Genomic DNA, 72089 nt, shown 5'->3' on the forward strand with positions numbered 1-72089 from the left:
AATTTACCTTAGCATAACCTTCTTCTGGGGCTGTCCATCTTGTATTCTTCTGTATAATTTGCACATCCGACCTTGATTGAGCTCTTTCATATTCCTCCATAAATTGTCTTACATACGCCATGGTTTCTTCATCCGTTCTACGAACCTTATTCTTTATATCCTTGTTGTGCCATATCATCCAGCAAGTTACTAATCCCACCTCCAAACTGTTTCTGTCTCCCTTTTTAGATAAATTGCTCAGCTTCCTCTTCTCACATTCATGCTCTGCATTTGTCCATTCATCCCCCCAGCAGTCCATTTTCAAGATTTCACTTGCCAGCCTACATCTTTTAAACGCATGCATTATTGTTTCCTCTTCTTGCCTGCATATTGGGCATCTGTCCTGGCCACCAATTCCCCTCCTCCTTAGGTTGCTGAACACTGGCAGAATTCCATTGTTAAGACGCCAACCAAAAATATTTATTTTTGGAGGTATGTTGAGCTGCCATAAAAGTTTCCAAAAACCATCATTTACATCTTCATCTATGCCATCCCCATTGTTCCTAGTGAGTGCTCTATAGGCACTTTAGAAGGTATACTCTTCCTTCCTTTCCAAACCCCATATCCGCTAGTCTTCCCTACTTATGCATCCCAGTGGTATACAACATATCATTTTCGCATCAACACTGGAGAATATTTATTGTATTTCATTCTTTTTCCACTTCATCCTGGCATGTTCTATTAGATCTGCGACCAGCATAAATCTTTTTGCCCGTGTTACGTCTCATGCGGTTCTACCATTTTACCAGGCCGATGCCAAGGGTAATACTCATTTCTCATGAAGAAAAGTTTAGGCATGAAATGAACTCTTATTTGCTTTTAAAATTTATCTTTCAATCCTTCCTTTTTTAAATAGAAGTGTATATAAGATTGTAAAGATAAGCTTCCTATCCTTTTTATAAGTGAAATAGGTGTAATAGATAGGATTTCGTGGCATTTGCTTCGAATATTCTTATAATAGTGATTTGGTAAACTAAATGCGTAGACAATCTCATTTTATTTTTTTAAAACTTTGTTGATATATTTTCCCATTATAAAAAACTAAATAATATTTGTTGTCATTCATTGTAAAATTAAAAATAGTTTGAATTCTAATGTAATCACGGTTGAATATTTAATAATTAGAGTAATTAATACAACAAAGATTTTATTGCGGTTAATTAAAAAGATAAATTATGTCTTTATTATACTCTTGGTTTTTATCATACTCCTGCAGCGAATCACCTAATAAATTATTATTAGTTTTGAAACATTAGAAATTAATTTTTTTTATTTTTAGCTTATGCATCAATAAATTTCAATTGATTATTGATTTGTTGACAAGATATTATTTTGTAAATATTATTATTTGTTTGCCCATATTGAAAAAATCATGACCCGAATACATTAACCCGAAACGAAGCTAGATTAGATTGCTAGTTATCACTATTTATATCTCTATGTCCTACTTTAACAAACTATTCTTTGACTTGCTCAACGCTTTTATTGAATTATATTCATTATTAATGAAATTATTTTATATTACGTTAAAATATATTTTTTTATTTAAATTATATTACAATTATATTATTAAAAAAATCAACAATTTATTATTTAACATTTACGTTAAAAAAATTAAGAAATGCAAAAAATTAGGATCACCATTCTTATTTAAAGTACTCGAAACTCGCCTAGCGTATGATTATTAAAAAACCATAAAGAGTATAATTCAAATTTGCAGTAGAAATGGTAAAGCTGCAGCCGCCATGGGTATTCTTCAGCATCTTCATGCTCCTGCAAACAACGCTCTTCCATTTGTCTTATGCTGATGTCGGCACTGCTAGCCATTACAGCAACCCATATATTCGTAAGTGGCCGCCATTACTATATGTCAGATATTGCAACTTTTACTCTTTAACTCTCTTAATTTTAATTTCAACCTCATTTTTTGGGTTGTCTGTTCACGGTGTAGCCACCGCCTGCTTCGGGAATGATGTCTCCCAGTTTCCTACTAGCAACTTGTTTGCAGCAGCGGGAGACGGAATATGGGACAACGGTGCTTCCTGTGGGCGGCAATACTTGGTAAGGTGCATCAGTGCGGCTACCCCTGGAACTTGCAATCCTAGTGAAACCATTCAAATAAGGATAGTTGATCGAGCGGATACATCAGTGTCTCGGCCTTCCACCAACGGTGCTACAATAGTTCTTTCCACCACTGCATTTGGGGCCATTGCAAATCCCTCTGCTGCATCCGTTAACATTGAATTCCAACAGTAAGGAAACTCTTTATCTATATTTATCCTTTTGATTTCCTTCATGTTATGTACAAAGCATATATTTTTTGACAAATTAAATCTCCTCATTTTCATGGAAGTAAAAGCTACTAAGGGCTAAGAAGAAATTACCTTAGACTTAGACAATTTTTATATTTGTATTATGTTAAATGCATGTAAAATTAAAAAAAAAATTTATCATGTTAAATTCATATCGATATATTGAATATCAAATATATATTTTTTATTTCCTCTTAACACATATATAACTTTTTACTAAAATTTTAAATGATATAACTTTTATATTTTTTTTTATATTTGTGTCGTACTATTTTATTGTATTTAAAATTATTAAATATATCTAGTGCTATTAACATTAACGAATGAGATGTCATTGCCGAGCTAATGATTATGACTAATTTTTTTACAAAGTTGTAGCTTAAAAATAGAAGAGTTTGTAAGTATTAAAATTTAAAATTTAAATTTATTGAATGAGATTTTTTTTTAAAATAATTATATAAATTAATTAAATTATATTTAAAATTCAATGATTATGACTATTTTACGAAATAATTTCCATAGCTAATTAGGTTCTTAAAATGAGTTCATACCATAAAATCTTACGTTTAAAACACGTAATGATTTTTTTCCCATATATACATCTAATCAAGTCATCTGCATATGCAAGTTATGTCTTTGCTTTGAAACTTAAATGTATTGTTCTTTTCTATGGCAGGGTGTGAATTTTGAAGATACCGTACCCCACAGTACTTGCTTCTGGAAACTTGCATCAAATTCTTTTGTTCCTACTTCCATAGCTTCATGCATATATAAAGTCAAAGCGTTCGATTTCGCTTCTTTTTTTTATATAATATTATCTGTATACGTCGTACATATGTATTTGTCAAGATGATGTTTACTTAGTTGAATTATTGGTTTTTAATTAATAACTCTTTAATCATTTTAGATTTTTTTTATATATATTTTTAGTAGTCAATACTGTTACGAATATAAAGATATGTAATTCCACCTTTTACACAAAATAAAAGTGTAAAATGTAAAGAGAAATATATACACAAACACCTAACGAAAAAATCAAAACCAAGTTCAGACAATTAAAACTTTTGATATGATAGGAATATATGGCATCTTCACTAGACTTGATAATTTCAGATACGATACGATAATATGATATAAAAATAACATGAAAAATTATATATATGTTTAAAAAATATATAATTTATGTTTATTCGTATTAATAAGAATTTCAACACAATACAATTTATATCATATATATGTTAACTCGTTTAAATACGTGACATGCCATAAATAACACGGTTTAATTTAATTTTATTATACGAATAGATGTTTAATATGTTAAACCCATTTAACATATTTTTTATATTTATTTTAATTTAATATAAACAATAAAGATTTTTAAAATTTTTAAACTTTTAATTATGATACTTAATTAGTTATTTAATTTCATATAAAAATTATTTTAAACATTTAATTATAATACTCCTTTAATAATTATTATAAAATTATTTTTATATTAATAATATAAATACAATTTAAATATTAATATTAGTTCTATACATTTTTATTTTATTCTTTAATTTTTAATAATTTATCATTTTAAAATTTATACTAAAAATTAATATAATTATATAATATAAATTAAAATTTAAATATATATTAAATTTATATATTAAATGAGTATTAAAATTTTTTATTTTTGTAATATATAAGTACTTTTTTATACTACTGATATATTAAATTTATTAAGTTATAAATGATAGATAATTTATAATTATTTATTATTTTAGTCATATTCTTGTATATATTTATGTTAGTTATGTCTATTCGTGTATATCCGTGTTAGTCGTGTCTATTTTTGTATATCTGTATTATTTGTGTTTATTCATGTCGTGCTTAAACGAATCAATTATATAAATATTAATCATATCGTATCACATGTAATACGTATATTAAATATGTCATGTTTATGTTTAGGATTTAAACACATTTTATATTGCGTGTCGTATTCGTATTTTAATAATTCGTATTATTATATATGTCAAATATGATAGAAGCACGATACGAAAACACAAATTGCCAGATATAATCTCCACTAAGCATTTTGTTAGATTTTTATATATCTCCTATTTATTCAAGAAGTTGAATTTAGAATTTTTTTTTTCAATAAAATTTGAATTTTCTTTTAAACCACTAAAAAAAATTGAGATCGTCAACAGTTATATAATCTATTAATAAAATATTAAATTCTTAATTTTAATAACAAGTGACAAATCCAAGAATATTTTTGAGAATATCCGCATATTATATTATATTATATTATATATATATATATATACATGAATGAATTTATTAATTTTATTGACAAAATTTATCAATTTTATTGACGAAAGGGGTATCCCAGAAAATTTTAAAGTGTCCAACGGAAAATTATTTTTAAAATTTTTTATTTTTTGGGGTGTTTATTGGAATTTTTGCGAGTGTCCAGTTAAAAATTTCCTTCTAAACTTTCATATTTTCTATTTTTTTTTTAATGTCCATAGAAAAATTTTAGAGATGTTTAATTGAAAATTTCCCTTCAAATTTCAAATTTTCTAATTTTTAGAATGTTCATAAACACCTTAACATAAAAAGATGCATTCGTCACTGTTAATAATTAGAGTACAAATTCGAGTAATCTCGTATGCACAAAAAAAAAAAAAAAAAACACTGATATCAATGTCGACGACCACTTCCAATACTGACAGATGAACACGCAATTTCAAGGTAGAAATTAAGCGGGAGTGGTTTGGAAATGAAAAGAATTGGTCAACAAATATTTGGTTAAATTAAGCCAAAATATTTTTTATCATTATAGTAATAGATCATCAAAATAATGGAAATATTGGACCATTGATGAGCTGCAACTTTTCTTCATTAAATATGCATTACTAGATTGTTTACTTTTTCAATATCTCAATCTTTTGGATTTTTTTTCTTTTTTTTTTTTTTTTCTGTTGAATCAATATTTGGATATGATTAAAAGACGATTTCAATATCTCAATATTTGGATTTTTATTTTAAGAATTTAAGTGAAAAGTTTTAAAATTTTTATAAGTTATAATAGAATTTTAAGATAGCTTATGCAATTCAATGTTAATAATATTAAATATATTTCTCCATCACTCGCAAATCACAAGGGTTAATGTAATTAGCAAAGAGAGGATTTTTTTTTTTTCTGTCAATGAGATTCGATACTTACAAGAAACACTTCAAGTAAAATCATCATAAATGTATAAAACCAATATTAGAGACTGCACCCGTAAGATCGTTCGGAAAATTAAACTTAAAAAATCTTGAATATATAAAAAAAATTTATATATTTCCATAAATATTAAATAATTAAATGTCAATAACAATGAAAATCTACTGGTTTCATATGTACTTGTTATATATTCTTCAAAAGGCATTAATATCAGTTGACATAGTTATATCTTGACCAATACAACATTTAAAAACTAGAATTAATGCACATATCACAGTTTGAAAATTGTAACAAAACCCTAACCTTCAAAGTCTTAGTTTCTAGATCATATAAAGACATTGACGTTATGTATTTGGTTAATTAGGTTATCGACTCTCCTAGCAAAAGAAGCTTCTTCCTTTTGACCTCTGCGAAGCTTCTAAAGCAGTAGAAGATCTGCTCCGTTGCCTCAACCACGTCCTATTTTCACACAATTATTCAAATAATATCGATGGTTCAGTGCTTTATAATTAATTAATAAAGAGATGCTTGGTCAAGAATCTGCCGCTGGGTTTTTTCAATCTGTTTAGGTATATCTTATCCGTAAAATATTGATTTATTCTAAAGTTCTGCGAAGCAATGGAAGATGGTCCTTTCACCAACAATTAGTATATGCACAGAGAAAAATTAATTAGAAGATACTGCTCACCATGGTTGTTATTTCTAAGATACTTGCTTAGTTATTTTTGGAATATGTATGTGGTGAGAGTAGGACTCGCTCTAAGCTTACTTGGTGAAATTTTCAGACCTATTAGTTAGAGAGAAAAAGAAGATTAGAGGTATTGAAGTTAGGATATCGAGGCATATTTTGACGCTCAAGTTAAAAGGGTATCTTAAAAGAAAAATGGATAGAAGGTTAAAAAAGAGAGGAAGATAGAGTAGAGGAAGAATAGTTTGCATGTTTGATAACATTCTTATCAGTTTCCTTTTACATTTCATAAGTGGTGACATTGTTGGAAAAATCAACACCCACACATAAAGTAGTAAGTTCAAATCAAGAATAAAATCAATTTCCTTTTACATTTCATAAGTGGTGACATTGTTGAAAAAATCAACACCCACACACAGAACTCACACGTAGAATCCACACACAAAATAGCAAGCTCAAATCAAGAATAAGAACACGCAAATATATTTGGTTCGACCTAACTCAAAATAACCTACTCCAAATACAATCCACTAACAAATAAATATTTACAATAGTGAGACTTTTAGAATGTGAAAAGTCTTCTAAAACTCTTTACTCAAAACTTAACCAAAAACTCAATTACACCCTTTAATAGCCTACTCACTTAGCTATTCTCTTAGTGTCTAACTCTCTGAGATTATCAAACTAAAAACAAAATACTTTATTTATAAGGGTGAAACCCCTTATACTTTTACTAAATTCTCGATGTGGGATACTGGACAAATTCAAAACTCACTAACTTTCGATGTGGGATTATGAGATTCAAGGTAAATCCCAACAAATCTTCCCTTGACTTGAATCTCCAAACACTTCAACAGTATTTGCAAAGCTAACACGCTTACTTTTCTTCTTTTTTTTTTCGTCATAGGGATCCTAGTAATTGAGCCTTCATCAAGCATGTACAAGTGATTTTTGACCCTATTCCCTTGTAAAATCATACTACCATTCTTGTACACTTTCAACCAATTATAACTATCATAATATGTGTACCCCCAGAAGCTAACTCACCCAAAGCAATCAAATTGTAGTGACAACTTGGTACATACTTTACATGATGAAGTGTCCTAATAACACCATTGTGAGATCTAAGGCGAACACTCCCAATGCCTTGAATCTGTACTTTTTTTTTGTTAGCAACCACAATATCCCCATACTTTTCATTCTTATCCAACTCCACAAAGCAACTCATATCATTGTAAATATGAATTGTAGCAACTGAATCCAAAATCCAACCCTTATCACTTTTCAAAGTCTGAGTCTCATCAATACAAGTTATCAAAACAACATCATCATCATCAGACACGACAACAGTAATATCATTCTTTTTTTCATCTGATTTTTTTTCATCATTCGCCCTTTTAAAAACAGTCATATCCATTCTCAGCTTCCTGTAACGTACTTGGATATGTCCCTTCTCACCATAATAATAATATTCTATATCACTGTAATCTCTGTCTCTTGACTTGGATCTCCTTTTTGATTCATCAATCCTCTTTTGAGTCCTCCCTCGATCAAAACCCTCTACAGCTAGTGTACTCTCCCTAGGTGAAGAGTTCTGAGCTTTTATAAACCTTTCATTCTCATGCAATAGGGTAGTCACATCATCCAACTTCAAAGTAGACCTACCCACTAATACAGTCTAAACTAAAGGCCTATAAGACTTGGGCAAAGATGATAGCAAAATTAAAGCCTTCTCTTCATCTTTTAACTCATCAATAAAAATCACTAGCAATTGAGAAACCAATCTATTAAACTTATTCAGGTGATTATGAAGACTCATATCTTCTTTCATATTCAGAGAATACAGTTCCATCTTCAAACATAATCTATTAATCAACGGCTTCGAAACATAAATACCTTCAAGCTTATCTCATAAACTTTTCAGAGTACTCTCAGTCAACACACTGTACTTTACTTCTAGAGCTAATGTCAATCTAATAGTACTAACAGCTTTCTTCTGAATCCTATTTTAATTAACATCAGACATTCTCTCTGACTTACTACTCTCTAATGCTTGATCAGACATTCCCTCTGACTTACTACTCTCTAATGCTTGATCAGACATTCCCTCTGACTTACTACTCTCTAATGCTTGATCCAACCCTTGTTGTACTAACAGATTTTGAATTGTACTTTGCCACTTGATCTAACCCTTGTTATACTAACAGATCTTGAATTGTACTTTGTCATAACATAAAATTACTCTTTCAATCAAATAACGAAATCTCAAACTTAGGCATAGGCATACTAGACATATCTTCTTCAGATATCTTCAAACACTACTTCATGATCTCTTAGGTCCACAAACCTTAAACCTCGAACCTCGCTCTGATATCACTTATTGAAAAAATCAATACTCACACACAGAACCCATACACAAAATAGCAAGCTCAAATCAAGAATAAGAATACACAAATATATTTGGTTCGGCCCAACTCAAAATAGCCTACTCCAAATACAATTCACTAACAAATAAATTTTTACAACTGTGAGACTTTTAAAATGAGAAAAGTCTTCTAAAACTCTTTACTCAAAACTTAACCAAAAACTCAATTACACATTTTAATAGCCTACTCACTTAGCTATTCTCTCGATGTTTAACTCTCTGAGATTACCAAATTAAAAATAAAATACCTTATTTATAAGGGTGAAACTCTTTATACTTTTACTAAACTCCTGATGCGGGATACTGGACAAATTTAAAACTCACTAACTTTCGATGTGAGATTATGAGATTCAAAGCAAATCTCAACAGACATGATTATCTGTACAATTGATATGTTTATCTTGAATTTATGTGTAAATTTACGTGTAATTGATCATTACGTTACTCTTATGATATAGCAATACTGATTAACAGATTAATTGGTTGACATGAAAGCAACCACTGGGATCGATATCCAAAACAAAAGAAATTATGTGCTCAAAGAGTTAAATGATCGACAGTCTTTTAATTTAAATTAACAAAGACATCATTTTGAGCCTAAGAAATGTTTTGAATTGAATAATTAATTAAGATTTCATTTGTTTGAAGTTGTGTTTGATTGAAATCATTAAAGTTAATAATAAACGTGTAATGTCAAACAAGAACAAAAATTACAATAAAAAGTCTAATAATAATGAATTTATTGTCAGTAGATAGGAACATATGGGATTGTAATTGCAATTTTTTCAATCGTACATTTGTAATGTCAAACTGGACCAAAGTAGGATTTTTGAAATGACTAATATAAGTTTATAATCATAAACAAAAGCAATTAATTAAGAATATAAAACATAATTAAAGGTATCAATGAACTAAAATAAAATGATATCTTTTTAAGGTTTGTCTAAAATTCAATTCGATCAGTTTATTAGAACTCGTTTAAGCATGTTATTATTCAAAATGTTATACAAAAATTAAAAATGTTTTTGCATCCATCGACACTTCAATTGGATTTGGGAACAATCTAGCTAGGCTGCTACTTTTGCATCCGTTGTTTGTGATTTATGGACGACTGATCTTTGCATGCGACATTGCCCTTTCACATATCCTTTTGCTAATACTACACCCATAGGAAAGACGGAGAATAACTACAAATTGTACGAAAAAGTACAACAATTTAGCACACTCGTGAGTATTATTTTAAAAGAGACGTTAAGTAGACACTTTTTTTTTTTTTTTTTGCAGAAGTAATTTTTGTAATTTTTAAAATAAAAAATATATTTATAAAAATTTGAAACAATATAAATGTTCCTAATTTTATATTTATCATAATATTGTTCTTAATTTTTTTTTATTCATATTAATGCAATCATGATTTGTTTTCCTAAAGTAGGAAATGATTCAATGAAAGGTAGGAAATTATTAAAACAAAATATAAGAAAAGAAATATTAGATGGTACCCCTTTATGATTTTATTATTTTAAGAAAAAATAATAATATAGTTACTAACCATTTGCATTATAAATATCTCATTTTTTTCATAAATTTTTTCTAAAATTAAATGAATTTTGAATTTTATATCGATATTAACTTCAAAATTGTTTGATTGGACTGTAATGGTAAAGGTTGATTTTAAAATCCAAATCGAATGAACCAAAAGTTTTATTGTTGTTGTTGATCAAAAAGTCAAAAGTAAATAAATAAATAAATAAATAAAAAGAATAGAAAACTGAGATCAAAGTTTATAAAGGTGAATTTGGGAATTAAATTTTTTATTTTATTTAGATTTTAAATTTAAAGGTTGAATTTGATTCTGGAATTACTTGAGCTCTACTTCACTTATATAAAAAAAAAGATTTTGAAAGTGATAAAAACTTGATCTTGTTAGATTCGATCCATTAAATTTTTTTTAAATTGAAAAGGATTTACTCACTAGATAAAGAGGGTAATTTCAAACACAAATCATTATCAAGCAATTTACACAATCAATGGACAATAGCTTACAAAGTGCAATTAGATCAATTTTTAGTTTTCAGGTTTGGTTTTTTTTAGTCTGATAATTTTTTAAACAAGTTTTTTCTAGGTTGAAGTCGTTTTTGAATTCTGTTTGGGGAAATTTTTTGTGATTCTAGTAGAAAAGAATTGATTAGGAAGTGTTTTGAAATTTGAAATTTTTTTGAAATTTTTTAGGTTTTATGGGATTTTTTGGATTTTTTTTAAAATTTTGTTTAAATTTTTTGATGATCTTTTGAAGTTTCCAATGAAATTGATGGTGGTTGAAAGGGTTTTATGGTGGCTGGTTTTTGGATTTCAAAAGGTTTCTAGAAAAATTTGAATTTTTCATGTTGGATTCTAGAATTTTGATCAGTCTTTGATTTTTATTTTTTTTTTGTAGATTATTTTAGAGAGCAAGTGAAAGACTCCAACTAGAGAAAGAAAAGAAAAAAGAAACCGAAGAAAAAAAAGTCTTTTTTTTTTCTTTTTTTGTTTTTATAGGTTGCACGAACGTTAACCTGTGCCTTAACCTTGTTGACCGAAACACTTTCCTTAGGGTTGACAACGGGTTGGGTTAGGATGAGTTTTTACTTACCTTAACCTGACCTGATTTTATAACAATAAAATTTGAACCCATACTCGATCCAATTTTTTTTTTATTTTTTTATACTCAAACTCAATTTGTATAAATCATAAGTGACCCGACCGAACCCGAAATTAATAAAATATTATTTTTTAAAATATAAAATATTATTTTTTTAAATATAAATACATAAATATATATAAATAAAAAATTAAAAAATAATTTTTTATATAATATCAAGTCGGATCGGATCGAGTTTGTCTAAAACTCGAACTCGATCCGACTTTGATTTTTCCTTAATAATACCCGACTTAACTCGACCCGAAATTCGATTTTAAAAAAAAATCAACTCTATAGGATCAGGTTGAATTGAAACCCGCTGGTTCCATGTTGGGCAGCTAACCTTAACCTTTGTGTTCCCAACCCAATCCAATGCAAGTTTTTCTTTTTTTTTTAATTTATTTTTTGTTTTTATTTTCTGCTATTTTTTATTTCTTGTTTATTTCATTAGTTTTTCTCATTTAATTTATTTTCATTTCTTTAATTTTAAATTCAATTTAATTGAAAAATAATGAGAAAAAGAAACTTTTAATTTTTATTTTTTTTAATGTTTATGATATTTTTGCATGTTTAATTTAGGATTTTTTGCATATTTATTTTATGATATTATTACATAATTTTATTATGATGTTTGTATATTTCTATGTGATATTCTTGATATTATTTTTTGTATGAAATTAGTTTGTAAATAAATAAAAAGGACTAAATTAGTTTCTTTGTCTTAAAATATTTAATAAATCCAATGATGAATTTTTTTTAAATAGACAACATGTCATTCTTGAATATTTTTAAAGTGAAAAAAATTTAACAAAATCTTAAAATCTTTTTTTTAAAAATTTAAATATTGAAATTAATAAAATTAGGAATAAAAACAAATTTTATTAAAGTTTAGATAAGATAATATAAGACTAATTTAATACTAATTTTAGACATTACAAGAGTGTTAGAACATTTTTACATATAACACACTCCTAAACCTAATTCTGAAAGTGTAAATTAAAACGTATTTTTATTAAGGTTCTTTAATTTAAGTTTTGAATAATCAAGCATAAATTTATTTATATGACCAATTGCCCCTATATTATAAAGATTAATAACAATTCCATATTTTTATGTCTAATAAGTACATTTTTGGACTTATCGTTATGACATTCATTATTTTTCCTCTCATATTTGCTCATTTATTCATTATGAAGGTTATAATAAGAAATCAAGATCAAAATGTGTGGGTGTGTGTGTGTGTGTATATATATATAAGAAAATTAGGGCTTAGATGCTATGTATCATGCAGTATTTATAATGGTTAGGGAAAGAAAAGATAAAGAAGGGAGAATGGACGAGCAAAAACAAAACAAATGAAAACCAAACAAACCATTCTAGGTTTTTTTACTGCTTAACTGTCAGAAACCAGAGCTCTTTCAAGTTTCAAGTACCCAGCTTGCTGCCCTTGCCACGTCCTGAGGTGGAATCAAAAATTTCATATTGACTGTGTACAAAAATTGGTTATGGTATATAAAAGTTTACATCATTTTTAATTTGTAAAGGGTTGAAACAGACAATATCTCACAAGGGTATAAATCATGATAATTAGGTTGATCTGGAATGCCAAATAAGGCTATGTCGGGTCCTAGTGTCAAGAGTCGAGACTTAAGCTTTGACCCACGAGACTCCAAGACCCGGGTATCCACTCATCTGGCATCCCAGATTAGCCTACCTACCACGGTTCATACCCTTGTGAAGTATTGTCCGCTCTAGCTCTCCTGACCTACGGTTTTATCTTACAAAAGGTACCTCACAATGAAGATATGGCGTGAACCCTTTTATACCCCAATGACCCTCCTTTTATGTTCAATGTGAGATTTAAGACTCCTTCTTAGGTCCGTGACATTGAAGTTGCGCGGGCTAGAGGTTAAGTCTTGACCTATGACAAATGGTATTAGGGCAAATTTGAGGATACTAACTATATGCCACCGAGGACGGTGAGCCTTCGTTGGAGTGAGAGAAGATATTACGATCCTAGGGTGGAGCCAAAAATCACATCAGCTTTATACTATAGTTGATCATGGGATATAATGATCCACATCATTTTCAATTTGTGAGACCATTTTTATAGAACAAAACCATAAAAGCTAAAAGAACTGAAGCAGATAATAACTCATAAGAATGTGAACCATAATAGTTAGACTGATCTGAGACGCTAGATGAAGTTATACTCAAATCCTAAAATCGCGTTGAGCTAGAGATTGAGTCTCGACCCAAGACACCGAGACTCGACCAAGGTAAACTACTTTAGGCATCACGTTTAGTATAAGATTTAACATGACAAGTGGATGGAAGAGAAACAATCAGCACTGGCCTCTGCCCTGGCGGAAACCAAAGAAAAGGTATAACTAGCTGGGTAAAATCCAGTTCCATAATAATGCCGTAAAAAAGCAATATGGGAAAAGCTAGAAGACTCAACTGCAATAGCAGAGCCTAATCATTATCGACAGATAAAGAACATGCATGTTGCTATGAGCGAAGATACAAAGAAATGAAGACAATCTTACCAAATCAATAGCCTCAAGCCTGTGAACCGGTGAAACTAATCTAACTAATATAGCAAAGATCTATGGCCATATTTTTAACTTTGCTGTTGAGCCTAAGAATGCCCAGGATCATGGAAAATATATTTCAGATGAGCTTAAAGAATACACTACATCAAGTCAATAAAAAAAAAAGACATAAAAACAACAAAGATTAAAATTATTGTAAAAATTATATATCAATTTGACAAAAAAAATGTATTTTGTGTTTGGTGTATGACATAAATTTGACACAGCAATTTTGTTTTTCACAAACGTTTGACACAACAACACGAACACAATACATATACACAAATTGCTTGGTCTAAGGAATATATATATGCCAACAACTATACCACCAAGTTACATAAGATGAGGCAAACTAAACGTTGAGGGAGCTAGTATCATAAACTGCAAATATAAAAACCCTTTCTAGCCGGTCTTCTATGAATGCCAATTCTGATGCCAATGCAGCATGATCACTACCCCATTTCTAGGAAGAAAAAAATAGATAGAAAAATGAAATACCTTATACAAACTGCAATCTGTAAAATCCACACTGAAACATATTCACTAGACCAAAACTAAATAGAAATTCAAGATGACACAATTTGGTATATGTACTATACACAATTATTGGGATTTAACATAAATGATCAATTAAATTTGAATCTAAATCTTCTGTTTTCTTTTATTTTTAATTAAAGTTATTGTCAATCCATATTTATTTTAGTATTATGATTTCCCAAAAACACCACAAGATTTATTGTTACTGTAAACTAGGTTTCACTATCATACCTTTGTTGGGAATCCTGATGTCCATTGCGTAGCATGTTTTGGAATTAGAGTAAGCACCCTAACAGTCTGGAGACCTTCAGAACGCCTGAAAGTTGGATTAGTGTAAAAAATATAATTAATTCTAATATGAATATCAACAAAATTTTAAAACCCAAAATTTTTAAATGGAAATAAAAAAGCTAGTAAAGTATTTCAATTGACCAGATTAAATCGTCAGAAATGTGAGATAAGGGCTCCTATCAAGGAAGAGAAAAAGGGGAAGAAGGGGGAAACCATGGTTGTTACCCCTCCTTAGGAAGTGGGCGAGGTCCAAGTTTAGAATTTCCAAGGAATTGTTACATACTCTAAAAAGAAAGAAAGAAAGAAATGAAAAAAAAAAAAAAGAAGAAATCAAAATCTTGAAATTGGTAAAAGCCACGGAAAACCCAGGCAGCTTAAAAACACCAATAAGGCAATTATACGCTTAACCAGTAACTTGGTACAGAGCAAGAGGACATACATGCAACTAATAAAACTATGAAAGTACATTGATATCCTTCCATTAAAATGTACGATTGAAACAAAATGTTGACTGTGTAAATAAATGGAAATGGTGATGCATTCAAATACCCATTATTAAGGGGCTTTTGCAGCAAAAAAATCCTTGATGTAGTTTTCCTAATGTAGCCAATTGTTTTGCAATAGTGGTCGATAAATTAGGAATATGGTCCGGTACGTTCTCTGAACGTGAATCTATAACTTATTACAAGGGAAAATTACCACTATGCGATTAAGATTGTGGCATCAGTTTTGACTTATGACTATTTTGAGTCAATCATAATAATCCACATTATACCTATAAATCATGTAGATTTGATTATTGAAGTTATCTAATTTATAATGATTGCTTTTAGTGAAAATTAACTATTTCAAATATTATCATGAGTTTTCAATGCATATATTAATTGGCCAATAGCCAATTTCAAGTTCATGACTATTGAAACATTTAAACTTGATTTTAAAATTTTATGAGAACTTAATTTTTTTCACCGTTGTGTAGCTTATATATCTTTATTATTTACCATTTTTAATTGGTTATAATATTTTTGGATATATAACAAATTCAAATTTTACTCATAGGACCAATACGCCTATGTACAATGAAAATCCATAGTATATTTAATTCCAATTTCAAATACTTTCACAATCATTTTGTGATCAATATGTTCATATCTACATCACCATATCAATGCAAGTCATGCAACATGAATCCAAAGAATCATTTTTATAAAATAGCATAAACAATAATTCTAATATGAGTTCTACTCATATTTCAAACAAAAAACTCATAATGAATTTGCATTAGTTAAATCATTGATTGGCTAACTGAAAAGTGTACGACTTTCACAAACTAATATTATTATCTAAGCTCATATATTAGTATAGTGTATAATTAGCCACATTCTTGTCATTGTCATTAAACTATTGAAAACCTCAGAAATTTATGTATATTTCATTTTAATAGCTTGTAAAAGGCCATTTTTTTGGATACAACAAGCAAAAATATCTTTATATACAAAAAGCAATAATGCTTTTATGTAATCATTGATTAACTCTTTGATGGCTATTTATAATTTTTACTTTGTGATTGTTCACAATAAAATTTTATTTTATAAAATCATTTCTAGTGTAATACACCCAGCAGGTAAAATACATATCACATTATCCATGTTTATGATAATAATAATTATTTAGTTTATTAACAATTATTTGATTTATTATCCATCAATTAATTCATCAAACACCATATCTTAAAAATAATTATTCACATACATTAATTTAATTTTAATTGGTTTTTATGTAAATTGAACACTAGTCAAAATTTGAACCAATAATAAAACTTTTTTAAAAAAATTAACCTTTGATTTATAAACGACCAACAAAGGTAGAACTATATAAATAGCTTGACTCAAATTATTATCTCAATTTTGGTGTCATGATTTAAAAATAAAACTAATCTTACAGTCAATTTTTATTTTTTGCATATATTCTCCACTTACATCTAAGTTTTTATAGTAAATACCTTTACGTATTTTCAATTATTTTCATAGAAACCATGGGACAATTTGCCTATTCTATATATAACCAATACATAACAATTAAACAATCGACTATTCCATTAGAATCCAATTTAATTCGTTACTTTATAACAAGTGATAATTCTTTTGATCGCATATCAATTCATCTCTTTTTTTTTTTTTATGTTTTTAGGCTATTTTCCATCATAGTCTTTATAAGCATTGATTTTTTAATAGAAATAATATAATTCATTAAACCCAATTGTGGAGCTAATTTTAGTATATACATAAACTTGTGCAATATAATCAATATTTTGCATATTGTGTTTTGACTTTACCCATTACTAAAATTAATTTTTTACATGTTTATCTCATTCAGTCAATCTTTTTACAAGTAATTATGCAAAAAAAAAAAAAAAAAAAACCTCTAATGAATATCTTTTGAAAATTAACATTTTGGTTAATGAAAACATTAATCTTTTGACACCTTGAGTCTCTTCCAATATTGATCTTCAAATCATGCCAATTTTTTTCCTTTTATGTTTCTTATGCGAAATTTAAATTTCTCATAATTACCTTTAAATTGTTAAAATAAATAAATAAAAAAAGAGAAATAATAGAAAAAAAATTTGGCTTTGACGTATGAAGAACACTTTCTTAAAGGTAATTATGCCTTCAAGATACAATAAAGTCTCAAACTCTCCAATTAAAAATAATAAAAATAGTTATATTAAAATATTTATTTATAATGAATGAATAAACATAAACTTCTATTCAAATGATTATGACTTTTTGTATAATCATAATTTTTATGAATAATAATAATGTATTTTTATTTAAACAATTATGAGTATTTGTTTTATGATAATTATTTATATTTAAATATAATTATTTAAAATATGAATAAAATTAATACAAAAATTAATTTTACTCTTCAATAATTAAATCTTTCTCTTCAATATGAGAAACACCACATCCTAAATTACGAGCATCATCACCAAAGCTAGTTCATTATGAATAGCATGGCTAAAAGAATATGTGCTTAAAGGAGAAAAGTATATGGCAAGTATTAGCGAAGCCGAACAGTAGCTGGAATTGGAGAAAATTTCTTCAACTTAGATAGATGACGCGGAAGTTTGTCAAACAAGAGAATGGAGCTGAGATTTGGACATTTCAAAGGAATTCCTATTCGACAACACTTGTGTGGGAGGAAATTAGGCCAAAACAAAAAGGTGGAGCGGCACAAACTTATATGGTTCAAATACCATATTCCAAAACACACATTGATAGTTTGGATGGTCATACTTAGCAGACTTCCCGCTGCAGATAGGCTGAGAGTTGGTGAATGGAGGCTGAAGGAATATGTTATCTGTTTAAGTGTGTAGAGGAGTCTGGGGATCATGTTTTCTTTGGATGTGACTTTGCAAGCAGAAGGTTCTTCAACTATGTAGAATTAGCAGGAGAATAGGGACTTGGGCTACAGAGTTAAGATAAAAGAGGCTTAAAGGGAGAGCGTTGATTTATATCATATTACGCTTAGCATGGAATGCGTACATATATATGATATGGAAGGAAAGGAATAACCGCCTGTTTAAGCAAATGGAAGAGACCTTAACGTAAGTGATGGATCAAATCAAGGATGCTATTAGAACTAGATTGCATGGGCTTAATAGAATTGCTGCGGATGTAACTAATAAGAACTTTTATGATGCATGAAGCCTTAATATTACTATGTTAGAATATGTTGATATCTTAAATAGACTGATAGTAGAATTTATTCTTTGATTACTTGTAATGTTGTGAATTGTTATTTATTGTAGTAGATCACTGTTAGCTTGGATAAATGAAATTTAGATTTATAAAAATAATAATAATAATTATCGAATTTACCCTTGTTTGAAAATTTTGAAAGAGAGGGGATAGCTTTATATTGGAATTATCACTAATTTGTGGCCTCATGCACAGATTTTGTTTTTCATATAATTATTACACATACAAACAGCATTTTTAACAAAAAAAAAATATATATATATATAATTTATATTTGCATGTATTCAAATGATATCTAAAAAAATAATTCTTTTAAACTATTCAAACATTCAAGAAACAATATTGTTAAAAAAAAAAAAAGTGAATATATTTTAATGGAAAAAAATGGCTTAACCCAAGTTGCTTATTTAATTTTGCATTTTTAATTAAAGATAAGTTTATTCTTTTAAAAAATGAACTTATATATTAGATTTATAAGAGTAACTCACTCTAGTTTTTTTTTTTAATTTAAATTTTTAGATATTTATATTTCATTTCATGTGTCAAAAAAATAAACCATTCATGTAGGAAAATTATTTTTTTCTAAAAGTTTGACCTATAAAAGATGTCAACATAATATATTACATTTTTTTTAAGTTTAACTTGATTCAAGAAAATTAATTTGATAATTTTAACATTGTCGGACCAAATTTATCATAAATGAATTCTTGTAATATTCTTAAATAGAATTGAAGGAGTTAACAAAATGCATTATTAAATTAAAGAAAAAAGTGAAACCAAGGAGCAAGCCATGACAGATGCCAATGGATTAGAATTTACAACTCAAATCCTTTTAATCTTATGTGAGATAGGGTTTAGGAAATATGCATGTATATACAATTATAAATCATGGGAAATTAACATGCCAAGTTTCAAATATTTAATAGAAAGCAAGGGTCTTATCTATATACATAGGAAATATTTAATACAGGAAAAGCATTATGTAGATGGATAGATGTCAAGAGAAAAAAACAAATCTCGAAATTTCTTCATAAAAAATTAATTTTAAGAAATAAAAAAAAAATTTAACAGTATAACTTCAAAAAATCTTAAAACTTCAAAAAATAAGTCATTACAAGATAGTGATGACTTACAGATAACAACTAAACTAATGTATTTGGAGGCTTTCAAAGTATCTCGACCAAAATTTAACACTATTAATCAATTATCAACACATTCTGTTACTTAGAACACTTTTATATTTATATGAGTGAGGTGTTCAAAGAATTTAATATTTAATTACAACAAGTTGACTAAAAATTAAAATAGAAGTAATTAGAGTAATTTAATAAAAACTGTCATTTATTAATATTTTATAAAAAAGAATATTAGAGTGCATTAATTAGAAAATATAAAATTTATTTGTATTGCAAAAAATATATATTTTTGAGTAATTAACTTTCTCTTTAGTTTCATGTTTTATTTATATTATTAATTAAGTTAATTATAACTTACTTTCGTAAGATAAATTAATTGTAACTTAATGTTATAAGGTAAGAATATTGAATATTTAAAAGGAAATTGAAGTAGTTAATTTAATCTAACTAATTATTTTTTACCAAATTAACTCATTATTTTTTAAGTAATAAAAATATGTTAAATAAATAAAATACATTTATTAAAGGACATGTTTGATTTTTAAATCCATCCACATGTCAAAAATTATTCACATAAGATTTTTTTTTTTTTAACCAAAAGTTTAGGCTTTTATAAATTTATATAAGATTTGCAAACAGATTATAATGAACAAATCATATTTGATACAGCAGTAGCAATAGAATCATAAAAAAATGGAAGAGTTCGACTAATCAAACGAACTTTATCAACATTCTCCAGATTAATAATAATAAGTTCATCCTTCTCTTCCAATTTTTTAGAGGTAATGGCAGTTGCGATAACCTACAAGTAAACACAGAACCATCAATGAATTTATAATGCAAAATTTTCTACATTCATCTACGATCGTAAGTGTCGGGTAACATATTTCACTTACTTGGATTGACAGTGATGATTTGACCGGTGCCAGCGAAATCACAGCTGAAATAGCTCTGACCTTTGGTTTGATAGTAAGAGTTCATTGCAAATGCAGCATGAGATTGGACAGTGTTGGGTTCATAGCATGTTCCACCAGGCTGAATTGGAGTACAGTCTACGCCTTGGCCACATGCATAATCCAGGTTTGATTGCAGCTGAACATAACTAACATCAATTTTTGGAACACAGTAATTATTGCCTGATGGTGCTGGAGTTGCCGGGGAAGGATTAGTAGGGGCTGGCACCGACTAATACATCGAAAAAAAAAATAAAAAATCAGCACAAACATTTTTCTACAAGCTTATTAGAAATTAAATCAATCAAGGGAAATGTTTGCCTGTATTCTCTAACCTATTGATTGTACCCAAAAATGTCAGTTAAAAAAACAACATACCTGCTCATGGTGTAGAAGTGCAACGTCATACATAGGGGTCAAGTCAGGTTTAAGCAATCCCCAGTATTTCTCAGCTAGCGGACCTGGTTTTTGATTCTCATTAAACAATGCAAACATGTATGTCTCAAACTGGCGGTTCGGCATCAAAGGTGTTCCTTTGCCTGAAATAATTTCCTTAACCACATGCCCATTGTAAGAAATTGCATTTTCCATGGTAGCAAAAGGGCTGCTGGCATCACCTTGTGAGGGCCAACCAGTCTCACCAATTACAATATCCACATGTCCATAGCCAAGGGCTTTCATGGCTGAATAAGTTGAGTCCATGAGAGCATCAAACATATTGGTGTATGCTTTTCCTGTATACTTGTCATATACACCACGGTTTGGCTTGAAAAGAGCGTAATTCAATCTGCTCATTAAGTCAGGGCTAAAGTAGGGATATGGGTTAATCATAAAAGGTGATTTGGTCCGATGATGAAATTGGAGTATGGGTGCAAAGAAGCTTAGGTCATAACCAACCATGAAACGCATCAAACTTGGTACAGTTTCACTTCGGAATATGTTGAGTGCATGAGAGCTTGTTACCTACAAAAAAAAAAAAAAAAAAAAGTTAGAATAGCATATGATGATAACAAAATTGCTGATGTCTTTGGAGTTCCATTCGTGTAAAACTATTTATTCCTTTAAACTTCTAAAATGAAAAATAATATCAGAATTGAACAATGAGACTTAAATTAAAAAAAAAAAAAAACGGTGACAACTTGAATTATTTGTAATGGCAATTTTATGATGAGATTTGTGATCATCTGTTTGAACACAAATGTACAAAAAACTTGAGGAACGGAAAATTGGCTCAAAGAAAGTAAGGAATTTACACTGCTCTATCATATAAGTAAAGAACATAAAAATATGAATAAAGAATACTTGTTATTTTCATCTCAACCCAATCTTTCTTGAATTAGTGAGTTTTCAAAAGTATGATTGTTTTAGCATGAAGCATGAAAAATAAAATATTTGCTTTGCAATGTTAAAAGATATAAGAAACATGGTTATTATCATGTTCTAAAAATTATTACAACTTTGAACTAGTTTTCATGATTAGAGAGCCAATAACAAGAAGAAAAATAGCATAAACAAGATACCAACTATCTCAAAATATAAATAATGCATTCATCTAACCTTGATATCTTGAATTCCAGCTCTAATCAAAGCATAATGAAGACTCCTCATGGCTGGCACAAGGTTGTTAATCCAATCAGTAATATTTGAGAATAAGACTTCACTACCAACACAGATATATTTGATCTTCGTCTGAGGATAAAACGGGCTTATGTGTTGAGTAACCCATCTCCTTGCTGCAACGGTGTTGGTAAGAGCAGGAATATCTCCATTGCCAACTGTGACCGTAACCGAAATGCCAGTGTTTGCAAAAGCTCTAAGGACATCAGGATTAGCATCAAACATTTTGACACTGTCAAAAATGGTTTGGGTTTTAAGGAAGTTAGCAACCACAAAAGGAGAAGGAAGGTTGTCTGCAGACATGCCATAGTTCACTCCAAGGGCAGCACTGCTCTTGAAGAGATGGAGGATTACGCTGAAGAGGAGAAAGATGGCAATCATGGCCCCAAACGGTATTGTAACTTTTCCTCTTTGATTTTGTCGAGTTTTAAACTACCTAATGAAAGATGATTGTAAAAGAGAGGGGGTTGTAGGTGGTTTATATAGAATATAGGGGATGACAAATCGGTTAGGAAGATTAAATGATAAAAAAAGCTAGATTATTAAGAAAGATTTTACCAACAGGAAGACTTGTTAATAAGAAAAGCCTAATTCTTGAGATATTCTGAAGTAAAGCATTTTTGGTGCAAAACAAGTATCGCGTTTAAATTAAATAAATTGCAGTTATTCAAAATTTTTCTCAAGGAATACTATAAAATTGTAGAACAGTTTTTTGCTAAACCCGAATTTGATATGACTCAACTTGGGTGTCTAAACTTCAGGCCCCCACTTCCAACCTGTTGAGAAAAGATCCGAACTCGTCATAACTGATATGCAAAGCTAATTGCAATTTGGTTTAAGAAAATAATTAAAATAAAAGAACACTTCATCAGTACTATAATATGATAAAAACATTGTAGTAATTGCCACAAGTAAAATTTTCGCTTTGGAATAATTTATCTTACTTTTTTGGCCAATGGAATTATTTATCTTAAACCTTAATGTTCTGACCAAGCTGGATGTAAAACTAAATCAGCTAATGAGATTATCAAACATTAACATAAAACATTAATATTCTTTTAAAACAACAGAATCAAGTAACATGTAAACTAGCCATATTTTACTCAAGCAATCAAGTAATATTACTACTACCATTTATTGAAGTCTTAACTCTTAATAGCAATGAAAACAAGTAAAATAAACTAAGAGGTTGTTTGGTAACGTTTTCGTTTTATATTTTGTGTTTTTTTTTTTTTTTTTCATTTTTTTTAGAAATTGAAGACAAAATTGTGCTTGGTAAGTTGTTTTTTATTTCAAAAAAAAAAAAAAAAAAAACTAAAAACAAAGTTTTGGAAATCGTTGAAAATACAAAAATGATGTTTCCAAAATTTTGGAAATGTACAATTTTTCAAAATCAAAAGATTTGAACCCTGTCATCTTATAATTTACAATTTTAGCTTCTTTCTCTTATGAATTTTTGTTAGCAAATTTATGCAACAAAAACATTAAATCCAAACACGTTTTCAAATAAAACAAAACAAAACATTCAAAAAATCCAAGATTTAATGACTATTGAGTACTATTATATATCAGTATCAGCACGTCTCAAATCATAATATCGGAACTAAAAACAAAAGTGTCTCATCGGCAAATCGAGAACGAAAAAATTTAGGTAGCAAATCAAGCAAATAACAAAGACAAAACTAAATAATTCAAAGCAATCAAATCATTAATTCATACAATGACACTCGTTACATTAAAATATTGTACAAGTATACATCATTCATTGTTATGGACTGATTCCAATTTCTATAATAAAAGGGAAAGAAATAATCTTGTGAAGGTGAAAGTTGAAGCATAGCACTAACTTACATGAAACAACTCTCAGTTAGTATGAATCTCAGTCAGCCCGTTCCAAGGGGAGAAGATGTTGGTGAAGCACTGGAAGTGAAAGAGAGGGAGACGTGAAAGAAAACCAGGGTTTTTTTTTTTTTTTTTTTTGAAGAGAAAGGTAAAGGCTTACACAAAGGAAACTGGGTGACTGTCCTTTTTTTCTTTTAAAGATAATTTATCTCTCTTCTCCTGAACATTCAAAAAAAGGAAATAGATAGCAGTGGAATTACACGTGTCATGTGTTAGGAGTTTACGTTGGGAGAGTTCAAATACTGGGCTGAAAATAACAAAAACAAAATATAACCGTTAAACTTAAAGAGATCAGACGTTGGTCCCACCATCGGGAATTAAAAAAAAAGAAAAAGCAATTGAGGGTAATGTCCGTTGTCAGTGTTCATCGACAGCGGCGAACAATGCCAGATTGCCTGCTTCTCACTTTTATTTATTTTATAATGTTATTATTTTGCCCCCATCCTCCATTTTTTAAATTAATAATTTAAAAATAATATGTCTCTTTTGGACACGAGAGTAGCTGAGAAGCCATCAATTTTTTACAAAAGTTGCCATTCTTAGCTTACGATGGGCGCAAAGAAAAAGCCGCTTATTTAAAATGAATTTAAATGAATCATAATTTTAAATTTATAAAAATAAATAAAAATCTTATTATGTTGTGACTATTATAGTCAAATAGACAATTTTATTAATTTGAATTTGATTTTATTTAAGAGTATTTTGTAAGTAAGACTTTAAATGTGTTAAATAAATTAATTAAAATTTGAAATTTTACATAATCATTATAAAAAAAAAGGACTTAAATATTTTTTTTAAAATTTTCTCATAAATAGGATAAATAACACTGTAAGGAACGCATGGGTCCTTACCGTCGGGTTTTCCTAAGCTGACATTCAACGGTCAAAATCAATCCATCCAACTTCCGCCTTAGCTTCATTTCTTGCAAATCGCAAACCCCAACAGTAGAGAGAGAATTAAAATGAAAAAGGGAAAGACAGTACAGCAAAGAGAAGAAAAGAAGTGAAATTTCCGAGGTCGGTTTAGGAGGATAAGCAAGAAAAAACGATGTCGTTCTGTTGCTCGTTGTCAACTTCAATATTTTTGTCTGTCCTCTCCGAAAAAATCCAAAATCTTCAACCATGGGTTCATTAGAGCTGCTTCTTCTTATTCTTCAACGTCTCTGATTTCCTCTCCGCTGATTGGTATGGAATTTACATTTACGTGGATATGAATCATAATATGATAAAAAAATATAAAAATAAAAATTTTAATAATAATTATATGTGGTTTTAATAAAATTAAAAAATATATATTTTATATTGTTATGTTCACAGAAATCATAATACTTAATTTTTGTATAAAATGTGAAAAAAATATATAAATTTTAATATTTTACATCATGTTTATGGTTATTCCAAATGTCTCTGTAGGTTTTTTCATTTTACACACTTACTTGCCTATTAATTTCTGATTTTTTCCACTACCTCATATATACTAGACAGCCTGCGTAAACATTTTCATAGCAATATTATCAATACACGTTTAGGGTAGAGTGCAAATGTAAGACATCATTCACGTCTGCTAATAATATTTACTTGATTCAGATTCTTCGTTTACACATTGAATAACGCATTGCCATAATGCTAAAATTGAGTTGAAGCTTGTTCTTTTAGAGAACAACAATATGAGAATTTGTAACATAAAATTATCGTATTAGAATTTATATCGATATATTAAATATAAAATATATTTTTTAATTTTTTTAAATTCTTTATTTTTATCAAAATTTTAAATTTTAAACCGAGGAATACATTGTCCACTGTCAGGTAGGACGTCTGAATTTGGTCTATGGTTCCCTAGGTCCGAGATTCCTTATAAATGGAAGGAATCATCAAGCCAAGAACCAAGCAAGTTCTACATCTATAAAGTGGCAGTGGGACCTCCTGGGAGATCTTATCTACCAAAAAAAAAAAGTACAACGACAAGGCCACCTGTAATCTGTAACAGCATATCTATAACTCCATACGAAGATCATTAACAAAAGTTTGCTACATGTACATTGGTGAAAATGGGGACAAATTATGAACAAATAAGGGGCAAAACCATTCTTGTTCAAGGAGAGCCAAATTTTGGAATAGCCCTTTTACTAAAAGACACTAGATTTAAGTAGTATTCTGGTAACATCCATCATAGCTAGAGCAATTGGATCAAATTCAGACTAATATAAGGAAAAAGGTAGTCATTGCAACTTGTTGGAGCTGACTGCAGATGCTCAATTATACAACTATGCCATTTAATCATATTGACCAGCTGGCCAGACCGACCGACAAAAGGGTTGAACAAGACAAGTAACAAAATTTCAGCTCATAAGATAAAGCACAGGGCACAGAGATAAACCGACCATAACTCATGTCATTAATGCATTACGGCATCCTTATCATCAAAATAATCCATAAGAATTAATAAAATTAAAAAAGACAACAATAACTAAGGACTCCTGAGAGCGTTACTACCTTTGAGCTGTTATTTCTTTGCTTGAGATGGAGTGATGAACTTGGTAAGAACAAAGCAGTCAGGGGGGTCAATGTCTGTGTAATAGTTCTTGATTGTCTCAGTGATTTTAAATCCAAATTTCTTATAGAAGTTGGTGGCATCTTCATTGTTTGTTTGAACACGCAAATAAATTTCAGGTATGCTTTGCTTCGAACAGAGATCAAGAACATGGTTCAATAGCCTTGTACCTGCATAAATCCAAGGTTTTAAGCATGCTTTCTGACAATTGAAGAAACTGAAGATACAAGGTTTTTAACAAACTATGGTTTTTTATTCATAATCAATGGGGAAAATAATTTCGGCAAAATATGTTTGAGACAAATAAGATTAGTCCATTAATTCCCTCGCAAGACTTACTCCATGAGAAAAATTGCATGTCTACTCACCAATGCCTAAGCCACGATATGGTGCTAAAACACCCAATGTCATGATGTACACACGAATGGCCCCCCCTTCCTTCTTCTCCAGCCGGCAAGCAATTGATCCGACACAGATATCACTGTAATATGCTGAGTTAGCAAGCAAAAGAGTGAACATTAGAACAACATGCTAATTTTTGGAAAGTACGGGTCACGCTCCAACTTAAGCTCTGATCAGGTCTCAACTCATAAAATAGCTGAGGACAACAATCACTCATATGATATGTACGTCTGCATGTGTAACCATACATAATTTGTTCCAAGGGCTATCAAATAGAATTAAAAGATCATTAACTGTATCTTTCTAACCATCAATGCACCATAATAAAACATGATATCATATGTTGAAGGCATTGTGACAAACATCACAAACATGCTCAGCGCATTTCATAAGATCATGAAGTTAGACAAGAATAGAGCTACTCACAACTACAATCTAGTGTATTTCTCTGAGCATGACTTAAGGATTAAGGAGAACAAAAACATAAATACAATTACCAAGATAGAAGGAAATGATAGGATAATTCCTCAAAAATTAACAGGTTTTGAAACGTCTACAGTTTCAGTGAACAGATAGAGACCATCAAGTTCAATAAGCAAGTACCTGCTACACTATATGGTAAAATTTCAGAATCCAAAAATCTTTAGCCTGGGATTTTATGGATTTTAGTTCACAGGAAAGTTTTAATGATAGCTACTAGCCTACTGACTAGAAATTCAAAAGCAATGCAGGATAAGGATGGATGTATTAACATTCCATAATACAGGGAGGACGAAGATAGAATTGATGAGTGCAAAAATGAACATTGGTAAAATATTTGAGTCTAAGGCAGCACAAGAACAACAGCAGAAATGCAAATGTATTGTGGGATGATAGGAACAACATGTAGGCACGATTTATAGAGGATGAGTGGAAGATTGGTGAAAAAGATTGAAAAAAAAAAAAATAGAAGTGTGGAACACAATAATTAGAACAAGCAGTTCATCTAAGTTGGGTTATCTATCTATGGGTTATCTATCTAACCTGAAACAATTTAATCCACCAACAAATTACTTTGAACAATGATTACATGGGATTGGGAGGACTCTAAACTGGTAGCTGGATACAACTTCTTGATAGCAAGTGCCAATCACAGTTCCCCTCCAACATTCAAGGAGCAATCAATCAATAGAAGTGTATGTTTCCAGACTACGCCAATTTCATCACTTGTAACATAAACATCTAGGCTATCAATTTGGGTCTTTGAGAATAGAAAAATACCAAAAGGAAGTTTCAACTTCATGCATCCTCTTGATTTTAAGCTTATCTATGTTAAAACCTTGTTAAACCATGTCTCAGTCATGTCTATCGTCACATGTCAATACGAATCAAACTGGCCCGATAAAACCAAAATTTTTCCAAAGCAAACAAAATCAAACGCAGAGGCCAAAACCAACAAAACAATCACCAAATGCCCATAACATGATGACAAACACATATGCAGCGGGAAAAAAGTAACAATAAAGTTCCCAACAGACGGCATATACTAATAAACAGAAAAGAAAAGCCCATGGTTCAAAAAAGCCATTGCATAGAAAAACCAAACAAAATGGACTAAACAAAGAGAATAGCATTGGTTTTAAGCAAAATAAGGAAAACCCAGAAAAGATTAGGCAAAAAAATGGGGAAAAAGGAACAAAAAAGGAGCAGACCAAGCTTGGTGAATTCGCCAGAAGCGAGACCATCAGCGTAGTACTTGTCGTTGTAGCGAACAGGGAAGAGAGCAGTGTTGAGCTTCTTCAGCTGCATCACGTTCTTATCCCTCACTCTATCCAGTGATATTGCTACTTCTCTCCCAGCCCCCATTTCTTTTTAATTTATGTTTGGCTTACTGGTCGAAGAAATAGAAGATTGGCAGAGGGGAAAAAATGGCGCTGAGTGGATTGTACGGACATAGTTGGATTTAAGGAGAACGGTGGAGGTAGGCTTTATAGCAAGAAGGCGAGGGATTGCTGTTTTGGGAGCAAATTTGTGGGTTTATATTTTTGTTCCCACCAGGTGTAAACGAGTTACGTCGAGTCGAATAGTTCGAGTTCGAATTCGACTCACAATTCAAGATTCGATATTTGATTTGAATTCGATCGAGTTTTATTTTTTAAGTTTGAGTTCGATTCATAATCGAATTCGAGTTACTCGAACTCGCTCGATTAATATGTAAAAATAAATTCGATTTGTATATTCGATAAGAATTTGATTATTCATATTCGAACTCGGACTCAAAATATTTTATTAATTAAAATAATAAAAATATATTTAAATATAAAATTCGACTCGTGAGTTATTTGAGTCAGATATAAAAATACTCAAATTCGATTCTATCGATAAATCAAGCTACTTGAGTTCGAGTTCGACTCGATAATAATCGAATCGAATTCGAAATTTTTTTCGAATCAAATCCGAATAATTTGTGAATATTAATATATCATTTACAACTCTAATTCCCTCCACGTTTCATTGATTTTGGTTTTTGGGTTTTGTTTTGATTACCATGAAATTTCTCAGGTTGGACTTGAGAATTCAGCTGAGAATTTTGGATTTTTTTTTCCCTTGATGACGACTGACGAGCCTATGAAAGTTGGGTTGGGGCCTTAGGATTCAATGAAAGAGGTCTGAAATTTAGTCTCCACTTACCAATGAATCATGGGTCAAGCCGAAAAGGTTCCAACTGACAACTTGGGCTTGGCCGAGCCCTGGAAAAAAATAAATCCACATATTCTTTTATTATCCCTTTGGTATATAGTGATTGAACTCTCTTTCCTTCAAACTCCTTTCACCAGGATGAGGAGAGGGAGAGAAATAGAAATATGATTGAGAAGAAGAATAAGGCAAGGGCAATTATTGTAGGAGGGAGTATAGCTGGGGTATCCTGCGCCCATGCGCTCACTTCAGTAGGATGGGAAGTTGTGGTGCTTGAGAAAACGAGCGCACCCCCAACTGGGAGCCCAACCGGGGCTGGCCTGGGGCTTGACCCTTTGGCTCAAAAACTCATTGATTCCTGGCTTGGTCATCCACAACTCCTCCAGCAGACAACCTTGCCTCTCATAATTGATCAGGTAATTGTCAAATCTTATGCTAATTCTTTTTTTTTTTTTCTTATTATAGTACTGGCAATTCCATTAAACATTAGCTATTGAATTTTATAAAAGTGTTTTTATGTTACTTTGACGTTTAAATCAGAGAAATTATCTATTAGACTCCCAAACGGAGTTAAGAGGGTCAGTGAGACATTTTTCAATCTCTTAATACGATCAGTGGAGTTTTTCTTGACATCTAACAGTGGAGTTTTTAGTGAAGCTAAGAGGGTGAAACATACCCTTAAGGTATATTTAAAACATAAAAAAGTTATTAAAATTAGAAATGGGACATGTGTCAATTTCTTGACACTACTTGTAGAATTAAAAAATTATATGGGGAGTGTATCAAATTCTAACTCTTTATACAATTACCTTTCGTCAATAGTGCAATGTTTATCTCATGGTAATCTTTACACGATCAGTGGCAAGTTTTGTATTCAATGTCAAATTTTGACATATTTTGCTCAAAAGATGAGAGAGACAAAAAAGATCAAATTTCAGTTAAAATCCCTCCGCTTTTTGTGGAAATGTGTTCTTAGCAGAACCAAGCAACAGATAGTGCTAAAAAGGAGAGTTGGACACTGACAAGAGATGAGGAATTCAATTTTAGAGCAGCACATTGGGCTGATCTCCATGGCCTTCTATACAATGCATTGCCACCAGATATATTCTTTTGGGGTCACCAATATATCTCTTTCAGCATTGTGGACAAAGCCTCTGTCAAAGTCAAGGCTAAAGTACTTCAAAATGATGAGATCATTGAGATAGCTGGAAATTTACTCGTTGCAGCCGATGGATGCCTCTCTTTAATCCGCCAAAGTTTTCTCCCAGACGTTAAATTGAGGTATATGTGGCTTAATGCAACTTAGAATTTGCTTCCAGTTGGCAGGCTGCATAGTGGGATAAGTCTAATCATATTGAAGCTCTTACTTGATTTCTAAGTTCTTAACTAATAGAACCAGAAAATTTTTCTCTGGACACATTTTTTGTCGATAAAATTGATAAATCTTACAGTTTATATATATATATATTATATGTAGATATACCCAGAAGAAAATTCGAGATCCATCACTGAATAGAATCAGCAAAGAGTTAAATGCTAGATGTATTAACTCTTTCAAACTGAATTTTCTTTTGGTATCTTGATCAGCTATACACCCCTTAATGAGTTAATATAGCGATGGCAACACTCTTTGCAGGTATTCAGGTTACTGTGCATGGAGAGGGGTTCTTGACTTTTCAGGAAAAGAGGATTCAGAAACCATTAAAGGCATCCGGAAAGCGTACCCTGACCTTGGGAAGTGTTTGTATTTTGACCTTAGCTCTGGAAGTCATATTGTGCTTTATGAACTTCCAAACAAAAGGCTCAATTGGATTTTTTATGTCACTCAACCTGAGCCTGAGATAACGGTGCTTGTCTGCTCCTTTCTTGTATATTATGTTTCTTACGTTGCATTTACAAGTTATATGAATGTTGCTTTCATAGGGTTGCAAATGAATAAACTCGATGAATAGTTTGTAAATAAACTCGGTTTATGTTTGTTTATATTCATTAGTTAAACAAATAATTACAAATAATATTTTAATATTCGTTAATTAAATGAACAGATTACGAATATAACAAAATTTGTTTATGTTCAATTCGTTTATATTCTTATGTTTTGGGAACATTTAAAGTTGTATACAGATTTAGATACATACTAACAGAATTCTTCTATATTTCTTTAGACACTGCAGCAATCGAAACTAACAATGCCTCTGAATCTTTTGTTTTTGTTTGTATTACTTGTATAGCGAAATTCAGTTACTATGAAAGTAAGTGAAGATATGATAAACAAGTTGATCCAAGAAGCAGAGAAAGTTTGGGTTCCAGAGTTTGTGAGAGTCATGAAGGAGACGAAGAACCCTTTCTTAAATGCCATATACGATTGTGACCCTCTAAGACGGATCTTTTGGGGCAATGTAGTGTTGATTGGAGATGCTGCTCACCCAACAAGTCCTCACGGCCTGAGAAGCACAAACATGTCAATACTAGATGCAGCAGTTTTAGGCAAATGCATAGAGAAGTGGGGATTGGAAAATTTACAATCAGCTCTGGAAGACTATCAGTCCATCAGGCTGCCTGTTACCTCTAAACAAGTGCTGCACGCGCGGCAGTTGGGTCGAATTAAACAAGGCTTGGATGTTCCTAATCGCGAGCCATTTGATCCGAAGAAAGCAACTCCAGAGGATTGTAAAGATCTTCAACAGAAGAACATGCCGTTCTTCACTAGTGTTCCTCCATTAATTAATTGATTCTATATTACATTGTGTTTGATCTCTGAAAAGACAAAAATAAATTGACAGTTGAAGTCAAGTACTGTGCATAATGCATGAATTATAAGGGAAACAATTTTCTGGTTATCATTGCTTAAAAAATATCTTTTACTTATTATTGGCCTCTAATCAAATGTTGTAGAAAGAAAAAAAAAACATATGCTATTCAAGGGCCATCAATAGGCTAAATCAAATTTAACAATTTAAAATATAAAAAAAATATATCAAAAATATAAAAATAATACGATTTAAACTTTTAATAAAAATTATATATAAATTTAACAAAAATAAAAAAAAAATTATTTTTTATATTTTTCATATAAAATTAATTAAAATACATAATTTTCATATAAAATATAATATAAATATATAAATTATTAATATTTTACACAATAAATATCCAAATTATCATTGAAAAATAGACTCGTGTCAGCATTTTAGAAAGCTCAAAGGGACACCACATTTCTTTTTATTGTCATCTCTAGCCACGATATCTCTTTCTTTCCAAACCGCTTCACCAGATTCTACTTACCAAAGGGAGAGACTGTGAGAGACAGATGGTTGAGAAGAATAAGGCAAAGCAAAGGCATCATCATAGGACGGAGCATAGCTGGGGAATCAAGTGCACATGCGCTTGCTCTAGCAGGATGGGAAGTCGTGGTTCTTGAGAAAACAAAGCGCAATCCCAACTGGGAGCCCAACGGGGTTGAACTGAGGCTAGACCCTTTGGCTCAACAGCTCATTGATTCCTGCTTTGGCCAAAGCAGCTACTCCAGCAGTTCACCTTACCCCTCACAATTGATCATTTGAGTGTCAAATTCTAGAAGTCCTTTTTCCTAGTGAAAGGCTCATTTGGATTTGGTTTGTCAATCAACCTGAGCCTGATATTAAGGTGCTTGCTTGCTCTCATCTCGTATATTTTGTTCCTTACATTAACAATTGGAAACTTCAAAGTTTGCTAAAAAATTATTTCTCATTCAACAAATGCATTAAGAACAAAAAAGAGGAAACATTTCCAAGCAAGTTTCTACATACATGGCTACTAATAACAAACAACAAAAATGTAGAGATCATTTCTGGCAGCCGGTACATAAAACAGGTTGCATTCTTACATACCCGAATTGCTATTTTCTACTAAGAGCATGATATTACACTGATTTTGCAGGCCATGTTGCTTGAGCTGACATGATTATACCAACAATCACTCCGAACAGCCCAAGTGCACTGCCAAAAATCTCAATCACAAGAATCTTCACAAAAAGCGAGGAGTTTTGTGCATCAGAGAGTGCACAGCTGCTTCCAATTATTCCAACACACAATCTGCCATCAAAATAAATCACAAATACACAGAAATAAGCAAAATGTTCATTTGGATAACTTTATTTAACGATTAAAGGAAAAAGGATAAGAGAGTTTAACCCGCAAACAAGGTTTGCAAAGCCAACAATAATTCCAGAAGCAAAGATTGCATATCCTGCTCTAAGAGACTCTGGCGCATTTATCTGTGATGCCGGAACACTCTCTAACTTTGTTTGTAAAATAATTGCCACAATAACACCATATATAGCAACAGCTTCACAGAAGATTACACTGCAGTAAGAACAGCATTGTGTAAAAATTACTATTTCAATAGGTATTAATCAGCAAAGCTGGAAAAAGTTTAACTTAGATTGAAACAAATTTAAGGTTCCATCAATTTGAACAAGTCCAGTTGAAAAGTTTGGGCATCTTTAGTATCTTCAATCCTATTTTACTACTCATAATTGTTCTCCAAAAGTACATCCACTCTATTTTACAGAAGACATTACATGAATTTAGTAAGTTAACTGACCAATAACTGACCAGCAATTCGTGTATATGTGTTTATTTATTTTATGTCAAATACATGTAAAACATGAAAATTATTGTATCATAATTTGTGCCTACATGCTAAACACAATACATTTTTTTATTTTTGTCAAACCAATATATGGCTTTTTATCAAATTTTAAACCTTGTCGTTTTCATGTCTTTTTTCTTTCGTATTATATCATATCATCGTGTCATATTTTAAATTATCCGGTCTACCGATAACTTGTTTCGCATTGTATAACCAGGCAGGCCATCTTTAAATTTGCAAGGCAATATATGGGAAAAGATAAAGAGGATCTATACACAAGAAAACTAAAATTATAGCTACTCTTGATACTCGTGCTCGATGTTAAGAAAATGCACACCTTTCCTTTCACCATGAAGCTTGATCCATGTTCCAAGCAAGCATAAACATAATAGAGATCCACAGCTTATGAATATACCACAAACTTAAAACAAGGAAAGAAAAAAAAAAAAAAAAGGTGCCCGAGAATGTTCAAAGTTTCCCTATCTGATTTGAAAGGCCAGAAACAAATCTATTTCAATTCAAGAAATATAAAAAAATAATGCATAACCAAGGGTAATTTGTTTACAAACTGTAGAACAAACTTAATTAATATATTAGAATTTATGAATAATAAGAAATAGATACCTTCCCAGATTAAATCACGCAATAAAAGAAAAAAAAAAGAAAAATAATTACCTAATGAGATTCTTGGAAGTGATTCGAGGAGCTTTAATGGCGGCACCGATTAAACTACTCCCAGTTATGTAAATTCCCCTATGAATATAAAAAAAAAAAAAAACAATTACTACATATTTCATAAGATTATGCCTAAGATTTAAAGAAGAAAAATAAAATTAAAAGAGAGGAGTACCAGGCGGCGCCGAGGACGGAGACGCCGATGGCGATGGCGATACCGACGGCGGAGAAAGTGTAAGGTGAAATCTTGACGAGAGCCGTGGACCAGGAGCTTGAATCTCCTACCAGCGATGTTCCTGACATTTTCTTTTTATTTGCTGTATTCCTTGATCTTATGAATTGCTGCTCTTTTGATTGATCTGATGAGATCAGGACAGAGAGGAAAGAGGCCGGTGTTTTTCCGAGGGCAAAGATTCAATTTGATGCAAAGGTATGAGGAGTTACTAAAATTAGGCATTTTTATTTTCAACAAATAAAGATTTAATATATTCGGGATAAAACAATTAAAGATTTAGATGAATGAAATCTAGTACATTAAAACCTTAAAAATTATACCTTATCCTCGATCTAAAATCCAAACTCTTTTTCCCGTACCCTTCTTCCACTCTCACTCTTCTGCTCCTGTAATTCTTTAATCTCCCCTTTCTCCTTCCCCCAACAACTTTTTTTCTTATTTCCGAAATTTTCCTGGAATAAACCTCCTTACTTTTAACAAATAAATTTCCAATTTTTAAAAATTTTTCTTATTTCATTTCTTAGCAAACTCCAAACTAATTGGATTGCTCACAAAAATCTTAAATTTCTTTCCGGATTCTATAATGTTTTCTCGCTTGAATCGATATTTTTTGTGTTTAATGTAGTACCCGCTTTTTCCAGGTTTTTTTTTTTAATTGTATTTTCTTGACGTTTGAGTTTTCAGTTGGAGTTTCAAATTCGATATTTTCCTGTCTCTCAAAGGAATAATTGAAAAAATAATTATGAATGGTTCTAAATACATCTTTTAATTTTATCTTTACACCTCAACATTTTTCTTCAAAAAAATTCATATATAAAATATTAATTTTATTTTTGCTAAATTACAATTTTATCTTTTAGTAAATCAAATAATTAAAATTTTTGGTTTTGTTACTAATAATCTCGTTTTTTTTTTTTTTTTGAACGAACAACTCTAAGTAGTTTAATATCCAAGTGGACTACTCATGATAGGATAAATGGAGCAATGCAACAGGAAAGTAAACCTAAGGACATGCAAATTTCGATCAATCCAATTCAGTTTGAAAAAGTGCCTACAAAAGGCCAAAAATAAGAGAAATCAACTCCTATTTCAGAAACAACAAATTATGTGGATGGACTTGCATCCGCCGCCTATGTTACAATTGAAACTCATTATTCTCTCAATACCTACAACTACAATTGAACTACTCAGTTGGAAGAGGTAAAAAAAAAACAGTAAGCATTAGTCAGCATCTCAGTTTCCCAAACCATCCAAGAAGCTTTGCAACTCCCTCAAACCCTGAGCAGAAAAGCTCCTCTGCACCCTAGGGCGAGGGGCGACCAAGTTTAGGGGTGGATGGGATTGAAAGCAAACAACAACAACAGCCAAGTTATCCCCACTTTTCCTCTTCAAAGCTTCATCAACCAGATCCTTACTGCACATGGCAGGATCATTGTGCTCCTGAAGCCTCCGTCTAGCAAAATCAACAGCATTTTGGCTTCGAAAAACATCCCAAAGCCCATCACATCCAATGATAAGGAATTCATCCTCCTCGGTTAGATTTGCAGTCATTAGCTCTGGCTCTGCACTCAGCGGTCCACCATCTGCACCTTTCATTCCTTCCATGTGCCAATCTCCTAAAGCACGAGCCACATTAAGTTGCCCATTCAGGTAACCATCATATACATAGCCTCCAGATGCCAATATGCGCTTTCTCTCTATATCGCAAATGGGTTTGTGATCTCTTGACATTTCAATTGCTTTGCCACGATGACATAAAACTGCTCGACAATCTCCAGCATTTGCCACAACCAACATTCTGCCATCAGAAACAAAGTTAACAAACAAGTGATGACATCTAGCATCACTTAAAGCATGAGATCTAATTGGTTGACATGGATATTAAATTTAAAATGTGACAGAACATCCTTACACCAAGAGGGAGGGGATCGGAAAAAAAAAGAATTAGCAAATTTAATCAATTCATATCCATTTCTTTATCATTAATCTAATTAGATTTACAAGTAATGCCTTACAACAGAATTTTTTAATTTTTTAAGTGCATCTTTTTCATAGGATTATAAATTTAAGCAGTTTTATATACATCCGATAATCTTTGCCAACAAGTTTGAATGTGCATTATATATCATCACAGAAACAAGGCACCATTATATTACTTCCTCTAAGCTCATTGGCATTTTAATATTGTCACTAGAACAGGAAGCAAATACATAAAAAATGTAATATGCAAATAGTAATTTGGAATATAATGTCCATTCTTCAACTGAAACCATGCTTGTTGACTATGTTTGAACACTGAATTAGTCTACTGCATGATCACAGAGATATCATTCTTACCATGAAGACAGGAAGAGAGAAATGGGTGAGGGAAAGGGAAGAAGATGGGGGAAATCATTTGACAAAAAAGTGTCTCTTGCAGGATGACATTCTGGTAAAGAAGAAAAATTTCCCGCAATAAAACAGGCCACCAATATGGCTAGCAAACAACGCAATTCAGTGGCAGTACCTCCAGTGGGCTATTGTTACTTAATGGTTTAAATGTATGATGAAGGAACGCTATTGCATTACACACTAAGTTAAATAGGAGAATATTTCAAACAAATACTTTCTGTTAGTAGACAATTCTAACCTCCCAAGAACTAGAGCTGCCAATGCGGTGGTACCAGAAGCAAGGGCTGAATTCGATGCACAAGCTTCTGCAAAAGCAGTATCAGTTTGCAGAAATGCTGAAGCAACAACCCTCTCGATCTCTCCAGGAAAATCTTCATCCTCAACAATAAACCTTGGCAAACGATAGCAAGCAAAGTCAGCAGCATGCTTCCCACCATGTCCATCAAACATCTGATCACCAAAAAGTTGGAAACGCAAATGTTAAACAGCCATCAATGCACAAACAGATGAAAAGTAATCTACAACCATTCCAACTTGGCATATCCCGGCTGTTAATAAAACTTGTTACTATCCAAGATCCCATAAAAGCATCTCTGGCCTGGGTTATTTTGCTTTTGCAGCAAAGCTTCTAAGAAACTAAGAGAAAAACTGCTTTTAATCTCAGTGAATGAACTAAACAGCCAGCTTGAAAGGACCTCAAATTTTACACTTTATGAAACCCGACTAAAGAACATCATACTTCAAAACTCTTGACTAGAAAAATGAACTTGAAGAGGAAGATTATGCAACAGAAGTATCAGATCTAAACTACACCTGCACCACGATTATCCTACAAACAAAACATGCACACTAGAGGAACAAAAGTATAAGGGAAGGTATATACCCCATAAAAGGCACTGGGCCCATCAGCAAAATTCTTGAGCCCATAATCATGCATAAAATCATCAACACACAAATACACATCTTCCATGCTCGTTCGAAGCCCTATGTCAGCCCATGCTCCAGAACGGACAATAGGGGTGAACTCAGCACCATGATTCTCTACGACATGTCCATTTCCAACAGCAATATCCAATGTCTTTGACTTCACCTGCTAAAATTCAGAAACAAAAGAAAGTTTGTATTTCTATGAGAATCAACACGTGCAGATTTCATCAGTTGAAAACAAACTTCTAGAACTCTAAAAACAACTCAAAACAAATATAATTCCTTCAAGATAATATTATTAAGAAAGAAAGAACAATTCTAAACATGGTAAAGCACCGAGAAATTTCAAATATTAGAATAAGATCCACATAACCATCAGCGCACATAAACAATCACATCCAGCTAAAATTATGATACTTTAGTCTTCAATACATAAAAGCAGTCCAGGAGAAAAGGAGGAGGGGAGAGAGGCTGGGGCATGCTGTGTATCTAAATTCAGCAAAAAGTTAAAAAAGAAACCTCCTCATATTAATAGGATGACAATTAGCTAAGAGAAACAGCCAGCAGCCAATTATGAGATAATTTGAGCCGGATACATCTTATCTCCACTCAATTTATACAGATCATTGGGCTCAGCTATATGCATTCTATACCAAAACAATTAAAAAATGTCTTTCCTCATATTCTCAAGCCATCTACCAGTTTAGCTCCCGATAATACCCCTTCATTTTATTTTACTCTCAATTATGGGAATTGAATAAGTAATCTTACTTTCAGTTTCAGTTTCAGTTTCTTTTCTTTGACGGGGTACACTTGGGAAAGGTGAATACGTAATCACATTGTTCAATACCACAAGCAACCTATCTACCAAAAACAAAGCTGATTTCTTCAAATCCCTTTACAAAATACCCTCAACATAAACCACTTAACTAATCAGATTCATTAATTGCACTATTTTTATTTAACAGTTTTATTCTTCTTGCCCACCATTTCCCATTCAAAAGTACCCATATTTAAAACCCATAATTTCAAGTAATTAATACACTCCAAACTCAAAATTCCACCTCAAAACGGTAAAAAGATAAAAAAAAAATTAACGACAATTAAAATGGCACCGACTGAATTTAAAACAAAAAGGAAGAAGAAAATCATGAAAAGGGAACTCACAAGAGACGGGTGTCGAACGAGGGACTTTTTACAGGGCTTCGAAACGCCATCACTGGCCGGACACTGCTGCCTATACGACGGCGTACAAGGATTCGGTGGCTTACCCTCGCTTGTGCTCGCATTTTCTAAACAACCGACTCCGTTATTTCCCTCCATCATCACATCCTCCAAATTCAACCCCAAATAACTTTAAAAAAAAACTTTCGATATCTAGTCAACTCGCTAGTCAACTCAGCTCAAAATTCTAAGACAACCATGCCAATGCAATAATCTCGTCAATGAGTTTTAAATTCGCCTGCCAATTAGGGAAAACTCATACTATATTAAATAATAACCAATTTTCTCAAGATTTAGGGTTTTCAAGATTAGGGCCTAGAAAAGGACCCAAAAAGAAATAATTAGGGTGGTTTTCGTGACAAATGAAAAAAAGACAAAATTATAGCGATTTTCACTCTAATCTACGATCTACTATCTTTTTTTTTTCTTTTCTGAGCAAAAGAGAGAGAGAGAGAGAGAGAGATTTTGGGCGGTTCACACAAGGGAAGGAGCAAGGGTGTTATTATTCAGCTGAAGGGCTGAGGTCTGACTGGTCGGATTTTAAGGCAAAGCAGTGGGACCTCCTTAAACTATGTCGGTTTAAGACTTTTGTGATTAGGATTTGCAAATATCTAATTTCAGATTTTTTTCCTTTTATGATCGAAAATTTTAAGATTTTTTTTGTTACATCGGCAATTAAAAGTCGTCACCAATAAAACTGTATTTAGATATTTTCAGTAATTATTATAATTATGATTATTATATTTATGATGACACTTTTTCTAAGTGGACCACTAAAATGGCAACTGACTTTTTGGAAATTGAGGTTTCCAAAAACTATATATTTTTTTTAACTATTAATGGCAAAAATGTTAATTTTATTAGACTTCTTTTTCAAATGATAGCTTGTATTTGCGTGAAAAATGTCACTTTTGGTGTCTATTGATATTAATTATTATTCATAAATAAGAAGGATTAATTTATATAAAAAATTTTATATTTTTATTAATTTAATAAATTTAAGAGATTAACAAAATAATTTATTTTTTAAGAGATTAAATTATTTTTTATCTTTTGAATTTATTAAAATTAATGATTAAAAATACATAAAAAAATTTTATTTTACGTTATATAAATTTTCTTAACAAGTTCTTTAAGAAGAGTTTTAAAAATTAAAAATGATTAAATCAAGTAATTTATTTTTTATTAGAATAAATTTTATAAAATCAATTATTAATTATCTCATTATAATATTTTTTATTTATTTTGAAAGATATTTTTAAGACACTTATTAACAACATATCCATACCACATGCGATTTGTTTTGATAAATTACTTTTTTTTTAATTTTAAAAGAAAATATATACATGAAGAACAAGGAGATATCCATTTATATTAGTGCAAATTTTAAAATTTTTATTATTAAATAAAAATATATATTAATATAAGTGGATTTTTATTTATTAAAAATTACGTAAAAACCAAATATTATTTATACTTAGTATCATATAATATAATAATGTGGTTAACAAATAAGCCAAATCTCTAAAATCTCAAGCAAAAGAAAATAAAAATGAGTGATCGACTGAATATTAGTTTAAAAGATAAGTATATTAATTAAATTTTAAAAAATTATGTGAATGAGAGTATTTAGAGGGGTCATATGAATTAAGTAAAAAAATTTGAATTTAAAAATAAATTAAAAAATAAAAAATAAAGATGGATGAAAATATAGAAGGTCAAATCACCCAAAGTCTTGAACAAACGTCTAGAAGTAGTATTAGCGTCGGCTATGTAAAGGAAAATGGCACGATGAAAATGAGCAACGACAAAAATCTGTCTTTACCCTAGAGGAAAGTGTTTCCCACACGCGTCCCTAAAGAAACAATGGTTATAACGGCAAGCATAATGGTGGCTTGATTGGAGGGTCCAACCCACGTGGTTTAACCACTAAGTGCCAGCTTTGGTTCCTTGTCAGCTACCGTGGTCTGACCAACGACTCCAAGAGGCAACAACTCAAAACCAACCAGCCTTTTGTAACAAGTTAGAGCTCCTCTATATATATAAATTCCCTCTCTTTTTGGAGGGAGAGCAAGGTAAAGAGAGGCGGAGAAATGGCCATTTCTACTAGTTGCTGCCTCAACGTCTCCCCTCCGAGACCAACTCCTGCCTTAGACATCTGTTCTTCTAACTCCAAGGCATCCCAAGTTGCATGGTAAGTCCACATAATATAAAGTATTTATCAACTCTGTTATATTTAAAACTTTCAAGATTTGAATCATAATAAATGAAATTAAGAATTAATATTTTATTATACGTGATTAGTGACATATATCCATTAATTTACCTCTTTAAGATTGTACTACCATGCAAGATTTTGACACTTTTTTATTTTGTTGAATTGATTTTCTTAGGCCAAGGGATGACAAATGGAGAAAGCAATGCGTATTGGGGGTGGCTTCCATGATAATTGGATTGCAAGTAGGTGATATAAATGACGGCAACGTCATTGCTAAAGAAATCCCATCAGTTGTCACAGAATCAAACTTGAGAGTTGCAAGATGGAGCGATGAAAAAATGTGCCCTCCATGGCGTGCAAATTCGCTAGAGACGATAGTGCCCGAGAATCTCCCAAGGCCATCAGCTCATCGGAGATGGGAGGCTATTGGTTTCTCCAAGAATGCCCCGACAATCAAAGTGACCGTAGTTAGAAAAACAAGATCCATTTGCTTCTCTATGTAATTCTGCAATGTTATAGATCAAATTCGTAACTATAAATTGTATTCGGTCCAAAATTTATGAATGATATAAAATAATTATTTCGAATCAAAATTTAATTTAATTAACTTATATAATTATTTTTTAAAAATAATATTTAATAAATTTAATATTTAAATTCCATAAGATTGTTTCTTCGGGATCGTGGAACGAGTTTCAGTTGTTGCAGAGTTGTAGTACTAGATTGGTGCTATTTGAGTTTGGTCAGTACATATGTAGTACAAATTGAATGAATATCCATGGAGGCGCATATAAGCTGGACTTCGTGGGCCTATGCCTGGACATTTAGATTTTTGGGTTTTATTGTAGGCTTAGAAAATGGCAGAAATAGATAAATCTTTAGGTAATTATTTAAAGCCATTCAAACACAAGGTTGGACTGCCTTTCGGTTTAGTTTGGTTGCAATGGACCGATCAGAGTGAAGCCCAAGAAATAGGTTTGAAAGAGAGTAAACAACGTGTAACGTTGAAATTCCAATTTATAAAGACAAGATTTAGTCCAAATGATTCGACCTTTTTTTATATTTAAAAAAAATTCTATTTTAAAGTTATTACTGTATTAATAATTTAGTGCTAATAAACCATGCATGCGGATAATATAGCTGCAAAATTTTCATTCTATATGTATAAAATCATTTATTCATTGATTAATTTATGCATACAGTAACCAATTTTTATTCATCAATAATAGTTATTTCCGTCAAGCAATCTTAATTTTTAAATAATTTATTTATCTTAAATGAGATTGTAATATGAAAACAAAGATAAAAATTATAAGTGTTAAAATTTAAATTAAAATTTATTCGTTAATAATTTTTAACGATAGTTATATAAATTAATTAAATTAAATTTTATATTTTTTAAATAATTTTTTTCCAAGAACATTCTAATCGTAATTGATATTTAAATTGAATAAAAAATTTTGACAAATTAATGCTTGTAGATTTAATTAATATGCAACTTTTTAACCTATAGTTTCAGAAACCAAAAAGAAATATCATTTTGATGGATGGGAATTTCTCGATCGGTTTGAATTACATTCATGACAACCCGAGTTCAAGTCAAGACTTAAAGAACAAGAGATAAACCCCATTTATTGTCGAGCCCAATAAAGTCGATATAACAAGAGATTTTATTACTTGCTTAAGATGGAGCAGAAGTATGGAATAAAATTTATAATAGTTAATAATATTTTCATATTAAAGCATAATTTTTTTTTTTATTGTCGTTGTTATAAATATTTTTTTATATATAAAATTTATAATAATTAATAATATTTTCATATTAAAGCCTAAAAGTTTTATCACAATTTCAGGTTTTATAAACTAATAAAATAATATTTTTAGCAGTATGTCAATGGAAAATGATGGCGGCTGCGATGGGTGGAAATACAAGAAACCAGTCCCAAAGAGGGAGTAGCCTTGTTAAGAAAATTTGTATCTTTGGTACAGTAACAAGTAATTAAACTTGCCCTAAAGAAAAATATTAGAACTTTTGGCAGTGATAAGTACATTTACAACTATCGATATATACATAAGGCTTGTTATATATGCTTACATTGGTCGAGCTATATATCACAAAAAGAAAACCACGAATATATGTTAGACTTGGCTTCCAAAGTAGGAAGTGAGTCACGATATATATATATATATATATATATATATATATATATATATATATATGTATATATCATTATAAATGGTACAGACAAATTAAAAATTATAAGTTGAACACGTAACATAATATAATAAATGGTGCTAAAAAATTAATAAAAATATTTTTAAAAATTTATTTTTCTGTTGTTTTTTAAAAAAATAAAAAACGGCTTTTTTTTATATATATGCATGTCCTTAAAAGAGTTTTTTAGGTTGCTTTTTTTTTTCATTTAAAATGAAATTAAGAGATTAATTGTATTATTTAATATTTTAATTTTTTTTATTAAAAAAATTTAAAGATAGATAGATTGCTCAGTCTTTCAAATAGGATAAAATATATTACACCTAACAGTATAAGACAGACGATTACAAATCATGCATTCGAGATAATTTCAAACTTGAACTCAAAATTTTTTTATCAAAAAAAATAAATTTTAACTAATTAAATTTATTTATTAGTAATATTTTAGTTTTACATATATGTACGTGTGCATAGAGTTGACATCGGATAAGGTTCGAGGCGGGTTTTGCTCGCCCCAAACCCGATCCAATCCGAATTTTTTTTTGTTTTTTCATATCCGAATCCGACCCTACTCGATAATATATAAATCATATCCGACTCGATCCGATCCAAAATTAATAAAATATTATTTTTAAAATATAAAAGATTATTTTTTAAATATAAATATTTAAAAATATAATTATATAAATATATATAAATAATTATATAATTATATAAAAAATAATTTTTTATATAATATCGGATCAGATCGAATTTGTCTAAAATTTGAATCTGATCCCGATTGTTTCATAATTTTATATGATCTCATCCAACCCATAACTTGAATTTTAAAAAAAAAAATCGATTTCATAAGATTGAATCGAGTTGAAATCTCTCAGTGATGAATTAAATTATCGATTGTACGTGTGCATTCATATAAAAGGTTTTACTGACAAAAGAATTTATCGAAGGAAATAAAGACGACCATTATTATTACGAAATTTGAAGACTGCCGAATTTCGAAGCACATTAACAATTTTGAAATTTTTCTTGGGGGAATCCGGGATTACAAAAACGTACGGTCCACCTTAAGTTTTTATTACTCAACCAAAAAGAAATAAATTTTATTAAATAGGATGATTACGTCCCAATAAGATCAAATCCTGTAATAATATGCACCTTAAGTTTTTATTATTTTTTTCTCGACCAGAAAAGAAAAATTATTAAATGGGATGATTACATCTCAATAAGACCAAACCCTGCATAAGTATCCACGGGATAGGCATCTACAAGCATACAAAATATCTTTATACTCGACCAAGCATGGAACAAAAGGGATTATCAACATCCATTTTAACAAGGAATCCGCAAATGAATTCTTCAGAAGGAAATATTATTTATTAATTGATACAATAAAAAAAAATTATTACTCAAAGAAATTTTCAAATCCCCTTCTGCTTCTCAAAATTACAAAATACAAATATCATTGTCTATTTTGGGTTTTACAGATATTAGAGCTAGCAGCGGAGCATTTGGTTTTTCGATCTGATTAACCCTGATCTCCCAGATTATGCACTTCTCGAACTATCCAAGGTAATTTAATCAACAAAACTTTTATCTTTTTATAGTATGAGAGTAAATGATGGTTCTTTTTCGTCTTCTATTTTATGTGTTTGATAAAGTAAGGTTCTGGTAGATGCATTAGTCTAACTATCCAAGGTAATTTAATCAAACACATAGCATCTATGAACTTAGATGTGAGACTCAAACATTGGAGAGTATGTCCTCCATAGATGCATTGTTGCTTTAGTTCTAGTGGAGTTTTGTCATACTGAATTATGTCTTCTTTTACCATGTCTATAAATATATCATAACATTGTGATAATGTCTTGCATTGAAAGTCCAATTCTTATGCATTGAATAAAGCTGTCTCTACTCTTTGTCAAGAAGATAATCTTGGAAGTAAAAGCAAACAAGGATCTGCCCGTCTTATCCAGAAAAAGTGTCTTTTTTGGGATGGGAAGCTATTTGAGTGTGTTTAATAGAATTGAGAAAGGTAAAAGAGTGGTTTTATTTAAGAGAGGGAATCAGAACTTCCATACAAAATAGCTTTAGCATTTTATTTTTTGAATTATATATCAACCAAAACAAATGGCAAATTTGTTTCCTAGTGCAGATCAGATGCGATATTCCTCCTGATAATATAAGAATTTCATATAAAGTGACAGTAACACAATACCAAATTTTGCACGTGAGAGGATCAAGTTTGTGATTTCAGGATTTTGCTAATGTCTCTGTTACTGCTTGATTCCTGTTCAGATCCATCATCCTCTCAGCTTTCTAATCTTGCAGCGTGGTGGGTTTTTTATTTTTCCTCCATTCCCATCTATTATACAAAGAACAGAATTAAAACCCAATTCATCTGTTTCACAGGGAGAAGGTAGGATCAACCACTATAACTATGGCTACTGCCATCATAATTAAAACTATGGCGATTTTTATGATTTCTTTTTTCACTGTCTAATGTATATCGCCTTATAAAGAACTAGGTAAGTTCATTTGATCATCTTTCTTCAATTGAGTTATTGATGCTACTGCTGTTGTTTTCTATGCCATAATTATTGTGAATATCTTTTAGCAAGTTGATATCTTTTATCTTTTTGATAGTGTAAGCTAGCACTCCAAGGCTGGACAAGAACATCAATGAAAATGAGGATATACATGCTAGATGCTTCTCATATATTCTTTTATTAATTGATTTGCCAATTGGAAACTAAAGAATTATCATGGCTAGGGGCTTACTTTTTCTCAATTCCTTGATGCTAAACCATCTTTGCATCATAATTTTTCATCTTTTCGTACCGAGTGTATGGCTTTTCATCTAGACCAAGGATGTTGAAGGTGTATTTATATTATTGATGGCAATGAGATAGGTCGGAGTGGGTTTTTCTAGCCCTGACTTTGATCTAATTTTATAAAATATATATATGAGTTTTATATTAAAATATATATTTTTTAATATTTGATCTAACCCGCACATATATAAAACTGCAATCTATTTGATCTTATTTAAAATTAATTTAATATAATATTTATAAAATATTATTATTTTAATAAAATTACATCGTAATTATACATAAATTTAGTATTTTTATTAAGTTAATATCTTAAATTAAAGTATTAATAATAATTTTATTAATATAATACATATAAATATAAATATAAAATTAAATAAATAATAAAATATAATATATATATCGAGTCGGATTAGATCAAGATAGATTTATTTAAAATCTGACTCCAACTTCGACTTTAACTTTTAAAAAAAATAAAATAATCTGACCCGAATTTTTATTTAAAAAAAATAAAAATTGATTATAAAAAATCAGATTGGATCAAAATTTGATAGATTCGAGTATATTTATCATCCCTAATCTATATCCATTATTTCATCTCTATGAGATGCTAATTGTGGAGAACATTTTTCTTTAGTTGGTCAGATGTAGAAACCAGAGGATTTATCAACCGGTAATTCTGCACGCAAGTCTGTTAATGAGGCCACTCGAAATTCAACTCTATTAGTGAACTAGAAATTCAAATAGCAAGGAGTAAAAAAAAAAATCTTGCTTCAAAAATTGATGCATTTTTTCAATATTTTTTTTAATTAGTTATAGGATGATTCCTTTCACATTTTGTAACGATTGAATTAATCTATTAATTCATGAAAATTATTTACCAGACATGATATTTATGTTTAGTCATTCATGTCATAAGATCTTTGTATATAAGTATATTAATTATTCTATTGATATAGTAAAACTTTTTAACATTGGAATTTATGGTTAAAAATACTCTAAAGTAGTTTACCATGTCAATCCAAAAAACATTTATACGAGATAATTAACGTTAATGTCATGTATATAATACTTATTTGATATATACATGTACTAATAATATATGTACATAATACTTATAAGATATATATAGTTAGATATAATTATTGTACATTTTATTAAAAATTGAAAATTTTTAATTTTTTCATAAGAAAAAGATGAAAGAAGTGATAAATAAAGGTCTTCAATTATGGTTGATCTTAAATATTGGAATTTATGGTTATTAAGGTACTTTAAAATTGTTATTATTACTTTATGTATATTTGATAAAACTATAAAAAAAAACTTAAAATATAAATATATTAACTATTCTATTAATATGATAAAACCATTTAGTATTGAAATTTATAGTTAATATGGTACTCTAAACTAGTATGTTGTGTTAATCTCAAAAATACATGTATAAAGTACACCAATAATATATACAAAATACTTGTACGATATATATAATATTTATAAGATATGTGCATAATACTTGTAGAATATATATTTAAATATAACCGTAAGTACGTCTCATAATAAATTGAAAATCATTATTTTTTCAATAGAGAAAAAGGAAAGAAGTGATAAACAAAGATCATAGATTATAGTTAGACCATAAGATTTGAAACTTATGATTATGGAAGGAACTCTAAAATAGCTAATTGTCAATATCAAAACTAATTTGTATAAATTATATTAATGATATGTACATGAAACTATAATTATATGTATATGTTATTATAATTATATATACATTTGCTTAAAGTATAAGAAATTTAAAATTTTAAATAAATTTGATTATTCTATTGATTATAAAATACCAAGGAAATAAAAAAAAAAACTTAAAAATATAAAGAAGGGTTAAATAAACGATTAGTGGGATTATGATGGGTTTTGGAATAAAAGGGAAAAGTAAAAAATGATGGTGAGGGTTTGTTTTATTTTTTTTCTAACTCGTGTGTAACTAAGGCCAAAAAAGTAAAATCAGTATCCTTTTTGTTAATTTTATAATTTATCATTTCCTTTGCAATAAATATTTTTTTCCATAGTAGTAATTAATAAAAAAGAATAATAGACCTTTTTTTTTTTTATGAATCCCTCTTTTTTTTTTTTTCAAGATTTAATCTTTGTTTATATTTCATCATATTTTTAATATGTTGTGATTAAATTTATCATACTTTCAATTAAATTTAAATATCAATTTTAATAAAATTAAATTAATATAAAATTTTTATTAATTTTTTTTAATCATAATTATAATAATTTTTTATTTTTAATTTTATTACAATCAATCTCATAGTACATCCATATGCATGCTTAATTTAACAAGTAGGATAAAAGGTGCAGCAAGTAGCAGGTAGGGGTCTTAGCTTTGATTAGCTATAGGGTTTCCATATCTTTCTCTCTCAGTGTCTTTTCTGCGACATGAAATGTCGTCCAAGTTCATCACCTATTCAATTTGTTTAATCAATAAATTTAAATTGAATTTGGCACTTCAATTTGTTTGCTCGAGTTTCCCCTATTCCCCTACACACAAAACAGATACGTTTGCCTCATCACCTGACAACAGAATCTTCCCGCGTTGTCTCCACCATCTTCGTTCATTTTTGTCCCTCCTCTTGCCAACAGTCGATGAATCTGTTGGCTAAGAAGTATACTACTCTTGCTCACTTGGTGAAGCACGATGCCTTTTTCATCCTACTCTTGCTCTCTTTTTCCCATTTTTGTTCACGATTCCAAATATAATAATTAGGTAGCTCATAAATAATATAGCAAAAATGAATTGTCATTCTACTTGTAGATAAGAAGGCAATGATAAATCTAAGATTTTTTAAAAATTGTACACTTATAATATGTATTTATTAGTGAAAATGATGTTAAAATTTTGAAAATGTTTAAAATTTTTTTTAAATTTTTAAAAATTTCAAAATTTAAAGATATCTATAAACATTCGACATTTAGTACTGGGTCTGTGACTGATTCTTAGATCTTCAAGGATCTATAAGATCTTTACATTTCACTTTTTAAGATATCTCACCAATAGTGAACCTCATGCGCAATAAAGCTTTGACTGCAAACAACTTGTAAGCATGTATTTGTAAGCATAAACGGTATAACAATCATGAACCAGGTGGAAAAGTACTGCTGGAGCACATATGGATCCTGCTGTGTTATCATGACCTAAATATATGGCCTGAAACCCTATTAGCAAGAACTTCCATTGATCATTGTTTGATTGTCAAACAGTGCATTCCCCACCAAAATATCCTTCCCGATGGGGCCTTGTCATTCAAGGATCGCATAATGTAAACACGGGGTCATCATCCCTTGGCAGAATTTTGGAACATCAACAGCTAACTTTTCCCAGGAAGCAAGCACCAAAGCCAACTGCATTTAGTCTCTTTCCTCTTCAATATGTTCTATATATGTTTCCTCTGGTTTAGGATCTTTGAAGATTTTATTCGTTAACATACTGTCCAAAATTAACAAACTAAGTGGCTTGGTGCGCGAGCAGGAATATTGCTTTTAAGTCAGATTTAGACCAGCAATATCAAATTTCCATGCTTGAATTCTTAACCGAAAACGGGCACTAATAATTTTCTGCTCTTTCCCTTTCTGCTCCAACAATTAATCAATGGTGCATGAAGATTTTGGGCTTCTTTAAGTCAGAGATGGGCTCCACAACAACTCAAGCTTGGGCTTTTATAGTACACACCACTAACCATTCTTTCTCTTTTTGCATAGTCTTGCAGGCGCCACTCTCCATAGGCCCACAGTATTCTTTTTCCGAGAAAAATTGTAAAAAAGAAATGTCCAACATTAGCAATGAATCTTTGATATGATATTGAAGTTAGCTATTATAAGTTACTTATTTGAATGAATTTATACCTGAATTTTTTATGTTAAATAAATATAAAGGTAAAAATGTTCAAAGATAAATTATATAGAATTAAAAAAAATAAAATGTTTTCCATAGTCCAGAAATATCAGAACAACCTGAAAATCTTTTGGATTTTCACATTTTCCATAGGCTTATATATAAACAAAATTTGGAGGATATTATGATAATTGAAAAAAAAAAATCACTGAGTATAACGTGAAAAAAAAAAAAAACCACAACCACACAAGAATGTAAGAGAAGTTTACCAAAAGATATATATATATATATATATATATATATTAGCAGATATTGACATATAATTTAGAGGGATCAATTAATAATATATAATATACTTTATTTAATTTATAACGTATTTTATCATACTTATTAATATATATATATACATATATGTAAACAATGTATTAATAAAAATATGATAAGAACATAAAATTACAAAACAAAAATACTATTATGACAACATTATACTTTTAATAATAATATGATTTACAATTAATTGTTGAATTACTAGTTAGCTCAATTTTTTTTTGACAATTTAAAAGTGAAATATAAAAGTACAAAATAAATCAATTATTAAATATTTTATAAAAAAAATTAAATATAGTTTTAAAAGAATGAAAATGAAAATTTCATACTAAAAATTTGGTGTTTTTCTGTCCTTTTGTAAAATAGTTCAAATATGATCTTTTTGTTAAAAAAATAATTACACTATGTTATAGAGATCTAAAGTAAAAATAAAAAATATACAAAGAAAATAAATTGTTAACAAAAATAAATGTGAGAATTTACAAATAATAATTGTTGAATATAATAAATAAATAAATAAATAAAAATGTGATTTGAACATCTCTTAAATTACAATATATAAATTTAATTTATAAAACAAAAAAAATAAAATTAACATTTTTAATTAAAAGAGCAAATTAAATGTATTTAATATGCATATTAAGGGGTTTCAAAAATTTGGAGGGGCCAAGGCCCTCTCACGTTACCATTAAAAGAAAGAGAGAGAGGATCAATTTACACAAATATGACAGTTTTTAATTTTATATTTTTTTTAATTATTAATTTCAATAGATTAAAGAGATAAGAGAAACAAGCAAACAATCTTTGCATCCCATTATTTTTTTTATAAAACTAAAAAAAATCAAATATAAATTATTTTTTAATTAATCACATCAAAGCTCAAACAAAAATAATTTTAGATAACTATAAATTACACACACATTCAACAAAAATAATACAAATCTAAATTACAAATATGCATTAAACAAAATTGGAACAATGATTAATTTAAATATTGAAACTTATGATAGATTCTTCATATGTAATTGGTGAAAATTTTAAGCTACACAGGTTTAGATGCATGCAACCTTTTAATTCTACTAGTGAAATTACATTGAAACCATATTGAATAATTTTGGGTTAAAAGATAAATTTGCCACTATATCTCAATGTTGAATTTTTCACTCCACTTTAATTTGACTGAGCTTCGTCACTAAAACTTTGATTTCGGACGATTTTAAGACAAAATATAACAAAAAATTCCTTTGAAATATTCATTTTCAATAAATATCAATAATAAATAAATTAATAAAAATATTAAAAAATAAAAAAAAAACAAATAAACTTTATATTCCCATCGTCAAATGAAAAATTTGTTTGCCTTCTGATTTTTAAGCTGTTAATAGTAAATTATAAATTCTTTTTAATTTTAAATCTAAAAAAAAAGTCAATATTTATGATGAAAATGTGCAAAATTTGATGTATACATATAAATAGTGTGTGAAAATTGCTTTATTTTTTTGGTGTTGAAGGTTAAAAATAAAATCAATATTGTTTTATATAATGGAATAAATTATTTAATTTTAGTTTTCATTAAATTATTTTGTATATATTATTGATTTAATTTTTGTGCCTTAGATATACGTTAAAAAAAACTAGTTCATCATTTGTTTGAATGTTACAATCTTATAAAAATATCTTAACTTCACCCAATTATTGTTTTATACCATAAAAAAATATTTCAATGATAAAAATTATTTTTAGCAACAAAATGGGGAAAGAGTTCCTTGCAAATAATTTTGTTTTTTATATTGAGAGAAAATTTGTTAAAACTTTTCAATCTAATGATTTTCTTTTTATGAAAGATTGTTGCGCATAATTTTAAATAAAATTATTTGAGTTTCTTCCATTTTTAATAGTTATTTTTTTATTTCAATGCTTGAAATTTTTTTATGTAATTTGTTTATAGTTGCATTATGAAATGTTATTTTTCACTTAAAAGTTTTATTAACTTTTAATAAAATAATAATATATATGCTAAGTAAAATTTTTTGAATTACTGTAGTTATTTAGTTTGATCCCCTTAGCTTAAAATTTTGGATCCGCCACTCATATTAATGCTTTCTAAAAAAAATTATATTGCGAAGAAAAAAAAATAACAACATAATAAAAAAAGTTTAGAAAAAACAACATTAAGAAAGGGATATGCCATACTTAGCATGACGGCCAAATTTGATCTTGGAATCATCTCTATTAATCAAAGTCATCACCTGCTTAAAGAATAAAATAATACAAAAAAAGATAAAATAATTAATGATAAAATAATACTAAAAAGATAAAGTTTGATGGCAAAATTCAATAATAAAACAAAATTTAGTGATAAAATTCAATTAAATTAAAAGTAAAGTTGCAAAATTTAACATTGAGAGAAAAATAATGATAAATTTATCCTTAATTCAAATAATTTTTTAAATTTATATCTGAATAAACGAAAAAAAAAAAAATTCAAATATTCGAAACATAATTATTGAAATATTTGTTTTATTTTAAAATTGAACAATAAATAACGTACTTTCAATCTAATCGTCCCGAAAACGATGCAGTAATGAATTCAATGTTCAGGAAAGGTCAAAATTCTAGTGATGTCATTACGTTTCAGAACACACAAAAATGGAAATTCTAAGTACAAAAACGATATTTAATTAACAAACCCTAATTCCAACCCCCAAACGTCAATTGTCAGCAATGGAAATGTCAATAGTTCCGGCCCCTTCTTCCATCCCCAGCCGTTAGATTAACTCCGGAGTTCGTGAGATCTGCTTTTGTGGCCCAATCCAACGGCTCAAAATCGAATTAAAATCACATATTTGATGCTTTAAACTTTGCAGTCAAATCTTTCCATATCGGCGAAAAAGCTTATTGATGACTTGATGAAGTCGAGACTGGGTTGGTGACACGTGACTTGATGAAGTCGAGACTGGTTTGATGACGAAAATGCCCTCGACCGTCAAATCAAAGTGAACTAATCCTCGTGACCGTCATTTGAACGGCGTCTGAACGTGTTTCCCGGTGTAAACTGCGGCAATGCCAATCAGTCACACACACCATCACAGTCAACGGTGTCAGGGTCGCTTTGGTCATTTCACGTAGTCAGAGGAGGCCGAGTGATCACACGTCGGGGTTTTCATTTGACGATGGATAATAAAGCACTGCCACGTGACTGCAGAAGTGACGTGGAGTAATGACACGTGACATTACTTTCGCAGTCCGAACACCAGGGACGGCCCTTCCCATAACGTAATTAGCCTGAGCGTGTGCACTGCACGATGAGGAATCCGTACATGTCACATCCTATTTATGTAAACATTAATTATAGTAAAATAATTTTACTTAATAATATTTTTCAAACAGACGTCCTCTTTCAATATTGAATTGAAAAATAAAAGCAAATTGTTCACATAATAACAATATTCAAGAAATTTAAATAGATAATAAAAGTGTGGTGGTGAGATATTCTATAAAAAAAAAGAAAAAAGAAAAAGACCGTTGGCTACGAATTGTCACGCAGTCAGGAGAGGCGAGGTGAGACTGAGAGAGGGCAGGGACGGGGCACGGGGGGCTCGTGCCCCTAAGCCACACTGTTTATATTTAGAAATACAGTGTTGTTTTTGTTGGGGTTCCAAAGATTTCACGGGGCAAATCGGCATTACGTCCTGCAGTATTGTCTCCGCCAAAAAAGGCATTAAGTCCTGCAATATTGTCCCTGCCAAAAAAACCTCTTACTTAGACGCGGATAATTGCATGAAGAACGAGGGAGCTCAGGCTCAGCGCTCAGCTGATTAGCTGGATTCCTGTAGCCCCGCCCTGCTTCATTATAAGGGCGGGGACCTTTACTATTCTATTAGGATATGTTAATGTCAAATGACAACTTTCAGTGGTGTTTCCCTTATCATCTACATTGTTCACATCGACAATTCATTGTCCAGTATTCCCACCATTTTCTTTAGGCTTTCAACACGCTTCTGATCTCTAATCTTGCCATTTTGGCACTATTTTGGTATCATTAAATACAATATTTAGTGACCCACTCAAAAAATTTCTCAAATTTTAATTAAATCTAATTTTTTCTTCAAATGATTTTAAAAATACATTTCTTAGCATCGATCTAATTGATATATAATAACAGTATTCAGACTTTGATATGGCTTAATAAACTTTAATCCATCTATTTTCTATAACTCACAACATAGAAATTGAAGGCTTAATATCTAAGTTTTATATTTGATGATGTTTACATACAAATTAATTAGTGAATCACACAATTTATACTTTTTCAAAGTACAATGTTATATACACGTCGTCTTCCGCTTCGTGGCCTAGTAGCCACAAAGCTTTTAAGAAGATATAAAGGCTTGGTTTTGAATCAAGTCTCTCCTCTTTCACTTTGAAACAAAAAAAAAAAAAATGGCCCTTGTCTGCCCTTTTAGCTTCGCCCTAATATTTGGCATGTGCATATTTTTATATGTATATACCTTTTTTTCTTTTCAAATTAACAATCATTGATGAAAATTTGACAAATTTATAATGAAGTGGCAGGTTTGTTATTTACTAATAATGCAACATTATACATTGATGTTTTATTATAATAATTTTTTAATAATTTTAATACTAAATTTAAATTAAACTGATTGAAATGAATTTCCAAATCAGGCCTAGAGCAAACCATTAAAAAATGTCAATTAAGTTTAGCTCAGCCTGCCGATTCAATCCATGGATAACTCTATCAATAAATTATATACAATTTTTATCATTATTTCTCTATCCCCATATTTGAATTCATGATAGCGACATCCTTTAATTAATCAATTCAAACTGTCGAGTAAATCCCTAGTGTTATTTAAAAACATTACTATCATAATCACCAAGACCAAGCAAACATAAATTATTAATTAATTTGCTATTTAAAGTACTGCCAAATGAACATAAATCACTCTATTAATATGGTCTCCATCTTTTGGATATGATCATATGCTTAAATTTCTATTAATTTCGGGCTAAACCGCCAACATCTGGAGAACATCATTTCTATCCCAAGTAAAAAATTTTCAAACAACAGTGTATTTTTTTTTTTTTTTTTTTATGAAAGGATTGTAGCTTGAGAATTGAAAAAGAAGTCCAATGTGGGCTCCAACTCTAGATATCCTATTTGCTTGTTTTCTAGCACTTAGATCCCTCGTATCCAAACATTAAGATTTATCGAGGTCGTCCACAGCATCATTATGTTTCCCCATTGACTTCCTTCTCCTCTTGTCCCTATGGTGTCGCTTCCACTTTCAACAGCTCCCATGTTTTGTATTTTCTTGGAAGGGTTCGGATTAGACCAAACTTGCATCAAATTGCAGCAATTTCGTTGTTCATAAAAGAGTTTTGAGAAACATAGATCCTTTTGTAATTGCATGTTTGGATTCATAATCTCAAACTTCTTTCCATATTAATTATGAAACGCACTTCTCTACGAGGGAAAAGCTTAGATAAAGTTTTTTAGGTAAAATTTATGAAATTTTTTATTAAAAATGATTAAATAAAAATTAAAATAAAAAAATTGATAGATTAAAAAATATTATTACATAAATTAAACGTGTAAAATTTTAAAAAATTTTAAAAAATTTTGATATATGTTTTTAAATAGATATTTTAATAAAAATATTGATAAAATTTTTACCGTTAAATAAGTATAGATCAAATTTAAATTATAAAAAATATTTTTATATATTATTAATTTCACTTTGAATTCTATCACTCTATCGGTTTAAATTTTTTATTAAATTATTTTTAAAAAAAATTTCATAAATTTTGCTTAAAAAATTTCATGTAAATTTTGTCCCTTCTAAGAATATTTGTCTAAGAATAAATTTAAGTTTTGCATTTAATTTTGTACAAGAAAACCACACTTATAATGAATTAGGTGATTATTAATACTCAAACCTCATCGGTCCAAATCTAAATTGTTTTCAATACAAATAATAGGTTTTTCAAGAATAAAATTATGTGACATGATTTAATTGAAAGTTTATTGCGAAGTAATTGTTTCATAAAATTTTTTATACATCTAATTATATATAAATAAAAAATAAATAATTTAACGTAATTATTAAATGAACAAGTGCAACATGTCAATTAATTTAAACCATTTATGATTATTAAATTTCACCTCAAATGTTTAATATAATAATAGATTTTTTTAGGTTAACAAATGTCTATAAGCATTGTTTAAGATTAGCTAAAATGCTATTTGAAGAAAGAACTTTACATTTAATGTATTATTTTCACCAAATTTAATAAAAAATCCATTTAATTATAAATTCATTTTCATAAATATTATCTTAATCAGTGTTATTTTTTAAATAATTAATGTCATTAAGCACTAGTTAATATTTCCCATTTATTAATTCTAATCTAATAAGAGTATTATTTTATGTGTAAAATTATTTGTATTTTCAGTCAATGTATAAAAAATGAAAAGACCCGTATATATTTTGCTGGTTTGTCTTAATCATGTAGGAGAAAATGCCACGTGGAGAACAGGTATAAAACTGAATGATCAGACGGCTCTCGCACTCGCTCAGTTAATCCCTTCTGTTTCCGAACATGCAAAAACTAATACAATGCTTAGCAAACGTCCACGTGGCAGCATGACAAAAACCCATCTTGCCAACCTCTCTGAACTTTCTTAGTTCTTTTTTACCCGCGCATCTACCTGCGCGTGGAATGCACTCTCATTTTGATGCATAAAAATTTTAGAATTTATTTAGTTTGATGGTGAAATTGATTCAGTAAAATTAAAAATTGTAATGAAAATAAATTAATTATTATAATAATAAAATTAAAATTAACATAAGAATATGTATTTAAATGTAAAGACAATGATAATAATAAAAAATATATATAATGAAACAAATGATTATTAAGGATATTAATTAAAATTTATATATAAAAATTTTAAATTATTTAATATTTAAAAATTAATAAATTATTTTTAAATAATAGTTTTATTAATAAATAATTAAAATTTATTTATTAGTTTATTATATAATAGAATTTATTTATTAATTAATTTATTATATAATAATAAATTTTATTTTTTTATTAAAATAACAAAGTTACTTTATAATTTTTAAATAAAAATATTATAAAAAAATAAAAAGTTAAAACTTGTTAACATGAAAGAGTAAAAAGGAAAAAAAAAAAAATACACAAACTGCGATAGCTAAATAAAGCCTCAAGTTTTAATTACAAATCGTCAAATAGATGAAATTTACATTGCACCACAAAGTCATTTGAATTTCAAAGCGGTTGTCGGTATAATTTTTTATATTAATTGCACCCTTACTGTGAATATAATACATTCCATTTTGACCCTTAACACATATAAAAAAATTAATTTTAACGTTATATTTGAATAAATATTAATAAAAAAATAAAATACAAAAAAAAAATTTAAAAAGAAAAGAAATGATATACGTAACACTTATTTAAATAATTAAAATTAATAAAAAAATGAAATAAAATGACTTTTAACAATCATTATTTGAATAAAAAGTAAAAAAGAAAAGAAATGATTCATTATAATAATTTTTTTTAATTATAACTTTTCATTACTTGTAATTTTAGAGCATTTTTGGATCATAATATATTTACTATCTTATCTGATCTTATAATTTTTACTATATCAATGATTTTTATATTAGAAGAGATATATGAAACTTACTTAAAAAAAAGATGACTTTGAAAAAATTACAAAATGATTGTGATCTTTTTAAGTTTTTTTTATTAAGTTTTTTAGTATTAATAAAAATATAGATATAATAGTTTTTTTATAAATAAAAATTTTTATCTTTTCTTTCCCTAACTTTTCCTCCAAATTGAAGTATTAAAAAAATTGGGTTTATAAAAGAAACCAAATGTTATTTATTTTTCACATTTTGTTCTTTCTATAAATTAAAAATTTATCTAAACAAGGGAAGGGTTTTGTTTCCTTTACTTTTACTTTGCTTTCCTTTCCTTCCCCTCCTTTCAAACCAAACACATTGTAAGTCTTAATCAAATGAATGTTAATACTCCAAATAAAATTAAGGCTTAAGATACAAGCATCCATTACACTAATCATTTTATTGTACTTTGTAAAAAACCCTAATCATTAGGACTGAACAAACAATCAGTTTGATTAATTTTATTGAAAAAATTACAAAACCAATTTAATCTTGATTACACCAAATTGAATGAACTATAAAATAAAATAGAAAAAACTAAACCGACTTAATCTAATCGATCTTGGTCGATTTTTTTTATTTAGTCAATTCTAATATATTGATTCCTATGTTGAACATTCAATATAATTCATAAAGAGATCATTCTTACAACAACTCTAAAATAGTAAAAAAACTCAAATAAAACAACACAAATACAATACAGTATAAACATAAGCTTAAATAAGGAGAAATTGCAACCACCTTTGCCATTATATCTTTCAGCCACTCAACTCATATTGAACTTAGTTGTCCTAGCATGGCCCTATTCATTCTCTATTGCTAAGGTCCTAAAAATTTCATTAACAAAGTCCTTTCGTCATGCCTCCAAATTTATACTACATTTCATGTTGAATATAATGGCACACACTATAACTTGTTGTTCTAATTTTGTACTAGCACTTAGAAATTTGGGAATAGAACTTTGGCAATATTAGTAAGGCATAAGCAAATACAACAACCAAGAGCTACCAAATATAGCAAATTAACCATTTAAAAAAGAGGGGAACCATAAGTTGGTCAAAATTGAGAAGAATACATGCCAAAACTCAAACATCACAGAACATTTTGATCAGCCAAAAAATTATTGATAATCATATACTCTATATCCAAGTCCATATCGATAATTAGCTAAAACATCACAGCCTAAAAGTTGGAATTGACAAAACAATTCCAACTATCCAAGTCCAACTTCAAATGTTGAAAAGTCTTTACCTTTCATAATGAGCAATTTGCAAAGACTTTTATCTCAAATTTGAATCCTACAGAATAAAATGTGATAAAATACTTTAGGTTAAAACTCACTTTGGACATGTGATTTTTGCTTCTTTATAGCTTGTATACCTCTGTCTTAGGGCTAAGCAACCAAAATTTGTTTTCTCCTTCTTGCTAGTGTAAAGAATTGATAATGTCAAATAAAAAAAAATCTTACAATTATCCCAATATTAATATTATAAGTAGCACTTTGCAGTGTAAACAAAACTGAGTAAATATTACTTTTGAATTTTCTAAATAGACGTATATGTTTGATTATTATAATCATCAATGAAAGAAAAAATGTCTAAAAATAATTAGAAATCCCAAAAAGGAAGGGATTTTACCTTAATGATAAAAGGTTAACTTGAGTTGCAGAAAATAATAGAAACAAAACGTCAAAACGATTATTGTTTGCTGGATTACCCTTATAAAGATGAAAAAAAAAGCAGATGAAGATTAAGTTTTAGGTAGGATTATGAGAGATGAGAGGACAAAGGAGAAATAAAGGTGAGGTATGGACGTTTAGTATGGACGGTTCTCGGTGGTTGTAAGTTAAGGCATGTTACGTTAAGATCAATCGGGGCAATAGGCAGCAATGACAGCAATATAGAGAGAGACATATAGTGTAAGGGCAAGGGCGAAGATCTAAGAGAGAAAGAATCAAAGAGAAGAAATTAGATTTTGTATAAAAAGTAAAAATATAATTAAAAAATGTTTTAAATAATTAAAATATAAAATATTAATAATATTTTTTAGGTATTTCAATTTGTTTGATTCTTAAATCTTAACCCCAAAAACGGACCGAGAACACTGAATAAACCAAACCACCAACCGAATTAGTCTATTTAATCGCAAAAAAATAAAAACAATTTAACTTTTGAGCAAGTTTTTTGTCAATTTTTTTGAGTATAAACTGATTATTGCTCAGCCCTACTAACCACTTCTAAATAATATAATATCATTTAAATAATATTATAATTAAATAAAAATTAAATAATATAATTAAAAATATTAATTCAATTAATTTATAAAATCATTAATTATATAAATAATTAAATATAGTTATTTAATATTAAAATTTTTACATAATAATATGAATTAATATAATTGTAAATTATATTAAAAAATATGTTTTAATATAATATTAAATATTAAATATTATATAGTATTTAAGTAAATATTTAATATTGTATAAATAAATAATTATGTTTTATATTTAATATTATTTCATAATATTTAATTAAATATTATATTTAATGATATTTAATTAAATATTATATTTAACAATATTAATTTTTTAATAATATTTTGTTAAATATTGATAATATTTAATAATATTCATATTATTTAATAATATTTAATTAAATATTTAATAAGTATTAAAAACATTTAATTAATATTGTATAAGTATTTAATATTTAATAATATTTACTTAAGTATTATATATTATATATTATTTAATGAAATATGATATAATATTTATTATTATATAGTATTAAATATTGTATTTTAATATTATATAATAATAAATATTTATTTAATATTAAATATTAAATTATTTAGTAAGACTAGTTGTATAATGTTCAATATTATATGTTAATTTTGATTTTCTTAAATATTTTTAATTTATTATGATTTTATATTAAATTTAATATTAAATTTTGTTTTAAATTAATTATATTTATAATTTTTATTATGAATATAAAATAATATAATATTATTATAAAAAATTATTTGCCTACTTATTAACAGTATCTGAAATAAAAAAAGATTTTCAAAAACAATGAAAAAAAGAATTCTTACTTCCAAAAATTTTGAAAATTTTTTTTTTGTTTTAAAAAAAACATTATCGAACATGCTTTCTACTGTTGTTTTCAAAAAAAACTGAAAATGAAAACAGAAAATAAAAAAGATACCAAATGATCTCTTATTAATGATAAACAAGAAGCCTAGCAATACTAGGAAATCTGAATTTTATTGCATAACATCCCTAATAATGACATATTTTATGGCACATAAGGATGAGAACAAATCAATTCTAACTAATTTGATTAATCAAAATCCATTAAATTCGATTCATAAGTTGGTTCAATTAATTTGATTTCAATAATGATTGATTAAATCAAATGATTTAGTTTGCTAATTTGATTGATTTTTTATTTTTGAAATTAATAATTAAATCAATCGATTTAATAAAATTTTAAATATATTATATATAATATAAAAATATATAAAATATATTTTTATTTATATTTTTAAGAATGATAAATATGATATGGGTGACAAAATTATAATGTAAGTTTTATTGGGTAAAAATTGTTATAAAATTATTATTCAAAATTAGTGGCAATCCAATCATAAAAAGTCAGATTTTTTAATTGAACCGATTATGTTAATTATTAAAAATAAATCAATCAATTTCGATTATTTTTTAAGAAAGATAGTTTAAATTGAATTTTGATTTTTAAAAGGGATAATACTTTATTTGGCCTATAAATTATTGTATTTTTTTTAATATGATGCCTAAATTAAAAAAAATTAATTAAGTATCTAAACTTTATTTTCGTGTATTAAATTACTTTAACTTCTTAACATTATTACAATAATATTGATATGGTATTTAAATGCTAACGTAGATAATACATAAATAACATGATTGTCATATAATTTGAGATGTAACTGTAACATGTCATTTTTTAAAATATTAAAAAAAATTTTAAAACAAAATTTAAAAAAAAAGGTTTTTATTTTTTATTTTTTAAAAGTTATCGATGATAATCACGAGTTATTTTCATCAATATTTACGTATTATATTAATATTATTATACTGATATTAAAAGATTGAGATAACTTAATATAGAAAAATAAAATTTAAATCTTTGATTGAAAATTTTTAAGTTTAAATACTACATTAAAAAATTTACAATAATTAAAAGTCAAATGAGGAATTATCCTTTCTAAAACCAAATCAATTGAAAACGACCAATTAATGACGAACACTAATCGCTTTTTATCTTTCCTCTACACAACGAACGCAATTGAGTGCAGAACAAATCCTTTTCCTTATCCTTCACGCCTACATTAAAAACGCTTCGACTCAGTTATCACTCCCCACGTCTTGGTTTTCTCTCCCCATTGACTCTTGCTTTCCATTCTCTTTGAAATCCCACCTCATCCACATAAGATTTTTCTCAAGAAGCAAAAATTAAGAGAGAAGACGAGGGGGTAAAAAGAAACCAGTGTGAAAATAACAGGGGAACCAAAAAGAAAACTACAGAGGTTTTTCTCTTTTTCTTTTTAAGCTTTCTTTCACTATCCTTTTCTCTCATCTTGGGATTTTCCAACATGAGTTCTTGCAAAGATCAAAAAGAACATCATTGTTACGAAGCAAAGTGTGTTTGGGTTCGTGGGCCAATCATTGTAGGTTCAGGACCATCCGGTCTAGCAACATCAGCTTGCCTTACTAAGCAAGGTGTCCCTTCTCTTATTCTTGAGAAAAGCGACTGCATTGCTTCTCTATGGCAGTATCGAACCTACGATCGTCTTAAACTCCATCTCCCCAAACAGTTTTGTGAATTACCACTCCTTGGTTTCCCTGAGAATTTCCTAAAGTACCCAACCAAGAACCAGTTCATGTCTTACCTTGAATCCTATGCTTCACATTTTTCAATCAAACCTAGGTTCAAGCAAACTGTGCATAGCGCAGAGTTTGATCATGTTTTGGGGTTTTGGAGGGTTAAAACTCAAGACTGTGAGTACATTTCAAGGTGGCTTATTGTTGCTACTGGTGAAAATGCTGAGCCTGTAATACCAGACATTTCTGGGATCGACAAGTTCAATGGTCCTGTTGTTCATACCAATTTGTACAAGTCTGGTTCTGAGTTTAAAAACCAAAGAGTTCTGGTTATTGGATGTGGCAATTCTGGGATGGAAGTAAGCTTGGACCTTTGTCGATACAATGCAATCCCTCATATGGTTGTTAGAAACACAGTAAGTTCATTTAATTTCACAGTTTGGATTGTTTTTCATTGTTGCTCATATCATAATCTGTTTGAATTTTTTTAACAGGTGCATGTATTACCTAGGGAGATGTTTGGTTTCTCAACATTTGGTATAGCCACAGCACTTCTAAAATGGTTCCCTTTAAGGCTAGTTGATAAATTCCTGTTGCTGGTAGCCAACTTCACCTTAGGCAACACAGACAAATTAGGCCTTCGGCGGCCAAAAACTGGTCCGATTGAGCTCAAGAATGTCACCGGAAAGACTCCGGTGCTAGACGTGGGTGCACTGTCACATATAAAATCTGGTAAAATTAAGGTAATCCAAACTAACCAAATAGACCCCCAATCATGTTCAATCACATGTAACCTTCTTCTTCTTCTTCTTCCTTTTTTTGTTTTTTGGCAATATCTTTAGGCGCTTTAGTTGATGTTGTTAGGTGTTTCAGGTGATGGAAGGTGTGAAAGAGATAACAAAAAATGGAGCAAAGTTCATGGATGGACAAGAAAAGGAGATTGATTCAATAATCTTGGCAACTGGGTACAAAAGCAATGTGCCTAATTGGCTCAAGGTAAGCAATGAGCTGTTACATTTTGTTTAGTTTTTACTTCTACCATATTGTGAATCACACATCGCTTTCTGCCTTGGAGACCTGCATTGAGGCCATAAGTTTATAAATCTCTCCTTTTCTTCATGCAGAAAAGCACAAAATCAGTTTGATTTAGTTTGGTGCTTATTCCACTTTTTTCTTTAAAATATATCAAAAGGGTGGGAGGAATTAAATCCTCTGTGGGGCTTTCTTGATGTGTAACTATCATGAAATATTGTGTGTTTTTTTTAGGATTGATTGCCTAAACCAAGAAAAAGTAAACCTAGAAAATTCCCTCAATTGCCTTTTTCTCGAGAAGAGATCAATTCAGAAAATGGGTTCTGGTTGTTGTGATTTTTTTCACAACTTTTTCTACTCTTTTTTTTTTTGAACAGTTGTTTTTAGGCTAAAATAACAGAAAATTCTTTAAATTTTATCATTTCATTTAAATAAATTTCTATATTTTTATTGTTTTTAGATATATTCTTAATCTTTAATTTACATTTACATTCGAATAAATTTTTAATATTTAAATTGTATCCAAATCAACATTAACATAAACTAATATTTTATTTAAAATAAAAATTTACAAAGATATAAATTAAATTTTAAAGACTTATTTGAGGATAATAATAGACAGATTTATTTTAAAAAAGCAAAATAGTTTAAGAATTTTTTTTAATATTTTAGTCTTATGTTTATTAGTAGTAGTAGTAACTTTTTTTGCCCTTGTTGGAAAATACAGGGGTGTGATTTTTTCACCATAGATGGCATGCCAAAAACGCCGTTTCCAAACGGATGGAAAGCAGAGAAGGGACTGTACACAGTTGGGTTTACAAGAAGGGGGCTGTTAGGAACGGCTTCTGACGCCGTTAAGATTGCTACAGACATTGCTGAACAGTGGAAGACAATCAATGACTGTAACAGTAACATTTGTAATTCCCATGTTATCCTGCTCAAGGAAACGTAATTCCAAAATAAAAGAAAACAAAAGAAAACAATTTTCATTAAATGGGAATTTACCGAGGGTAATTTTTTTTTTTTTTAATTTTGGTTTTTTGGCCCCTCCTTTAGAACATTGTAAATACACCAATTTGCATCCATCTTTTACCTCTAATGAGTTATTGTGACGAGGTAAGTTTGTTAACTTTGTAAAAATTTATTTCATAAATAGAATCTATTTACTTTAAAAATTTATTGAAAAAGTTGTCCTTGAAACCTAATAATGTTTAGAGATGTTCAAAATTCAGCTTTTATCAAATTAATCAACCGAATTAATTTAATTCATTTATTGGTAATTGATTGATCATTGATTGATTTTTTAAAATAATTTTAGATGAATTTTAATTTTGGATTAATTTAATTTAAAAATTGAATTAATCAAATTAATCAAATAAATAACTGAAATATACATATAATGAAATGTACTGGTTGATTTTGTGAGAAACAATATTCAGTTAGCCGAAATATTTTATTTTTGCTTAACATTTGGATTAGACAATTTTATTATTTTATTAATTGAAAAAATTAATCAAATCGATTGCATTAAATTTAGTTGATTAATTTTTAAATCAATAATTTGAAAGTTCATAATGCAAATTATATATTTTATTTCTTCAAGTACTAATTTATATATTTTTTAAAGCTCAAGTATAAAAAATATAATTAACATTTTATTCTAATATGATTACTAATAACACATCCACATATAATGTCCTTGCAAGGGAACAATCAAAAACCTTTTTTTGTTTGTATATTGTATTCTATTCTAATAACCATTATTATTAATAACATGCTGTCCAAAAGCATGCGAACAAAGTAAAAGTAAAAAAAAAAGGTTCTCTCTAAAGTCATTACTATTAATTTATTATTAAACCTAAAAATGTCATTATTAATCAGATAAAGGATAGGCTTATACTTTCTTGCTATAACTTTAATTACATTAGGCTTTAGATAGTATTTAACCTATTTAAAATATTATATGATAATATGATATGAAAACGATATGAAAAAAATACAAAAATGATATAATTTAAAATTTTAACAAAAATTATATATGGGCTGATAAAATTAAAAACATATATTTTATATTTTTATGTCGACATGAATTAAGACATGTAATTTTCATGTAAAATATAACACAAATACACGAATTGTTAATATTTTATATGATACAAATAAATAAATTTATAGATCTAGATAATACCTTTCATTTTAGTTATTGGATTCTTTTCCTCTCTATTGAACCTTTCTCACATATATACTAAATGTAAATTAAAGAAAAACATCTATGGCGATAGTTTTGTAATTATTGATAAAGTGTTGGATTTTTAGTTTCAATGACTATAGTTCAAATTCTTTATAAAATAATTATCAATCTTTAAAATTAATTCACTCACTATTAAACTATTAATCATTGATGAGTTATTTACAATATAAAGATTCAAGATGAATGTTAAAGGTTTAAAAAAACTATTTTTTTATTGAAATAAACATATATAAACACATGTATGTATCATTAATTGTTATTAGAAAATACCATTAACTTTGAAATCTAAAAGAAAAAAAAGACATCTATTTGTTGAACAATTAGTTTTAGTGCATGTTGCAACACAAAAGTTTATAATCTATACAACTACATATTAAAAGGATCATGAAGAATCTTCAGATTTATACATGTCCGAGCTTCATTTTTTTTTCTCATGATTTTTCTCCCTTTTGTAGAAGTTTTCTTTGCTTTGTTTTATTGACTATCTAGCATGACATCTGTTTCATTTTTTTTTTATTTTTTATGCTTTGTGTTTGTTGTTTCTAGAATTTTGTTTTGATGGCTAAGCTAATATTAAATGAGATTTGAAATGAAAGAAAGAAAGTGGCGCAAAATATAGAATAGTGGTGTCAAGTCTGTGCAAGCTTCATTGTTATTTCTCCATCATTTTTTTTCTTTCCCATTTTTTTTTTTGTTTTTAAGCTTGATTCTTTGTCTTTGGGTTTGAGGTTTTTCTCTGCTTCAGTTTTTCTTTTGTGTTTGATCTTTTGGTGGTTAGATTTATTTTTTATTTTTTTTGAGACATTATGGGTTTTGTTTGATTTTTATTAGCATTTTTTTTCACATTTATAGTTGAATAAAGTTTATCTCTGTTTAATTTTTTTTTTCAATTTATAGAGGTTTGATGTTCTTTGATTGTTAAGAAATTTCATTTTTTTTCAATCAATGTGTTTCTCTTTAATTGGTGAGAAATTTTTTAGGTTTTTAATTTTCGGTCATTTTTCTTAAATTAGTTCCAAATTTTTTATTTCTTTTTCATTCTCTATTTTTTGTTTGGGTTATGTCTATATATTTAATAGAAAATTCTTTAGAAGGGGTTTTTTTTCTTGCATGTTTTTTAGAAGAGTTTTTTATGTAGAAATTATTTATGTAAGAATTGTCGGAGGTTTATTGTTAGTTTGATCTAAGGTAAGTTCGGTTTAAGATTTGTTTATGTTTAATTGAATTATAAAATCCATAATGCATTTATAGTCTTTTGGGTAAAAATTATGAAGTAAATTTTAGTAATAATGATTATTTAGTGGAAATGTTAAACAGGATATGTGTGTGATTTATTATTTGAATGGAATTATTTTTGTTTTATATTGGTTGAGAAGAGTTTTGGTATAACATTATATATATTTTTTCTTCTTTCCCAAGATTTGTTGAATGTCACTACTTATTTTAGTTTGAAGTGAGTTAACTATTAAGGTTTTGTTTTGTCACTGTAATTTTTTTTTCTTTATTTGGCTGTGCTATTGTGTATTGTTTTATTTGTTACTATAAGTTGTTGTGTTGTTTTTTGTTATTTTTTCTTCTCTACATTTGCTGCAAGTATTGGATGTTGTTAATTAGGCAAGGGAAAATAGGATCAATAGATAAAAAATGTTAAGATTTTTTGTAAGTTATTGAAAATAGTCTTTCTTTAATTTGATAAGTATTTTGCTTTATCTTTATTTGTTAATGGAAGTTGTTATGCTATTTTTTTTGTTGTTTTTGAGTCTTTGTGATTATTTTCTTTTATTTTTTAATGTCTTCATTTGTTGTTACAAGTTGTTGTGCTATTTTTTTATTGTTTTGTTTTTGTCTCTACATTTGCTGCAAGTCATGGATGCTGTTAATTAGATAGGGAAGAATATTAAAAAGGTTAAAGTTTTTACATGTTGTTGGGAAGAGTCTTTCTTTAATTTGATAAACATTATGCTTTATCTTTATTTTTTGTTACAAGTTGTGTTTTTTTTTTGTTATTTTTTTTCATCTCTACATTTATTGCTAGTCTTTGATGCTGTTAATTAGATAAAAGAAAATATGATTAATAAATCAGAAAGGTTAACGTTTTTTGAATGATGTTAGGAAAAATCTTTCTTTAATTTATAAGTATTTTGCTTTTTTTTTTTTTTTGTAAAAGTTATTAAAGGTTTTGTGTTGTTTTGATATTAGGTGAGTTTGTTTTAAAATTTGTTTATATTAAGTTGAATTGTAAAATTCATTATTTGTTTATAATTTTGTTGGGTAAAAATTGTGGAGTAAATTTTAGTAATGGTGATTATTTTATCAACATGTTAGAAAAAACATGTCTGAAAATCATTGTTTGAATGAAATTATTTTTTTTTATTGTTTGAAAGGAGTTTTAGTGCGGTAGCATTTTTTTTCTTCTTTGATAAGATTTGTTAAACGTTGTTGCCTAATTCAATTTGAAGTGAGTTAATTGTTAATGTATTGTTCTGTTATTATTATTTTTTCCCTTTATTTGCTTATGGTGTTATATTATTTTTTGTTAGTTTTTGGTTACTTCTCTTTATTTTTTTTTAGTGTTTGTTATTATTTTCTTCTGTTCTTTGATATCTTCATTTGTTCTTGCAAATTATTGTATTTTTTTGTTATTTTTGTTTTATGTATGCATTAGTTATTATTTTGATCTATTGAATAGTAGATTTTAGTTAGGATCTTATTAAACAAGTAAAAGAGAATATGATTAAGCGATTGAAAAGATTAAGGTCTAATAAGTTGAGAAAATCATATGCTGTTTCTTTGGATACATTTTCTCAATCTGTTATTGATGGATGTTTGGATGATAAAGCTGTTAATTAGTGTAAAGGTAGGGGCATTATAAGATATAATGATACACACGTTAGTAGAAGAAGACCTTTAATTCTAGTTAATGATTTAATGGGATATGCCAGTGTTGTTTCAAGTGATTTTTTCTTATTGTAGTGGTGAAAACCGATATTTATCTCATATATCATTGCATTCAATGGTTGGTATTACTAGGGATTAGAGATAGTTATGGTTGAATCATCTAAGTCTCTTATTTTAAAAGATTCAATTACTCATTTATCAATAAAAAAAAATTTTGAGCTTTTATTAGATGATTCAGCAAATTATTTTGGCTATGGTGAAGGTTTGAATGTTATGCTCGCAAAGCATGCTGGTAATTTTTTATTCATTTAATTCTTTTTTTAATTGTTGTTTTTGTTATGAAAATGCTTTATTTATGTTTGGTTATGAATTTTTTTGCTTTAATATGTGAAAGAGAAAAGCATAATATGGCAGTTGGCTTAAAAAGTCAAGGAGATTTGAATTATTTTGGCAAGCGAAGAGATCAATGCAGCATTCAAATAAGTTTGGTTGTATTTGATATAATTTAATAATTTATGATTTAATATATTGGGTTTGTTTTGTGCCTTGTTGATAAGTTTTTTTTGGGTTTATTTTGTTTGTTATTCTTCTAGAAACCTATTTTGCTGCTTTCAGTTTTAGTCGTCTTAAATGTATTTATCCTTTTTGTAATACTTTAATATGGTAGAAGAGAGAGTTGATATTTCTAAAAAAAAAAACACATAATCTTACATTTTCTTTTTGTTGTCAACAAAAAAATATTCGATTGCTTGCTTTTAGAGAAACCTTAGATTTGTTAGATAATTTTCTTAACCATGATAGTGATCGTAGATTCGTAGATTTTAGGGATAACATAAGAGTTTACAACTCAATGTTTTAATTTACTTCGATTGGAGGCAAGGTTGATAGGAGCATCAATAATAGAGTAGGTTATTAGATTTTTAAGATTTATGGATAAAATCACCATAAGATAGGGTATTTGATTCCACTACCTGGTTATAATCTTAAGTTTGCTCAAATGTATATATATGATACTGAACATGAAATTTCAAATAACATAGTTATGTTTAAAGATGGCAATGAAGGTGCAATGGTGGATGCTATAGTTGTGGATTGATTGATTAGGATGCTTGATACAAATGATGAGATTGTTAAAGTATTCAAATCGATTAGAGATCAGTTCAATGATTTAGATTATATTCTTATGAGGTTAAGGTTGATAGGGACAACGGGACAAAGGATAGAATTTATATTCCTCCAATTAGTCATGAAGTTGTAGCAATAATAGTAGAAGATATAGGTGGGCATGATAGGCAGTATGATATAATTATTGATCATAGGCCTAAAGGTTTGAAAATAATCAGTAACCTTCATCTTTTTTTTATGACTTTGTAATATCTTTTCTTATTTTCTTATGGTGATGATGACTATAATATTGATATTAAATATGTCAGTTCCTCTAAGAAAGAGGGGTAAACAAAAAACACTAACAATGTGCAAATACTATATGCATATAGTCTAAAACAGAATAGACCAGGTAATACTTTGTTGAGGGAAGGTAGGTTGTTTCAATAGTTTATTGTGGATGCATATGCAAGTGTTGATAAAATGCAACACCAATTTATAAAGGATAATCAGAAAGCCATTTGATATGAAATGTATAAAGATATAAGGGACTTAGTTGTAAGGGTGAGCTTCAAGTTAATTTTATTGGTAAATGAGTCATATTGCCAACAAGCTTTACAGTTGACCCTCGATATTTATTCCAGAACTACCAAGATGTGATAGTTATTTGTAAGTTTTATGGTTATCTTGATTTGTTCATAACATGTGGAGGGTTATAGCAAACCTAGAGCAATAAAGTGCTTATTTAAGTACATAAATAAATTCTCTAATCGATCAACAGCTGTTTTAGAGAATGTTAAGTCATTTGAAAATCAAAGTGA

General features: G+C 28.9%; 9 protein-coding genes across 10 annotated transcripts in view; 4 read left to right on the forward strand and 5 right to left on the reverse strand.

Moving 5' to 3' along the window:
* The window catches only part of LOC111300197 (uncharacterized), a 667-nt gene extending 65 nt beyond the window's left edge, over positions 1-602 (reverse strand). The window contains exons 1-2 of the mRNA XM_022895840.2: positions 579-602; positions 1-481 (exon numbers count right to left, since the gene is read on the reverse strand). The exon at positions 1-481 is cut by the window's left edge and continues 65 nt beyond it. Of these exons, the coding sequence (XP_022751575.2) occupies positions 1-481; positions 579-602 (505 nt within the window). The remainder of the gene's footprint in view (positions 482-578) is intronic.
* Positions 603-1746: 1144 nt separating this feature from the next.
* LOC111300198 (EG45-like domain containing protein) lies at positions 1747-3312 on the forward strand. The gene is made up of 3 exons (XM_089746800.1): positions 1747-1885; positions 1991-2291; positions 3028-3312. The coding sequence occupies exons 1-3, from the start codon at positions 1765-1767 to the stop codon at positions 3032-3034; spliced, it is 429 nt and encodes a 142-aa protein (XP_089602926.1). The 5' UTR covers positions 1747-1764; the 3' UTR covers positions 3035-3312.
* A 17024-nt stretch (positions 3313-20336) lies between these two features.
* On the reverse strand, positions 20337-24263 carry LOC111300283 (glucan endo-1,3-beta-glucosidase-like). The gene is made up of 5 exons (XM_022895918.2): positions 24111-24263; positions 22200-23035; positions 21021-21605; positions 20586-20874; positions 20337-20491 (listed from the first exon to the last, which is right to left on the reverse strand). The coding sequence occupies exons 2-5, from the start codon at positions 22638-22640 to the stop codon at positions 20466-20468; spliced, it is 1341 nt and encodes a 446-aa protein (XP_022751653.2). The 5' UTR covers positions 22641-23035; positions 24111-24263; the 3' UTR covers positions 20337-20465.
* A 2272-nt stretch (positions 24264-26535) lies between these two features.
* Positions 26536-29108, reverse strand: LOC111300284 (uncharacterized). The gene is made up of 3 exons (XM_022895919.2): positions 28808-29108; positions 27083-27205; positions 26536-26884 (listed from the first exon to the last, which is right to left on the reverse strand). The coding sequence occupies exons 1-3, from the start codon at positions 28959-28961 to the stop codon at positions 26667-26669; spliced, it is 495 nt and encodes a 164-aa protein (XP_022751654.2). The 5' UTR covers positions 28962-29108; the 3' UTR covers positions 26536-26666.
* A 788-nt stretch (positions 29109-29896) lies between these two features.
* On the forward strand, positions 29897-32632 carry LOC111298985 (uncharacterized). Its single transcript, XM_022893803.2, has 4 exons — positions 29897-30208; positions 30772-31073; positions 31429-31639; positions 32024-32632. The coding sequence occupies exons 1-4, from the start codon at positions 29960-29962 to the stop codon at positions 32522-32524; spliced, it is 1263 nt and encodes a 420-aa protein (XP_022749538.2). The 5' UTR covers positions 29897-29959; the 3' UTR covers positions 32525-32632.
* Positions 32633-33499: 867 nt separating this feature from the next.
* On the reverse strand, positions 33500-35927 carry LOC149513617 (V-type proton ATPase subunit c''1-like). The gene is made up of 5 exons (XM_089747019.1): positions 35655-35927; positions 35275-35458; positions 35100-35177; positions 33965-34135; positions 33500-33865 (listed from the first exon to the last, which is right to left on the reverse strand). Exons 2-5 carry the CDS (start codon positions 35400-35402, stop codon positions 33694-33696), a joined length of 549 nt encoding a protein of 182 aa, XP_089603145.1. The 5' UTR covers positions 35403-35458; positions 35655-35927; the 3' UTR covers positions 33500-33693.
* Positions 35928-36332: 405 nt separating this feature from the next.
* Positions 36333-40388, reverse strand: LOC149513618 (putative protein phosphatase 2C 22). Of its 2 annotated transcripts, none has more exons than XM_089747018.1 (4): positions 39820-40388; positions 38609-38815; positions 37964-38175; positions 36333-37132 (listed from the first exon to the last, which is right to left on the reverse strand). In XM_089747018.1, the coding sequence occupies exons 1-4, from the start codon at positions 39976-39978 to the stop codon at positions 36568-36570; spliced, it is 1143 nt and encodes a 380-aa protein (XP_089603144.1). In that variant the 5' UTR covers positions 39979-40388; the 3' UTR covers positions 36333-36567. The 2 variants fall into 2 exon arrangements, with proteins under 2 accessions (XP_089603144.1, XP_089603143.1); XM_089747017.1 differs by having other exon boundaries at positions 38609-38818; positions 39820-40352.
* A 1523-nt stretch (positions 40389-41911) lies between these two features.
* Positions 41912-42687, forward strand: LOC149513619 (protein CHLOROPLAST VESICULATION-like). The gene is made up of 2 exons (XM_089747020.1): positions 41912-42070; positions 42270-42687. The coding sequence occupies exons 1-2, from the start codon at positions 41970-41972 to the stop codon at positions 42595-42597; spliced, it is 429 nt and encodes a 142-aa protein (XP_089603146.1). The 5' UTR covers positions 41912-41969; the 3' UTR covers positions 42598-42687.
* A 20763-nt stretch (positions 42688-63450) lies between these two features.
* On the forward strand, positions 63451-66306 carry LOC149513620 (putative indole-3-pyruvate monooxygenase YUCCA4). Its single transcript, XM_089746801.1, has 4 exons — positions 63451-64399; positions 64478-64726; positions 64857-64979; positions 65743-66306. Exons 1-4 carry the CDS (start codon positions 63755-63757, stop codon positions 65965-65967), a joined length of 1242 nt encoding a protein of 413 aa, XP_089602927.1. The 5' UTR covers positions 63451-63754; the 3' UTR covers positions 65968-66306.
* Positions 66307-72089: the final 5783 nt, after the last annotated feature.

The sequence above is a fragment of the Durio zibethinus genome, chromosome 18, assembly GCF_047325235.1.
Source record: "Durio zibethinus cultivar Kanyao isolate XHJ-2024 chromosome 18, ASM4732523v1, whole genome shotgun sequence".
Taxonomy (NCBI): domain Eukaryota; kingdom Viridiplantae; phylum Streptophyta; class Magnoliopsida; order Malvales; family Malvaceae; genus Durio; species Durio zibethinus.

Coding starts and splice junctions, on each gene's coding strand:
- LOC111300284 (XM_022895919.2), bottom strand. CDS start 28,961: ATGGGGGCTGGGAGAGAAGTAGCAATATCACTGGATAGAGTGAGGGAT. Junction 27,206..28,807: donor TGGCGAATTCACCAAGCTTG/GTCTGCTCCTTT, acceptor TTGCTAACTCAG/CATATTACAGTGATATCTGT. Junction 26,885..27,082: donor ATATCGTGGCTTAGGCATTG/GTGAGTAGACAT, acceptor GGATTTATGCAG/GTACAAGGCTATTGAACCAT.
- LOC149513617 (XM_089747019.1), bottom strand. CDS start 35,402: ATGTCAGGAACATCGCTGGTAGGAGATTCAAGCTCCTGGTCCACGGCT. Junction 35,178..35,274: donor TCCGTCCTCGGCGCCGCCTG/GTACTCCTCTCT, acceptor TTATATTCATAG/GGGAATTTACATAACTGGGA. Junction 34,136..35,099: donor ACTTCCAAGAATCTCATTAG/GTAATTATTTTT, acceptor TTCTTACTGCAG/TGTAATCTTCTGTGAAGCTG.
- LOC149513618 (XM_089747017.1), bottom strand. CDS start 39,978: ATGATGGAGGGAAATAACGGAGTCGGTTGTTTAGAAAATGCGAGCACA. Junction 38,819..39,819: donor TCGTTCGACACCCGTCTCTT/GTGAGTTCCCTT, acceptor TCTGAATTTTAG/CAGGTGAAGTCAAAGACATT. Junction 37,133..37,963: donor GCAGCTCTAGTTCTTGGGAG/GTTAGAATTGTC, acceptor TTCTGATGGCAG/AATGTTGGTTGTGGCAAATG.
- LOC111300198 (XM_089746800.1), top strand. CDS start 1,765: ATGGTAAAGCTGCAGCCGCCATGGGTATTCTTCAGCATCTTCATGCTC. Junction 1,886..1,990: donor TTACAGCAACCCATATATTC/GTAAGTGGCCGC, acceptor TTCACGGTGTAG/CCACCGCCTGCTTCGGGAAT.
- LOC111300283 (XM_022895918.2), bottom strand. CDS start 22,640: ATGATTGCCATCTTTCTCCTCTTCAGCGTAATCCTCCATCTCTTCAAG. Junction 21,606..22,199: donor CTGGAATTCAAGATATCAAG/GTTAGATGAATG, acceptor TTTTTTTTGTAG/GTAACAAGCTCTCATGCACT. Junction 20,492..20,585: donor AATCATCACTGTCAATCCAA/GTAAGTGAAATA, acceptor GTTTACTTGTAG/GTTATCGCAACTGCCATTAC.
- LOC149513619 (XM_089747020.1), top strand. CDS start 41,970: ATGGCCATTTCTACTAGTTGCTGCCTCAACGTCTCCCCTCCGAGACCA. Junction 42,071..42,269: donor AAGGCATCCCAAGTTGCATG/GTAAGTCCACAT, acceptor TGATTTTCTTAG/GCCAAGGGATGACAAATGGA.
- LOC111298985 (XM_022893803.2), top strand. CDS start 29,960: ATGATTGAGAAGAAGAATAAGGCAAGGGCAATTATTGTAGGAGGGAGT. Junction 30,209..30,771: donor TGCCTCTCATAATTGATCAG/GTAATTGTCAAA, acceptor TGTTCTTAGCAG/AACCAAGCAACAGATAGTGC. Junction 31,074..31,428: donor CTCCCAGACGTTAAATTGAG/GTATATGTGGCT, acceptor CACTCTTTGCAG/GTATTCAGGTTACTGTGCAT.
- LOC149513620 (XM_089746801.1), top strand. CDS start 63,755: ATGAGTTCTTGCAAAGATCAAAAAGAACATCATTGTTACGAAGCAAAG. Junction 64,400..64,477: donor ATATGGTTGTTAGAAACACA/GTAAGTTCATTT, acceptor TTTTTTTAACAG/GTGCATGTATTACCTAGGGA. Junction 64,980..65,742: donor ATGTGCCTAATTGGCTCAAG/GTAAGCAATGAG, acceptor TGGAAAATACAG/GGGTGTGATTTTTTCACCAT.